This window comes from Gopherus evgoodei, chromosome 1, assembly GCF_007399415.2.
Source record: "Gopherus evgoodei ecotype Sinaloan lineage chromosome 1, rGopEvg1_v1.p, whole genome shotgun sequence".
NCBI lineage: Eukaryota > Metazoa > Chordata > Testudines > Testudinidae > Gopherus > Gopherus evgoodei.
This window is the reverse complement of record NC_044322.1, coordinates 222,485,047-222,557,135: the sequence shown is the minus strand read 5'-3', so window position 1 is coordinate 222,557,135 and position 72,089 is coordinate 222,485,047. Positions and strand designations below refer to the sequence as shown.

Here is a 72,089-nt window from a genome sequence, read left to right as displayed (position 1 = left end):
ATATGAATTTAGTATGACAAGCAAAGGAGAATATGACTTGTTTTATGGCATAACAGGTTGAATTAAAGTCATCAGTATGAGAGCTAGCTAATTTGGTATTAAGATTATATTTATATGTCAAACTAAGCAAAAAGAAGAACAAATAACCTTAAAGGAATAAATTGTATGAAAGCCAACCTTAGAAAGATTTTCTAACTTTAAGGAAAGCTTCAAACAAAAAACAAAACAAAACACAATTTCTACTACAGAGAGAAGATTCTCCAGACATGTAAAGTATAATTGAACCACGGAAAATGACACAGGAAATATGGCTGATTCCTGTGTAGCATACATGATTGCACTCTATATTCATAGTCTTAATATTTAATCTTATTGGCTAAAATAAATTCTTATTGTGCTTTAGTTCTGTTTGCACTATAGTGCTGATACAACTAAGAATGGTTGATCTGAATTTTTTTCCTTCATCATCATCAATTATTAGGGTTGGAGGGGGCCTTAGGAGATCATCTAGTCCAACCTGCTGCTGAAAACAGAACCAATCCCCAAATTGCTTCCTCAAGGATTGAGCTCATAACATTGGGTTTAACAGACCAATGCTCAAACCACTGAGCTATTGCTCCCCCCATCACCATCAATCATCATTATCATCAGAATTGTTTATTGAATTCTAAGTGATTACACTACAAACCCAATAAAGACAAAAAACATAAAAATATCCTTGCAGCTGGCATTACCAATAGACAATTCCTTTCTTAACTAATATCTAGAGGCAGTCAAATATTCAAATGTTTGATTTTTCTATGAAAAACAGATAATTTTTTTTCAGTAAAATGTACTTGTTAAAGCAGTGGGGTTAAAAAAATACAGATGTGACTGTAAATTTTCACCTTTTTCACCCCAAAAATAACAAATGTATTATGAAAGTTTAAGCAAAATTTTCCCCATTTTGAGACAGCTTTATTCTGCACAGTGGTGCAATAGAGAGAAATACTGTCTCAAGCCCTTTCTTGTAGAAGACTCCTCTCAAGCTAAAACATGAGTAACAAAATTAGCTCTGCACCATGCCCCAATGGTCAATAAACTCAGGCTCTAGCAGAACAGCAAGGTAAGCAACTTAGAGTTGAGGACCCTCTACTGAAATTGGCCTGCCTAGCGTCCCCAGGAGATTATATCTAAGTACCATTAACAGATTGAATGCAGCTGATCTGAGCTATGGGCATGTTGCATAAGGATGATGCATTTGTCTATATTTCATCTGGTTATTGTCCATGCATATTGTTAACATCTCTCTGTCCTTTTGAATTATTTCCCTCACTTTGCTAGGATTCAGAACTATTAAGAATCATCTCAAATTTTATTAACATGTTGCTTACACTCACTTCCAGATCGTAAGTGCAAAAGAAATACCATGAGGTTCCACAAGTACAAGTGAAGAGTCCTGCACTTAGGAAGGAAGAATCCCATGCAACGCTAGAGGCTGGGGATTGACTGGCTAAGCAGCAGTTCTGCAGAAAAGGACCTGGGGATTACAATGGACGAGAAGCTGGATATAAGTCAGCAGTGTGCCTTTGTTGCCAAGAAGGCCAATGGCACTGGAGGTTTTTAAGAGCATATTAGACAAACACTGGTCAGGGATGGTCTATATAATATTTAGCCCTGCTAGTCTTCTGAGAGGGAGGGATAGCTCAGTGGTTTGAGTATTGGCCTGTTAAACCCACAATTATGAGTTCAATCCTTGAGGGGACCATTTAGGGAACTGGGACAAAAAACTGTCTGGGGATTGGCCTTGCTTTGAGCAGGGGGTTGGATTAGAAGGTCCCTTCCAGTCCTATAATTCAATAAGAAGGTGCCTGAATCCTACAGCACCTGACCAAATCTTTGATATTTATGATTACCTTTTGCTTATGGTGCATCAGATAATTTTCAGTCAAAAAGATTATGCTCACTTCTAAGCCAATTAGGAACATTATTTCCAATAATACCTCCTGAGACTTTGTACCAGATACTTTACTAATATCAAGTATCAGAGGGGTAGCCATATTAGACTATAGCCACAAAAACAACAAGGAGTCCGGTGGCAAGTTAAAGACTAACAGATTTATTTGGGCATAAGCTTTCATGAGTAAAAAACCACTTCTATGTGAAGAAGTGTTTTTTAATGCACAAAAGCTTATGCTCAAATAAATCTGTTAGGCCTGATCTACACTGGGGAGGGGGGGAGGAAATCGATCTAAGTTACGCAACTTCAGCTATGTGACTAACTTAGATCTAATTACCGTGGTGCTTTCACTATGGTGAGTTGACTGCTGCCACTCTCCCGTTGACTCTGCCTACACCTCTCCCCGGTCTGGGGTACAGGAGTCAACAGGAGAGCACTCAGGGATCGATTTGTCACGTCTAGACTAGACACGATAAATCGATCCCCACTGGATCGATCACTGCCCGCTGATCCAGCCGGTAGTGAAGACATATCCCCAGTCTTTAAGGAGCCACCGGACTCCTCATTGTTTTTACTAATATCAAATTTAATCCAATCTTCTGCCTTCCCTCATTAGTGATTAACTTGTTAGACATAATGATGAATGTTATAAATGTAGAACCTTATGCTACAGTGTAAAACACTAACTAATGGATTGCAAATATCTGGTTTGACACTTGTACTAAATGCTACAAAACAAATAAAAATACAAAAGCTATAATTGAATATGAGATCTTTTAAATATATACATTTGTCACTCCTTTCTTGAATTAGACAAGTCAGGTAATCCTTTAATGTACAGTAATGATAAAAGTCCCAGCAAGTGATGATACTTGTGCAGGTGTCTTGAGGTCCATGAGCTGGAGTGGTGGAGTAGAATGTTAAGAGTTGTATCAATAACTTGAAAATTTCCCTGTTCATTCCCTTGTAAGCATTTGGCAATGGCCACTGTCAGAAGACAGGATATTAGGCTAGATGAACCACTGGTCTGAATATGTTCATTCTTATGTTTTTATTAACCTTGTCTGCACAAAAAATCTTAGCATGATGGATATGGAAAGAAAAATAAATAGCCTGACTCATCTGTTAGAGGGTGAGTGCAAGCTGAGAGACAATGATTCACTGCAATATACTGGCTGAAACTGCGAAGAAAGTTCTCATGTTAAAGGTGCATTGCTCCAGCACAAATAATTTTTCATTTTGATGGATTAAGGTGACAGTAATGAAGCTTATCATGGCATCACCAAAGTCTGATGTTTAGAACATTTAAATGCTTTATTCACTATTTTAAGTATGTTTGTCTCAGAAGCAAACCAGACAAAAAGTGAAAAATTCTTGGTTTTTAGCTAAATATATTTGAATTTGGGTGTTAGGTTTGTTGATAAAAATCAATTTTTTTAAAGAAAATCTGGAACTTTCAATAAAATACATTTCACCAACTACCAATTTTCCTATTGTAAAAAAAGATCTGATGAAAAATTTTTAACAACCCACAATTGTCACCTTAGGATTCAGAGTCAACAGCCTGTTGAGATGAATGGGCAGTTAACACATCTTAGAGCTATTGCTGAAGGTGGTCTGCTACCTCAGGAATATCACATTGAACTGGATACATTCATTTCACAGTCTGAAGATCATCTGCACAACCCACAGAGCTAAAATCATTCTTTTAAACGAAAGCTTTCATTCTGGAGCACAGTTCAGCAGTAAGGGGAAGGCAAGGTGTGGATTCCAGAGTATATGAAACAGCCACAGAACAAGGACTACAAAAAGTCTTGTATACATATTAGTATAAAATGAATCATGCTAAAAAAATTAAGATTACAAAGTCAAGCACCCAAACATTAGGAAAGGCCCCAATTATGATTGCCTGTACAAACTTGGCCTCATTGTGCATATGCATTTTGACAGTTTTACCCAACATCATGTAGGCAATCTGGGGTAGATTTAGGACTACCATTAAGCTCTTCCGAGTCCCAATGCAGAGTCCCTAACTCAAAAGAGAAAATCCTTTCTATTCTCAGAACCGTCTGCCACAAATGATGTCCATCCTGCACATTCAGTGAGCTTGTAGACATGCATAATAAATAATAGATGATCATGTATTTAAACACTGAAGGTAAATTTTTCAAAAGCACCTAAGTGATTTAGGAACTTAAGCCCCAAGCATCAAAGGAATTGAGATGTTTAACTCCCTTTGAGGATCTTGGTGAGGCTTTTTAATGTGTTTGATTTACTATTCCATAACATCGGGATAAAAAAAACTAGCACAATATAGTGTCAATGAAGCATACACTACATGGATTAATCCCAGACTAACTGACATTTCTAAAACAGTAGCTGTCATTGGGGACCACCCCTGAACAAGGATGTTTCTGTGAGGTTCCACAGGATTTGGTTCTCTTTGGTTTGAGTTTCTACTCTTTTTGCACCCTGCATACTTTCCGCTTGAATTATCAATGTAATGCACTTCTGGCAGTTCCCTCTAGTCTCAGCCAAAACTAGTCTCCCTACATCTGTGATGCAGCCATCCACTGATACAATCCCATCCCCCTCTGGAATGTGACCCAAAGTTCCACAAAACTAAAATCTTCAGCTTCACACCAGTTGTGCAGCCAACTGTTCACCTCCAGTATTTTCTGCCTACTGCCTTCTCTCTTCATTTGACTGGTAGGATCTCTGAAAAGATCACTTCAACTTTCCTCTTCTTCAGTTCCCTTCTAAGATCCTTTGAAATTTTTCTATAATCTGTGTAGTTCCATGTGATGCCATTGAGACAGTTCAAGGCAACAGGATCTGTATTTCTCCCTCAGTGGTCCAAAAAGGGCACCTGCTGCCAGGCTTCCAGTTCCTCATCTGTTGCCTTTTTTTTTTTTTTTTTTTTTTGGTGGAGACCTATGTCTCATTCCCTTCTCACCAGGGTATTTCCAGGCTGCACAGTTTTCTGGCTTCAATGTGTTATTCTCAAGAAGAGACAAGCAGCCCAAGAACATCTGCTTGTTTTCTTTCCAGAGACTGATAACAGTGATTGTCAATGGTATGAGCACCACACAGTACTTTCTATGCAAGCCTATTTTACTAAGGTAAAAGCATTACAAAGAAAACATATGAAAAAGAATAAAATAACCTACACACGTTAATTATGTACCAGAATTGACTCCAACCCTAACATGGATTCCAGCAGGAGCAGTCTTTCAAATTAAAAGTGATTCTTTGTGGCTGCAGGTTCATCACAGCTTCAGCTCAGAACAAGCTCACAATAACATGTTTAGTCCACTCCTTATGAATTTCACTAGTTTTTTAATCTGGAGTTTCCAGGAGCAGGCAAATAGTGGACAATAGGTTTTCCTCCCAGAGGTATAGCATCAAAGGGGTGGATTTGAAACAGGTCCTGTGCATTCCACATACCCCTGGTACTTACTAGGAATTTGACTTCACAGGTGTTGTTCCCAAATGCCTTTTGAAGTTCCTAATATGTTCCTGAGGTTGTATTAGTTAGTCTACAAGAAAAGGTACATACAGACAATTCCACAATAACACATAGCACAATTACATTTTTAATACTATGGATCCCAAAGGTAATTCAATAAGGTTTAGTTTATTTTAGTAAAGTTCATTCAGGTTATTGCAGGATATTGTTAGTCTGTCACACTTACATCATTGCTTCCAATGTGTACTATCACAAATAGAAATTTGCCAGATGAATTCAGAATCCTGTCCAATCTTGCAGTTAGAACTCATGTCACTGTTACAGGGCAACACTATGTCATCTTGCTGTCAGTGTGTCCCTTTGCTAAATTCTCTGTCTACTCTTCTTAATCTGGAGTTGCTAGTGATGATTGACTGTCATTTTAGATCAGTTGCAGAGTCTCTCTTGGGCCCCTGTGTAGTATGATGCAAGCCCTACCCCTCAGGTATATTCTCTGTAGCTTTATATTCCAATCCTCCAGGTATTTTAATCCCAAATCTGCCATCCTCTTGAGGGAATGATATTTTTCTACTAATCTTGAGGGGGAGTTCTTGCAGAATAATAAAAGCTCCGGAGTGCACAGCTTTATTAATAGCTCCAGTCAGCAAATGAGATAAGACAAGAATTCATGTTCAGCTCCTCGAGTCCTACACAGCACACCTTCCCTGGGCCAAGGCTAAATCACAGAATAATAGAATCACAGAAATATAGTGCTCAAGAAGTTATCCCCTGATACTGAGTCTGGACAAAGTACACCCACACCATCCTTGGCAGGTGTTTGTCTAATCAGTTCTTAAAACTGCCTATTTGGAAGCCTATCCCAATACTTACCTTTGCTTGTAGTTAGAATGTTTTCCCTAACAACTAACTTAAATCTCCTTTACTGCAAATTAAGCTGATTACTTCTTGTCCTACTTTCAGTGGACATAGAGAACTATTGGTCACAGTTTTCTTTAAATAACCCTTAACCTAGCTGATGACTGTTGTAGGGTTCCCGCTCAGTCTTCTTTTTCCAAGACTAAACATGAGCAGCATTTTTAATCTTTTCTCATAGTTCGGTTTTCTGAACCTTTTATCAACACTTCAGATGCAGCCTCACTAAACCTTTAAAGAACACTTTTAAACTATTTTCCCCAAAAAGGTATTTTTAGTCTGACCAATGTTATTCTCATATCTGAATATTTTCTGTGATTGAATGAAATGTAATAAAGTAAAAAAAATCATAAAATCAGCTTTTACTTTTTTCCATTTCCAGTAGTCTTACAGTACAATCGTGTCAAAGAATAGGAATACAAACATCAGCAATATTTTCATTTATGAGTAATTTGCCTTCATGCACACCAGAACAATGCTGCTCTTTCTAGGGCCTCAGACGCTATTCCATTCAAATACCTATATGATTTCTGGAATCATGGCAGTCCCAGCTGCTAACTCCTTTGAAGTACTAACAGATTTCACCCACTGTGAAGAAGCTTTAGGGATGTCCATGCTGGGTGATCAGGATCCGGATCCTGCAAGCATGAACAATGGACATTTTCTAGGAAAGCTCAGCAGGAGATTATTTGAGGTCTTTCTCACATATCCATGGTGAGGGAATTTCACAGCTGGAAGCCCTGAGAGAACCATTCAACAGGACAACATAGCACTGCACAGGGCTGTTAAAGATTACCCTGAAAAATAAATGCATAGAATACACACACACAGGTGAATTAGCAAGAGATTCTCTGCCAAAATAGGAGGAAGAAAAACTCAAAACTTGGTGGTAAGAGAGAAGCAGATCCATAGCATGCGACAGGGGTGATTGAATCTGAAGTGGACAGTCAGACAATGGATAAATAGTGCAATCTTCCATGGACTACATTAACACTGTAACATCTTGCCTTAGACACAGATTATCATGTCAAATTTGATAGTATATATTTAGTTGCTTTTCACAGACAGCCATTTGGGAGGCTGGTATTAAAGTGGCAATGCTGGAGGCCTCCTCCTCAGGGGAAGATGATCTCTTTATTCAGAGAAAATAAAGTGGGTAAAGTCAGCATAAACAGAGACAGAATTAGAGGGTGCATGGTGTAGTGATCAATCATAGAATCATAGAATATCAGGATTGGAAGGGACCTCAGGAGGTCATCTAGTCCAACCCCCTGCTCAAAGCAGGACCAATTCCCAACTAAATCATACCAGACAGGGCTTTGTCAAGCCTGACCTTAAAAACCTCTAAGGAAGGAGATTCCACCACCTCCCTAGGTAACCCATTCTAGTCCTTCAATGCAGTGTACTGGGATCCTGAGACCTGAACTGTGACTCAACCGACTGTGTTAATTTAGGCAAGTCATTTACTTTGAATGTCCATCAATTCCCCAACAATAAAATTCATAATAATACTAACATTCCACCAAGGTAATTTGTAGCTTCATTAACTAATGTTTGTAAAGTGTTTGGATATCTTCAGAAGGAACATGCTAGAGAAGTGTTATATTATTATCATCACCATCATTACCATTAAAACTATTGGTCAAAATGCCGGAGTCCTTAATCAGTTTTTAACCCTGTGTTTATTCTGGCTAACTTTTCCGTTATTTCAATGGGACCATTGTGTGTATGAGGACTGATTATTGTTTTGAAAATTGGCTCTATAAATTTACCCTAACTGGGAGCCTTCCTGTAAAAATACGTGAAATGTATTTCTGGAAATGTATTTATGAGCTGTGACAATAATGTTTTGTAACAAATGTTGAAGAGGAAAGGTATGATAGAAAGGGAGATAGAAAGACTGAATTAGTGTCAACAAAAAAGGCCTACTAATATGGTTCAAAGACTATACTGAAATCATGCTTGATGAAAACAGAATATGTGCAACCAGAAATTAATAAACCAAAATTGGTGTATAAGAAACTAGGTCTAATCGGTGAACTAAATAATGTGGGGATGGGATAATTGCCAGCATTTCCCTTTGTGGTTCCTTGAAGAAAAAAAGACTTAGGGGAGAAAAGATGAAGGCTACTAGAGCAAACTTCACCATCCTGGCTGCCACTCCCACAGTTTCCTAGGACCCTAGGCCTTGACGATATTGATCCTGAGAAATGTCCTGACCAAACAGGGCCAGAGAGAGGGCTCCAGATGACATTGCCACCCCTACAAGCTCCAGCTGAATCCCCAAAACCACCTGCAATGAAACAGGATTGAACTTTAACAGCAGCAGCAATCTCAACAAACTTCTTTTCTTTTCCCCAAAATGCCAGTTACTATCATCTGTGATACTCTCTAAGACTGTCGGACAAGGGGAGGTTTCCTTCTAAAACTCTCTCCAGCTAAAGGGAAAGGGAAGAAGGCATGTTGTAAAATAAAATCATTGTTAATACTTTACATTTTGAATGCTTTATCTGTTTTTCTTTCTTTTTTGGATCTTTAATAAAAGGTTTAAAGGATTTTTAATGGTGTGTTTGCCATGACAGTAAGCAGGATCAGGTTTCTGTATACCAAAAACCTTATCTTGTTTAACGCTGTTTAAAGTTGGTCAGTGATTTGGTTTTGGTAACAAGTTTGGCATATATATTCTATCTAAATTAATACAATACTTAACACTAAGGATCTCAAGACTCGAGCCATTTTTTAAAATACAAAATCCCCACCACCATCACCAACGTTAATAACTAATATCAAACTGACTTCATATCATTGACTCCTGAGTCATCTTCCCACGACCACCCAGAGCCAGTGCTGTTCCTCAATCCAATCCAGCGGGCTTCTGTTTGGATCACCGTGAACAGCTCCTAGAATAGTTTTCAGAGGGACAGAAGAGACAAGAAATCTAAACAGGAGCAGCCTGAAGATTCAAATCCTGATGACAAAACAGCACAATCTAATGCCAGAGAATGAACTAGTACATTTTCAAACATCCACTAGGATATCCCTTCTATTTGGACCATCCCTCTGAGACAGATAATTTCAGCCTCTTTAATAGTCCAGTTAATTCTGAGGCTTGTGGGATAGACCAGTGAAGAATTGGGAATTTGGAGACAGGTTGTAACCCCTCTTGTGGTGGAATTAAGAAAAGTCCTCACATCTGCAGGATGCATGAGGCTCATGGATGTGTCCCAATACCCTGTTGTTGTTCTTTACACATCTGTTAATGTTACAAGTGAAAAGGGCTAATCACTACTGTGACAGATATTGATTTTCCCATAATCCTACAGAGCTCCAGGACAGATGTACATTTTTCCATAACCATAAAAGGCTCAGAATCTTCACAACTGCCAATGCTATTGCTTCAATGTCAGGTCACAAATCAAAGTGCACAGCTATTTATCATTTCCTGGGCATCACTGATCACCAATAGATGTGGTTGCTTTGCAGAACAGGATTCCTGGCTCAAAAGCCAATCCTTTTTTGTCCTGGAGAAAAAGTAACAGCTGTGTCTGTAAGCCACCCACTGATCAGGGCAGCCTGGAGAGGAGTGACCTGTAAAGGGATCATAAATATAGCTTATGCATTACTCTTTTCATCCTAGAGGATTGCAAAGTGTGTTGGTGATTAAATAAGGAGAATGCTCCCTCACTCAGTGTAACATGACTAGTCCTAGGAACACCAAGGAATCATGATTCATATGACCTCTGTAAGACCACCTATCTCTCTGCAGTCACATTCCCTAAAGAACTATTTAAAATGTTCCCATCCTCAGCACTGGAACAAATGACAAGAGGGGCTGGTGGGCCCTTCAGGATTCTGGGAGAAGATGCTTGTTCATTTCCTTAGAATCCAATGTATGTTCTTTCTTCTCATCAGTGGTCCATCTTGACCCATCCAATTAGGGTCGACTCTAACATTTTTTCCACCCCAAGCAAAAAAAATAAGCATCTCGGACTGCCAATGCCCGAACTGCTGAAGCAGAAAAAACAAAAGCTTCCCAGACTCTGCTGCCCCAAGAATGGACGGAATGCCGCCCCTTAGCATGTGCCGCCTCAACCACATGCCTGCTTCGCTGGTGCCTGGAGCTGGCCCTGTATCCAATTGCCTTTCAGTGCTAGGATTCAGCTAAAATCAAGATGGCTTATAGGTCAGCTCTACCACCAGGAAGTCTCTCATTTGCAGTACAGTCTTAGGCAATGTGGACAGCTGGTGTCAGTGAACCCACATCTGCACCTTCACTGGAAACTTTTGAAATCTGCTCCAGTACCAATACACTAATTGATTCCACAGCCATCTGAGTCTCAGCCTTGTACCAATCTAATACTTGCTGGACAAAGGCATGTGGCTGCGCTCCCAAGGAGTGCAGCTCATTCCACAATCTCTGCCAATACTTTTCTTCAGAGACCCCCATCTCTCCACAATAGCAGCCTGTTCAGCCTTGCCATTTGCAGTAACATCCTAGGCCCACTGCATAGTTTGCTCTTCTCCTATAAAAAAGGAACAAGTCAGATAGCTCAGGATTACTTCTCACTGGGCTACAGTAACCACCAGCTCAAAAGTAACCAGATGGATAATCTTCCAATCCCATTTGAGGCAAGGAAGTGCAAGGATCTATTGGCAGACTGGTCAATGCAGCCTAGTTAACCTCTCATGTGACTTTGAATTAGATGCTCCAGGAACTGTTGCTGCTGTTCCTGTTTGTCCTTCATAAATCACAGCAAAGTTCCACCTAGGCTTGCTTCTGTCTCACAGGGCACTTCTGGGCCTTTTCTCTATTTCACCTTATTCCAGACAGCATTCAAACTCCACTCTTGATATCACGTGCAAATGGATGGGCAGTCAACACAACAAAGGCACTTTGTGTTAATGTCCAGACTTGCAGCCACCCTGACTGGGAGCTTTCACAGGCAATGGGAGCAGCTATTTGTACATTCCCCATTAGATGTGCTCTGTCCATCTCTTGTGCACTCCTTCCCAGGCCAGGGAAAACCAGGATAAAATGTGTGTTTAGACATCTCAGGAAAAGAGAATTAAGTGCATTGATAAGGAGAATGGTTACCTGCAATTATTTCTCATGGTTCAGAGCAGATCCCGAGGGTCAGATACTGTTCTCAGTCACAACTGTAAATCTAGAATAACACTCCTATTTTCAGGGGAGTCATTCTGTATTTAGACCAGTGACATTAATATCAGATTTTGGCCCTTGACGTTTTTCCTGAAAATACTTACCCTTGGCAGCCAAGGCCACCACTGCTCCCAGTGACACCAGGCAGAGGATCCCCAGAATCACTGCAATGATCCGCCAGGGAGGAGCTGGAACTGGTGGGTCTGACAGGAAGAGAATGAACATAAAGATGGTCAGAGTGAGCCCCTGTTCTGAGAATCTGGCGTCTGACTGTAGTTTAGGCAGCACCTGGACCCCAAAGCTACCCAACAGATCAGGTCTCAAAGCCAGGTCCAATCTAACTGCCATTGCATGTTGCTTGAGCAGTTAGGTACATTTCATCAGTGCCAGAGCTGTGAGTCCTATTTTCAAACCTCAGTGATTGTCACACTTACTTGCTCCTAGATGTTATCTTCTAAGTAGCATGGCATTGGGTAACATAACAGAGGAACATTTTTACTTTACAATTCCAAAAGTCTAGTGTCAATTTCCAGGGGTAGAGAAGTAGAGGTTTGACTATAGACATTAAAGAGAAAATATATTAGCAGCATGTTAACATACAATACCTTTGCTCTCAGAATTCCTAGGTCTTTGACTCCGCAGCTGCTCAGAAGGAGTGTGATGTTTCAGTTCTGTGTAAGTCACTTCCTGCTCACTCATTCCTGGAGGATTGTAAGTGTGGAAACTGCAAACTCTGCTTTAGTGGGTGATGATGGATAATATGCAATATAATTGCAGATGTTTCTGTCCCAGGATATTAGAGAAACAAGATGGGTGAAGTTATATCTTTGACTGGGCCAACTTTTGTTGGTGAGAGACACAAGCTTTCAAGCTATACAGAGCTCTTCTTCAGGATGATGACATTTAATGAACAACTAATGGATCTGTGAGACATTCATCACACCGGGTAAGAAATACCAGGACATTGCAATGATTGGTTTTAATAACTACATTACAATAATCTGTAACAAGAGGAATAGAAATGCGAGAGGAAATGGCATAATGTAGTGCATAAGTGCAGCACATGCATCTTATCTTTTTTTTCTGTTATCTGCCCTCTATTTAAACATATGAACAATTGAAATGGAACAATCTAAACCTCCTTTAGTATTTTACACAGTGGTTTAGATTGAAAACTTTTCAGGGCTGGGACTGTCTCTCACTATGCTTCCCTGAACTTGGTTGGAGCCTCTAGGCTGTACTTTCATACAAATAATAAATAATCATAGTAATTCTATATACTCATTTTGATCTTCAAAGTGCCACCCATCAGAGAAATGAGGGGTTATTGTTACTAGATAGATTCAGATTATAAGGGACTTGGTGGAGACAGTCAAAAGGATATAGGATAAAAACATTGATGCTGAAAAAAACATTCTCATCCATCCTTTTAAAAATGGACTTGAAAAATCCTACTCTTGGGAACAATTCAATAGTCTGGGGGATATGTATAAGTGTGAAAGAGATAATAGACAAGATGGCCTTGTCATTCAAGGTCTTTTCTGCCTTTGATTTCTAGTTTTCATTAACATTATTTGATAATAAGAAATCATGGAAAGGAATCACCTGTATTCACTACCCTCTAAGATATTGACTAATACATAGAAAAGTAATCTTCAACTCCAACTGCCTATAGCACTTAGAACAAGAGTTTATGGTTATGGTAGCAATATTATTTTTAGCTCTGTATTCTTTTATCCTTGGTGTAATGTGTTCATTTTCATTAATACAAACACAGTCATTATTCCAAGATCCATTTAATATCAGTACAGGCCTGTTCTGCACACTATTGGTTTCCTCCTGCAATTTGCTGAGAAACTTCTCTATATTGCTGAGTATCTATGACATTAATAGGATCTGAGGGCACTCAGCTGTATCAGACCCTAAATCCACTTGCCCTTTCCATTTTTAAACAACTTAAGTGATTGTATTCTCACCAGTTCCTTTGGGAAGCTATTGCACAGTCACTCACTGTTGTAAAATGTTTGTAGTGTCTAGTGTAAATTTTTTAAATTCTATGCCAGTATTTCAAATTATATTCTGGATTATCCAGAACAATCTCTTTCTCTGTCCTTTGTATTTACATCTTCCAATATTTGTAGACTATTTTGTGCTCTCCAAAATCTCTTATTTTGTCATTAGTTAGCAACCATAGCCTATACCTACTCCCTTCGTTTTAGCTTCCCTCATACCTCATTAATGAATCGATCTTGCCCTTAATCACTATTTTTTATTCCTCCTCTGAATAGCCTCAGAACTGAGTATATCTCACATGTTTTTCATATGGAGATGCCCAGAACAGAATGCAGAATTTTAGGTATCGCATCCTGCTCTGTGACAAGCTATTTCTGCTTAAATAAATCTAAATTAGCTATTGGATGCAATATTATTCTGTCCATTTTCACCCTATAAGTCTATTAGAATTGCTGATTTCCAAAATGTCTTTTGTACTATTAAATCTCATTGTTTTAGAATACTTTCCCGCAGATTCATTTTGTCCGGCTTTGTTCTCACTTTGTTTCCTGTCAATGTTTCTAAATTATCTAGGTTGAACAGTCCTTCATGATGTTCACAGCACAGTCACATGTAATGTTTCATTATTGTGCTATTCACCCATTTTTACAGATCATGAATAAATACATAAGTAAACCAAGACTCTATACAGTCCTCTGTGGTACTCAGCTAGACAATATCTTCATAAACAAGTGCATATGTTGTCATTTACCTTCTCCTTTCATTTACAACTGTGACAAAGCTGGGCAATAGTAGCTGTACCAGCATTCTGATCACTGAAGCACCAATTAAATCACCCAGAGTAACCCCAAAGGGCAAAGCTATGCCTAATGGATAGGTTGTAGATGGAATGGAGAGAGCTACAAAGCTAATTAAGCCATTAGTCCTGAAATTAGAAAGGCACAGGGAGAAAATATTTGAGGAGAAGAGAGACTGATTGGCTTTTCAGAGTCAGAGCCAGGAGCAATGTCTCAGGCGGGAGATAACTTCTGTCTCCTTAAGGTTAGTATGCTATTGTAAATACTGAACTGCCCATCTGTAAAGGTGGTGGGAAAGAACAATGTAAATTAATTACACAAGGTGTTTTGACCAGAAGATAGTCTCCAAGTTAAAAGAGACAGGTGTGGGACCGTGTCCTGTCACAACAGACTTCAACAGTTTTCAGAACAAATGACTTCATTCATAGCCAAGCTAATGTAAACTGTTGTCTCAAATATATTTTCTTGAGAGTCTATAACAAATGTTTCCTGTTATCCCTATATGTTGAATCTGCCAATTTCTTTGCCAGATGCTGAACTAGTAGATTTTGCCTTTTAAGGTAAAATAACTAGAGATGCGACTAGATGATTTCCCTAAAGTTCAAAGTTGTTGAGACCCACGAATTTAGATCAGACATCTCTATATCTAATGCCTGTTACTCCAAGGAGTAGAGCACAGAACAGAAAACTACACATCATCTGGACTGTCTCACAAGTAAATCTTTAAATACACCATCTGTACCACTTGTACTAAACTATAAAAAGAGAAAAAGAAAATCTAAAAGTTATACCTCTATATAATATATTTCATGGTAAACTCTTTTTTCTTGAATTAGAAAACACAAATATATTTTGTATACATTAATGTTCTACTCTAATAATAAAAGCCTCGGAATCATTTGGCCATGATACCTTTGTTTGTGCCTGTAGATATTTGGGAAGAGGCAGGAGAGCCAGAATGCACTTTTCTGTGTTGTGTCTGATCAGGTCCTGTGTATGTCGAACCCCAGGGAGAAAATATCTGTCCCTTCAGCTGTCCTGATCGAAGATGGAGAACCCAAGCCAAAGGAGGAAGGTTTAATTGTTTTATGATGTTCTATGTGAAACTGCATAGGAAGTTCATTGGCTGCTAATTTCAGAAGACCTCCCCCAGTCCAAAGGGCTCAGAATATAGGGGCTTTCATCTTTGAGTTACAGTGATGCTGACTAGACCTTCAAAGTTTAGTCACAGCTATTTAAATGCTGAAGTTAAGAAACAGTACTTGTGACTTGTACAGTAGTCAGGCCAAAGAGTTTGTAACACTTTCTTCTCATAGGGTCTCAGTCTCTTGGAACAGGATCTCACAGGGTCTCAGTCTCTGCACTTGAAGTTGCAGAGTTTTGGACATTTAAAATGGCAGGATGGCACTAGGAAAGTGCTACAGGGAAACATCCTGCATTGGCCCCCAGGAAATGAGCTTTGCCCAGATGGTGCAGTGCCAGAGTCAAGGAGACTGGAAACAGAAAGTCAGCCTCTGAGACAAATCAATGGGTCATGGCACTTAGAATCAGGAACCTTGCCCGCTTACCATAGAGGCTAAAATGACGTAGGATTCTGAGGTAGTGAGGTGGGGTGAATATGCCCTCTGTGTCCTCAGCAATGAGAGGAAGGAGTTACTGTGATTCCTTGTAGGGAAGGAAAGATATCTTCCCTGCCCTAAAGGGAGTGCACAAGCTGTCAGCCCTGGATGGAGGGGTAAGAGTTGGATCTGCTAATGAAGGCAGACTATTAAAGGAAACGTTTGGAGTGTGGATTTCCTGACAATCTGTTGTTTCTGTTATTTCTGCTAATTTTATAAGTGAAAGGGGCTAATCACTGTTGTACCATCTGTAGATTTTACAATAATCCTGTTTCCCTGTTACCCTACAGGGTTCAGAATCTTGACATCTGCTAATGGTTTTGCTGTAATTTCAGGTCACAGATCAAAATGAACAGGCATTTACCATTTCCTGGGCAGCACTGATCACCAGTAGATATGATCCATTTGCAGAGTCCAAGGAGAAGCACACTCTGCCTGGACATCTATCTAAGAAAACTTTATCTAGAGGGCCTCATGCTAAAAGACAGACAGTATAAGGGCTGCACTTACTCTATCTTGGTCTCAGTGGGTGTTTGTTGTAAATTAATCCTTCCAGTGGGTCTGAAATAAAATTCTATTTAATATCTACAACTGTATCTTGCTTCACCCCATAATGTACCTTATTATGCACTACTATTCCATGGAGAAGTGTTTCACTGACGCTGCCTTCCCCCACCTTAGCTTTAGGAGTGCCTTTACTAAGCAGTCAGGATCCCACAAGCACGAACAATGAACATTTTCTGGGAAAGTGCAGCAGGAGATTCAGATCTCTCTCACAGATCCATGGGACAAGAACTTCACAGCTGGAGGCCTGGAGAGCACCACTGAACAGGACTTCACAGTGCTGGCAGAGATCACACTGCAAAAGACATGAACAGGGCATGCACAGTGAGGGGAATTAGTGAGATTCTCTGCCAAAATAGGATGAAGAAAAGCTCAAAATTTAGCACTGACCCCCACTTGGTAAGGCAACTCCCATCTTTTCATGTGCTGTATATTTATACCTGCCTACTGTATTTTCCACCCCATGCATCTGATGAAGTGTGTTATAGTCCACGAAATCTTATGCCAAAATAAATTTGTTAGTCTCCAAGGTGCCACAAGGACTCCTCATTGTTTTTACTGATCAGACTAACACGGCTACCCCTCTGAAAGAATCATAATAATATTGATCTTCCAATAAAGTGATTTGCAACTTCATTAACTAGCATTTGAAATGTGTTTTGATATCTTCAGATGGAAGGTGCTAAAGGAGTGGTATATCATTATTGTCACAAAGCCACTGGGCAAAATCCTTGAGCCCCTCATCAGTCTTTAACCCTGAGTTTATTCTGGCTAAGCTTTCCCTGACTTCAGTAGGAATGGTGTGTGTATAAGAACTGACTAATACACTAAGGATCACAAGACCTGACCTATTTTGTTTTTTAAACCACAAAAAGAAAAAACCAGCTAATGTCAAACTCACTTTATGGCATTGACTCCTGAGCCCTCTTCCCAGGCCCAAGAAGAGCTGGTTCTATTCCTCAATCCAATCCAATGGGCTTCTGTGCAGATCACCAGGAACAGGTCCCAGATGAAGGATAGAGAAGTCATCACATCTGCAGGATGCATGAGGATCATAGATGTGTCCTAACAAACTGTTGTTTCTCTTTATATGTCTGCAAATTTTACAAGTGAAAGCGGCTAACCACTGCTGTTAGATTTTCCCATATTCCTACAGAATTCCAGGATAGATGCCTATTTTCTGTACAGGGCTAGGAAGCGTCACCTTTTCCAATGGTATTGCAACAGTGTCAGGTCACAAATCACAGTGCACGGGCATTTATAATTTCCTTGGCATCACTGATTACTAGATGTGATCCTTCTGCAGAACAAGATTCCTGGCTGGAATTCCAGTTCTTTTCTGTTCTGGAGAAAAAAGCCACCTCTTAAAGCCACCCACTCCATACAGGAGTGACCTGTAAAGGGATCATAAATGTATCTTATACTTTTCTTCTTTAATCCCAGAGGATTGCAAGGAGTGCTGTAGATTCAATACAGAGAATCCTCCCTCCCTGACTGTAACAAGGCTACTCCTGAGAATCCTGAGAGACCTGTCTCTTGTGGCCTTTGTAGGACCATATATCTCTCTGCAGTCACATTCTCTAAATAACTTTTTAAAAATGCTCCCATCATCCACACTGGAACAGATGACAGGAGGGGCTGGCGGGCCCCTCAGGATTCTGGGTGAGGCTTATTTTCCCTTTTGTTCCTTCCCTTAGAATCCAGTATATTTTGTTTCTTCTCTTCAGTGGCTCATCTCTGACCCATTCCGACTGCCTTCCAGTGCTAGAGTGTGGCCAAAATCATGATGTCTTATGGATCAGTTCTGCCTTCAGAATGGTCTTTTACTGTACAGCCACCGGCAATGTGGACGGCTGGTACTAATGCATCCACGTGAGCACCATCACTGAGAAACTTTTGAAATCTGCTCCAATATCAGTACATTAATTAATTGCAACAGCGTCTGGATCTCAACCTTGTATCACTCTCATATCTGCTGGAAAGTGGCATGTGGCTGCATTCCCAAGGAGTAAGGCTCATTCCACAATGACTGTCAACTTTTTTCAGCAGAGACTCTACATTAGCAGCCTGTACAACCTTATTATCTGTTGTAGTATCCTAGGCCCAATGCATAGTTTCACCTCTCCTATTAGAAGAGGAGCCAATCAGATGGCTCAGGATTCCTTCTCACTGCACTAGAGTAGTCACCTCCTCAAATGTACCAGGTGGGTAATCTTCCAATCCCTGTCTGGATAACAAAGGGAGAGGATTTACTGGCAGACTGGTCAGTGCAGCCTAGTTAACCTCTCATGTGACTTTGAAGTAGATGCTCCTGAAACTGTTGCTGCTGTTCCTGTTTGTCCTTCATAAATCACTGCAAAGCTCCACCCTGGGCTTGCTTCTGTCCTACCGGCCACTTCTGGGCCTTTTCCCTATTTCATCTTATTCCAGACAGCATTCAAATCCCACTCTGGACATGACATGTAAATGGGTGGGTACCCAGCAGAACAAAGACATGGTGTGTCAATGTCAAGACTCACAGCAACCTTTACAGAGGGCTTTCACAGGAGCTATTTGTATATTCCTCATCTGATGTGCTCTGCCCCTCCTTTCTGCATCCATCCCCACACTAGAGAAAAAACTGGACAAGAACTGCATTTACATGTCTCAGTAAAAGAGAATTAAGTGCATTGATAAGGAGAATGGTTACTTCAAATTATTTCTAATAGTTTAGAGCAGATCCCTAGGGCCAGATGCTGGTCTCAGTCACTACCGTAAATCTGCCGTAACACCCTTATTTTCAGTAGCATCAGTCTGTACTGAGACCAGTGACAATTACTATCTGAATTTGGGCCTTAGTGTCTTTCTTGCAAATACTTACACTTGACAGCAAAGACACTGCTGCTCCCAGTGACACCAGGCAGACAATCTCTGCAATGATCTGTCAGGGAAGAGTCAAAGAGTCAAATGACAAGAAAATCAATATAAAATTGGGCAGAGTGAACTCATCCTGAGAATCTGGGGTCAGACTGTAGTTTATCTGGGCAGCACTTGGATCCCAAAGCCAGGATTCACCTGACCTTATCTAATAACCATCCCCAATATAACTGTCATCAATATAACACTCAGTCCCCCATCTTCAAAGATATTTAGGCTCCTAACTCACATTGATTTCAGTGGGAGCTTGGCATCTAAATACCCCCTGAGGATCTGGGCCTAAGGAACTCTGGCAGCTAGTGAGAATTCTTGGAGTAAATAGGAACTTGTCATTCTTGCCCAAGCTGTGAGTCCCTACCTTCAAATCTCCATACATGTCAACCCTATTTGGTTCTAGGTTACCTACCTATCTCCCCCCATAACAGGGTGCTGTGTGACACAGAGAGGAACATTTTTACTTTACCATTTCAAATATCTAATGCTAGGCAGTGAAAGAAGTAAGAGTTTTGATGATGGTCAGCAAAAGAAAGTACAGAGTCAGCCGCTTATGAAGATGATACCTTCGCTCATTGTGTCCTTACAACTTTGTTTTTCTGTTTCTTGGAAGGAGCGTGAGATGCCAGATTTGCATAAGGTCAGCTCTTGATTGCTCAGTTCTGGCATTCTGGGGCAGCTTCATAGAAATGTATAATACAGAGGTGTGTAATGAAGAGAAATATAAAAACTGTTAAGTGCAATGTCTCCATGTTGTATGTTGATATTCAGTTCAGCTTATTTACCCTGTGGCCCACATGGTCAATAAAATGACTACATGTGGTTAAGGCCACAAAAAAAGGACATTAAATCTGCACAGCTCCTCTCACTGCAAAGTTGGGCAATGAGGGTCAGAACTGTTCCAGAGTAAAAATATCCACTGCTGAATGACCAACAACAATTCCCATAGCACCAGGTTTTACTTAGAAATTGCCAATCCAAGTTCACGCAAGGCATGACCTTATCAAGTAAAGAAATAATCATGGGTTTGACAGAGATTATGATTGTTAACTCTGTTGAAATCATACTATATTCAGAGATAGGTTTGCAGTCATGGAGTGTTATTGGATCCATCAATGAGCCTTTTATTCCTATCTATTTAGTGACATCTCCAAAGTGTCCATCATCACAGTACAGGGAATTCAGAAAAAGCAGTCAAATCTATCCAAGGATCAGTTCTGCATTTAGTTGCTGGTTTCATTTATCTTTGAATTCTCTGGCAGATTTTTCTTCTGCCTTGGATTTTTGGGGAATACTCATAGAGAAGAGCTTTATCTTACAGCCTGATCTGAAGATGTCATGAATTTGAACTTTTCCTGGTTTTCTTTGTGATTATATTAATGAGAAAAGACAGTGTGATGTGGGCAATCCAGATGCCAGCTCTTGCCAAGGCTGAAGGCATTAGCTAAGAACTGACAAACTCATAGCTGGAGACCAGACCAGTTCACTTTTGTTCAAAATAGGTATTAGACTTATAAGAATGTGTTTAGTGTTTAGATGCTATAGAATGTTCGTAAGTTACTGCATGCATTAATCTTATTTGTAATGTCTGCATTCCACACTATAAGGAAATATTTAAGTTTTGCTTCATAACTTTGAAAACATTTGCCCTAAACTTGTGAACCAGATGGAGAGTGTCTTCCCATCCTCTTGCCCATCTGGAAGAACTACCAACATCAGGTGGGTCATCAAGGAACATCACAATACAAAGGACTGGATAATGGCCCTATTGCATCCCGAAAAGTCTGCATTGCAAGGAAGACACAAAAAATGTTCCCATCTCTTTGCTTTTTAAACTTTTACAGAGACACCAAGGTGGAGCCAGATGTCTTCCAGGGTTATCCGCTGAGGCCACCCTGAAAGACACTTTGAAGTGACAGATCACTATAGCTCATTTGTGTATATGTCTGCTTGCTTTAACCTGTAAACAACACTCTCATTCCTCTTTCCTAGTTAATAAACCTTTAGATAGCTTATCACAGAATTGGCTACAGGCATTGTCTTTGGTGTAAGATCTAATGTACCAATTGATCTGCAGTAAGTAACTGGTCTCTCAGAATTGGAAGCAACCTGAATCTTTTGTTATTTGTGGCGTAAGTGACCATTTATTGCTAAATCCAGTTTGCCTGGGTGACTGGAGAATCTAAGAAGACTGTCTATGAGTCCATGCTGAGACCGTTATAGTGATCCAGGAGTTCACATTTAGTACTGGGCTAGTGAAATCTAATTATAGACTATATCACTAGTTTAGGGTGTCTGCCCTGTGTTTGACAGTCTGCCTGGAGGTAGGCACTCACTGTCACGAGCCACTCCAGACAGCATGACAGACAATTCATTCATATTAGAGCTGGGCAAAAGTGTTCTCGCAAACTATTTTAGATATTTATTTTACAGAAAAATGCAGATGTGGATTAACTGAAAAAATTAGTGAATTTCAGTCAGGTTTAGGGAATGGTTTTGTTGAATAGAAATACATTTCAGAAATTCTGAAATGCTTCATTTTGACATTTTTAAATGAAATGTTTTGAATTTTTGTTTCAGAATTTCCCTCAATTTCATTAAACAAAACCAATCAAATGAAACAATTTAGAAGGTAAAACCCCCTCAAAAACAAAAGGTTTAGTTTCTGACTTTATTGTTTTGCTGTAAAAAAAAAAAAGTAAAAATCATTTGGGAACAGCCTGAACTAACTTTTTGTTTCCATGTTTTCATTCTCGCCACTGAACCAAAAAAGCAATTATTTGCACAGTTTTCATTATTATGCATCCCCAGCACAGATTGTCAGCCACATTAACCAATGCAAGAGAGAATATAAAGGTGCTAAGAAGCCCATCAAGTCCTGATGTGTCTGAAGCCACCCATTGACTACTTACTAATTCCTGTCCCTCACAAAATGAAGCTTAAAGGCTGATTGGTCATTAATCAAGTTGTTCATATCATGAGATAGGATGTCCCCACTGCTTTGAACCCTCCACGAGGGATATGGATCCATTCCACAGGTACTGCTGTGGGATCTGATAGCAACAAATACTTCCCAGGCTTGCTTGAGAAACAGTGTTAAATTCAGCCACAAGAGGTTGGGTGTCCTACCACATGGCAACACTGTTAGGAAGGTGAGGACCATGCTCTCCTTACTGATCTTTGATGAGAAGATTGAACAGGGAAAAATGTCACAGGCAGCAAATGCTGACTCCATATTAGCTGGCAAACAATTTGTTTATATGTGGCTTCTCTTTCCTCTCTGGCTACCCTTATATTAAAAGGTCAATTGCAGCCAGCAGAGAAAATATGAATGTCTATTGAAGGTACTGGCCTATACCACACTGAAGCATCAGGCTCACATTGCTAGTGAGAAACTCTGCACCTAACAAAAGAACTCAGAGCATAGAAACTTTGAGTTAAAGTGTATCAGCTAAAAAAAGTAAAATTATAATGTTTTTCTTCTAGATTAATTTATGTTTGCAAAGTTAATTTGTGTGTGTGTGCATGTGTGCAGACACTACAAATCTGAAAGAGTTAAAAAGATTGAAACCCTTAAGTTTCTGGGAGCTTTCTGCAGAGTTTTTTCTGTTTCTTTAGATTCTCAGCCTTCATAGAAAAATGCATGGCAAACTAACACAGGAGAGCCCCACTTGAGTAGTTTATATCTTTTTCCATGGTGCAGCACTTTCACAATGCAAATGATGCTGCTAACCTGTTTACCTCACCTTGCAGGAAACTAGTTGTGATCAAATATCAACAAATGAGTGTAATAACTCAGTTATGCACATGCAACCTCTCACAAATTTCAGGCTTCTCTAACTTATAGCAAGCTTTTTTCCACACTAGAGAACTGAACTGTTACTGAATGAGCAGGTTAGGAATGATTAAAAGTATCCTCTCTAGCCATGCTGATTTTTGTTAAGAACCATTTCAGCACTGTTTTATACTGTTTCAGTTACAGTGATTTCTTGGTATCTCACCCAACCCAACTTGCAAAGGCAGTGGGTTTTTGAAATGCCACTACTGAGGAATGGTTGAACCACTTCCATTCACACTGACACTAAAATAGTTCAGATGAAAATGGATTAAAAGAACCATACTGCATTTAACATAGCTGAAAGCAAGTCTACTCCAAATGGTATTTGTCATGCATTTGGAGAGCTTCTGTGAGTGGACACAAGATAATATGCGAATTAGTGGGACCACAGGGTTCCTACCATGATACATTTCTCCACTGTAGACAAGGGTGAAGTGACTGGGTTGTGAGCAGCAGGACAATCTTGTTGTGCAAGGACATTTTTGTCCCAACCACAGACTGCTAGGGTTAGAGTACTAGACAAATTCCTCACAGTGGATCCTGGAAGCTCAGCTTTAAGCCAGGGGTCTTTCCCAGATGCTTGTGTCAGGGAAATTATTAGAATTATTGGTAGCGGGCAGGTTGCCCTTATGCTTTTGCTTCCCATCTGCCACATATTACAGCAGGGGTCTTCATTCAGAGATGAGGTTAAGAAAGTTGGTATCACTTTTGACTATGCCCAGGGAGAGCTTTACATTAAACATGGTGCATAAGTAGGTTTCCCTTCCCCACTACACACAGTTTTGCAATGAATAGAAGAGATCACAGCAGGGCTTCTCCATAACTGTTATCTTGTATTTACTGTAAAGGGCTGAGTCCTTCTTGCACTGACTCATGAACACCATGTGATCACAACAAAGTATATTGAAATGTTACAATATAAACACAGCCTGTAAAGAGAGAGTCAAGTGCAGTAGCATTTATAAAAGGATATTTGTTGCTGTTTTTGCGATTGCCCAGGATAAAATTCTCATGGTTTCCAAGTTCCATCTTATGCTGATATGTGAGGTTTCATCAAAATGCTGGCTACTCACAAATATAGCACTTTACATCTTTGCAGTAATTTGAGAAGAACTCCCCACTGCTGATAACTGCACAGTGCCCATCAGGGTATACTTTCTTCACTGGCAACTTATCGGGGTGGGGGGAAGGTTACTTCCTACCATCGTAGATATATCAACATCACTATTTCAGTTTTTTCTAAGGAACCTAATCACTCTGGAATCTAAATGCCATGGAGTATGGGAATGCCAAACCATTTTATTAATAAGAGAACAATTATAGAGAAGCAGAGGGAATATTATTCAAAGATTTATTAGTAAGTTTGCAGGCTATGAATATAAGGGAATAACTGCATTGGCTAGGCAGGAGTAGTTCATCAGATACTGTATAAACTTTTTATATAACTCTAGAATTGCACCTCTGTCATCACACAAAAACCTCATGTCTCCATTTTTCAGTCCCACTCCACTCTCAGCTCTGTCAAAGTGCCTTATTCCTGATCTTAGGCATTCCTCGGCTACTCCATTTCTGGTGTTGCATTTCCTATGGATTTCAATGAGTGCATCTCAGTTTTGACTTGCACCATCATCTGTTATCTTGGGCATGTCTTGGCGTTCAAAAATATAATTCAGTTATGACTAGCTGCACTCCTAGATTTCTCTTCTACCCTGTACTGTCAATGAACTTTCGTCATGACCTCCATGTACACCCAAACCATGATGATGGGAGTGGTATAAATGCTTAAACAGCCAGTGAGGTATATACACAAGACCACCATTACCCCTTACTATTCCAATCAGCCATTCATACCGAATTTTACATTGATTTTGAGATGCTGACTAATGTGGAATAAGACAAGACATTAACAAACTCACATCAACTTCTTGAAAATCAAAATTGAGTTTCAGTAGCAAATGAATCCTGAAAAATCAAAGATCCAGTCTGCATGTAAATGGCCAATTGTAACAATGTATGAAAGGAAGGAAAATCTAGATTACATCCTTGAGACAGCAGTACAATTTTATCTGTATAGTATTTTTCATTCATTGATGCCATTGGATACTGGTTTGAATCAGGGTAATTTGATTCATACTTGATCTTAGACTCACATTATTGCAATCATATCTGAGCTCAGGATCATGGGATCTGCTTTCCTTAGGCTTTATGTTTGGCACCAAAGAAACGTAAAATAATCCTCATAGAAATGAGAACTTCCTAGCCATGTATAGAAATTACCAGTAAGTGGAGAAAGCTGTGCCTTTCCCCCATATCCAGGACCTGTAGATTTTGTCACATGATGATTCTATCCAGTGAAAAGCTGAATTGTGGATGATAGAATTCGATAAATTTATAACAAGCAAATGTACATCATGACATGTTTTATGGCATAAAGATGCCAGTCTGAAGCCTAGCTAAATCAGAATTAAGGTTATAATTATGCATCAGTACATTAAGGCGGGGGGGAGAGAACAAATAAACTTAAAGGAATAAAATTGTATGAAAGTAAACTCTAGAAAGGCAGGATTTTATAATTTTAGGGAAAAATTAAAAAACCCAACAATTTCACCTGCAGAGAGATTTGCCAATCAACTTTAAATATATGAAAAAATGACTGTAGAAAGATGCCGCATACATGACCCCTGTAGATATGTTAACCTTATTGTATAAAATAAGTTACTATTGTTCTTTACTACCATTTCCCCTGCAGCCTCACCAAAACAACTAAGAGAAAGTCTATGAGTCTATGAGAAAGTGTGATAAGGGACTGGGGCCACTCACCTCTTATGAGTGCCTCCTGTCTGTTGTGTGTGATGCTGCAATCTCTTTTCCCCATTTCTGGAGACCCTGGTAAATTGTTGACCTCACTAAGTGGAACTTCAGTGGATCAGCCCTCTGGCTACATCACACAGTTAATAGTTGAATGTATGAACCTCTTATGGGGTAACAGCTTTCTAAAAATGGCCAGCCCTCACCAGGGTCCTCAGCCCTCTGGGCCTGTTTAAATTCCAGTCCCTTTCTCAGGCTTTTAGTAAATAATCCTGTACCCTTTTCAGGACTTCGGCCACTTCACCACTGGCCAGTGTGGGACAAAAGTCCACTCACTATTCCAGATGCCAACCCAGGGACCCTGTTAGCAGTAGCCACTCTGCTTCCCTTAATAGTTGCTGCTGCAATCCTTGGGCTGCTTCCCACTCAGTCCCATCATCTTCTCCCATTACTTCAGGATTACAGATCTCACCATTTGTTCCAGACCTCTTTGCCTTGAGAGTTTCTCTCTCCTCCACCCCTTCCTCACCCTTTTGATCCCAAGTAGGAACTGACCTGCTTAGGCCCTGCAGTTCCTTTTATCTGAGCCTGCCAGGCTCTGATTGTCTGCTTCTATGCAGTCTCTGCAGGCAAGCCTGGTGGTCCACCTTCTCTGCTCCGTACTTGGGGTGGGTGCCACAGGAAATGATCTATATTTTTCTTTCTTTTTAAGTATCATGAACAGAATTGTTTATTGGTAACACTGCAAACCCAATGAAGATAAAAATAATAAGAATAGCTCGCTTGCAGCTCACATTACCAATTTCTTCCTACAGTAAATATAATTTCTAGAGTCAGTCAAAAAAATTCAAATTTTGCAATTTTTCAATGAAAAACAGGGACAATTTTTTTCAAGAAAATATTATCATAAAATTAATTAAATATACTTCTATATTTACTTATTGCCATTTATAGATGTAGTTGAAAAAATCTAATTTTCATATTTGTTACAAGAATTTTAGCCACGTTTCTCCCATTTTGAAACAGCTTTATTCCTTGCAATGTTTTCATAGAAATAATTCAGAAACATTGTCAGAGGCCCATTCTTGCAGAAGACTCCCTTCAAGCTAAACTTAGAGTGATACAATTAGCTCTGCATCATGCTCTGATGGTCTATGAGCTCAGGCTCTAGCAGAATAGCAGGGGACACAACTACGAGCTGCGGACCCTCTACTGAAATTGGCCTGCCCAGAGTGCCCAAGAGATTATATCTGGATGCCATCAACAGACTGAATGCAGCTGATCTCAGCTGTGGCTGTGTTGCAGAAAGGTTATACATTTGTCTAGATTTCATTTGGTTATTGCCCATTCCTATTGCTAACATTTCTCTGTCCTTTTCAATTGTTTCCCTCACTTTTCCAAGATTCAGAATAATTTAGAATAATTTCAAAATTTTATTAACATGTTGCTTACACTCTCTTCCAGATCATAAGTGCAAATGTTAAGTACACTTAAAAAGAGTCTTCCATGGGGAAATATGGTCTCTCAAACCAGTAGAATATTTAAAAATGGAAAAAAAAATCATGTGGATCCATTATAAGAAGGCATCTGAATCCCCACAGCACCAGACCAAATAAAAATCTTTGATTCAATATTTTGATGTTTATGATTACCCTTTGTTTATAGTCCCTCAGAAATTTTTCAGTCAAAAAGACTATGCTCACTTCTGAGCCAGTCAGGAACAGCATTTCCAACAATAGCTCTGGAGACTTTGTACCAAATACTTTACTAAAACCAAGACGTAACCTATCTACTGCATTCCCTCATTAGTGATAATCTTTATATACTGACATAAAGCACACACTGCTACAAATGCCAAAATCATATGCTACAGCATCAAGACTAAATAATGGACTGCATATATACGTTTTGATTAAGTTTGCGAGTTTGTCTTCTGCAGCAACTGGTTCGGATGGCCTGGGGGACACCTGAGCAACTCAGAAAGCCCTCAGGTTAGCCACACCAGCCACTGCTGTGGCAGTCTGGGGACAATGTGCCCCCTGACCCCCAGCAGCAGCAGGAGTTTGGGAGTGGGACTGCGCTGGGAGCTGGAACATGGGAGGGATGAGGGCTCTGGGTGGCCCTTACCTCAGGGGGCTCCCCAGAAGTGGCAACATGTCCCTCCCTCTGCTCCTAGGTGGAAGCGTGGTCAGGCAGCTCTGAGCACTGTCTCCATCTACAGGCATTGCCCCTGCAGCTTCCATTGGCCACAGTTCCCAGGCAATAGGAGCTGCAGAGCTGGCACTTGAGGCAGAGGCATCATGCAGAGCCCCTGATCCTAGGACCTGAGGGAGGGGCAACATGTCACCACTTCCAGGGAGCTGTGAGAAGCCATGTAGGGGATCCTGGGCCACAAGCCACCCCCCTCTCTCCCTAAAGCACATGTGGTTCCCCCAGGCCACCCTCCTAGAGCACCTGTGGTGCCCCTGGGCTGCCTCTCCCCAAGTACCCACAGTGCCCTCGGGCCACCGCCTCACCCCAGAGTACTCAAGTTTTAGTCAGGGGTATATAGTAAGGGTTGCCAAATATCCAGGTTTGTCCTGGAATATCCAGGAATTAAAGATTAATCTTTAATTTAAAATAATGTCGTGTGATGAAACCTTCAGGAATTCGTCCAACCAAAGTTGTTAGCCCTATATATAATACAAGTTATGGACAAGTCACGGCGCATGAATTTTTCTTTACTGTCGGTGACCTGCTTGTGACATTGCACACCATAAGACTTTATGGAATATGCTTCTGAATGTAAATATGACGTAACTGGAATATGTTTTATGCTGCATATTCTATGTAACATACCTCTGCAAAGGTTATGATCTACTGAATATATTCATCTTATTCGTATGTATGTATCATTTTTGTATTCGAAATTATGAATATTGGCTGTGTACTTGTTTGATTTTAAGTAGCTTTAGTAAGGCATTCGGGGGAGCTTCTTTAGAAAGAATCTTGCAAATTAAATGTCCAATCAAGAAACACTTAATGGACAATGGATCTTGGAAAACTCCAATCCATATGAGAAGTCTACCTGAAGATATTAAGGTGGCATGTAAACAATAGCTGCCACTTGTAAGGAACTGAGTCATGCATGGATATGTGACTTGCCCATGTGACCCCAAAACTCCATCTTGTAGCTGGAATTCTACACAGGGGGAGGGAGGGGTGTCCACCCACATGAGGAAGTCTATTTAAGCCCCTGGAAACCCCTTCATTTTGTCTTCAGCTGGCTCAAGGGATAACCTCTCAACCCCCAAAGGTTACCTGAAAGAAACTGGAACAAAGGACAGTAACCATGGGATTGTGAGTGATTGCTGGACCCAGACTAGAAGAAGGCTAGTCTGTAAAAGAAGCTTACTGGAACATCTCTGAGGGTGAGATTTCATCTTTCATCACTTTCTTGCTGTATTGGGTTTAGACTTGGATGTTTTATTTTATTTTACTTGGAAATTCACTTTGTTCTGTCTGTTATTACTTGGAACCACTTAAATCCTACTTTTTGTATTTCATAAAATCACTTTTTACTTATTAATGAACCCAGAGTATGTATTAATACCTGGGGAGGGCAGCTGTGCATATCTATCAATGTTATAGAGGACGAACAATTTATGAATTTATCCTGTATAAACTTTATATAGAGTAAAATGGATTTATTTGGGGTTTAGACCCCATTGGTAGCTGGGCATCTGAGTGTTGGAGACAAGAACACTTCTTAAACTGTTTTCAGTTAAGCCTGCAGCGTTTAGTGGACATGGTTCAGACCTGAGTCTGGGTTTGTAACAGGCTCGCATGTCTGGCTCAAACAGGCAGGGTTCTGAAGTCTCAAGCTGGCAGGGAAAATGGGTTAGAAGTAGTCTCAGCACATCGTTCAGCAGTTCCCAAGGGGTTTTCTGTGATCCAACTTGTAACACTGTTCATGACTTTTACTAAAAATACTGACTAAAATGTAGCCTTAGTTTTGATACTTGAACTAAATTGTACAAGACAAATAAAAAAATGTAATAGTTATAGTTGTATATAAGATTTTTCAAAATAGATACTTTTCTCACTCCCTTGCTGAATTAGATAGAGTATAACAATGTATGTAATCATCAAAGTCCCCAATAATGATATCTGTGCTGGTGTGTTGAGGTCTATCAGCTAGAGTGGCGGAACAGAATGTGAAAAGGTGTATTAGACCTCATTCTGCCTAAATATCTGAGCAGTAAGGAGATGGAAAAAAAATACTATGATTCCCCTGTTAAAGAGGATCAGTGTGAGTTGAGAGACAATGATTCACTCTACCATATTCTGGTTGAAATCACACAAGAAGTTCTCACATTAATGGTGCATTGCCCTTACACTTTGAGCAAATGATCTTTCATCTTGATGGGCTAGGTGGCAATAATGAGGCCTAACATGTTCATTAAAAAGTCTGATATTTAGGACTTTCAAATGCTTGAATCACTATTTTAAGCAGCTGTGTCTAAGATGCAAAAATATACAAAAATGGGGAAAAAATCTTGATTTTCAGCTGAAAATATTCAGTTTTGGAGACTTGGGTTTTCTGATGAAAAATCAAAACTTCTCAAGAAAAGCAAGAACTGTCACCAAAAATATTAATCTCAGTGATTACTGAATTTCCTGTCTGAAAAAAAATTCAGTGGAAATTTTCAACCACCCCAATTCTCATTTTAGAATTCAGAGTCAACAGACTACTGAGATGAATGGGGCAGTTCACATCTCTTAGAGCTATTGTTGAAGGTAGTCAGCTAGCTCAGGAAGATAACAATAAAGTGGATACAATCAGGTCACAGTTACAAGGTTATCTGCATAACCCAGAGTTCAGCAGCAAAGGGTAGGGAAGGTTTATATTCCAGACCATATGAAACAGCTAAAGAAACGTGAACCGCACTGTCATAACATTTTTCTCAGATCTGGACCTTAGCGTCCAAAATATGGGTGTTAGCATGAAAACCTCCAAGCTTAGTTACCAGCTTGGACCTGGTAAAGCTGCCACCAGCCAGGAATCTATACAATGCCTGGCGCACTGTGGTCTCCCCAAAACCTTCCCTGGGGGACCGCCAGACTCAGATTCCTTGAGTCTCACAACAAAGGGGAATAAACCATTCCCTTCCCCCCTCCGGGTGTTCCCTCCCTGGGTTCTTGTAGAGATATACAGAAGCAAGCTCCGTGAATCTAAACAGAGGAACTCCACCCTCCCTGTTTCCAGTCCTGGAAAACACAAGTACTTTCCCCGCTCACTCAGAGGGTATGCAAAGTCAGGCTTAGTAAATCTAACACAAAGAGATTTTCCCCCTGACTTCTTCCTCCCACCAATTCCCTGGTGAGCTACAGACTCAATTCCCTAGAGTTCTCACTAAAGATAAACTCCAACAGGTCTTAAAAAGAAAGCTTTATATAAAAAGAAAGAAAAGGACATAAAAATGCTCTCTCTGTATTAAGGTGATAAATACAGGGTCAATTGCTTAAAAGAAAAATGAATAAACAGCCTTATCCAAAAAGAATACAATTTAACACATTCCAACAACTATACACATGTAAATACAGAAGAAAACAATATAAACCTATGGTCTTCCTATCTTTGTACTTACAACTTGGAAACAGAAGATTAGAAAGCTGGAGATAGAAAAATCACTCTCATAGCCGAGAGGGTCAGACACAAGACAAAGGACAAAGAACTGACACCCAAAACTTCCCTCCACCCAGATTTGAAAAAGTCTTGTTTCCTGATTGGTCCTCTGATCAGGTGTGTTTTGTTACCCCTTTCCAGGTGAAAGAGACATTAACCCTTAGCTATCTGTTTATGACACACACAGAGTCTTTTATATACATATTAAAATAAAATGAACCATGCTAAAAATATTATGGTTGCAATGTCAAGCACTCAAGTATTAGGAAAGGCTCCAATTAAGGTTGCCTGTGGAAACCCGGCCTCATTGCACATGTGTATTATGACACATTTTTACCCAACTCCATATAGGAAATCTGTGGTGGGCCCAGAACTAGCACTCAGATATCCTGAGTCCCAATACAGAGTCCCTCAGTCACAAGAGCAAATCTTCTTTCTTCTTACAACCTGCTACCTCAAAGTATGTACCACTTGCCCACTGAATGAAGCCAGAGACATGTACAATAAATTGTGATTATGTATTTAAACATTGTAGGGAAAATTTTCGAAAGCACTCAAGGAACGTAGGCACTTAGGCCAAAATTGCAAAAGTATTTAGGTGCCAAACTCCATTTGAGGATCTGGGCCAGACTTTTTTAAGGTGTTTGACTTACTGCCCTATAACATTCTAATAAAAACCTAGCACTATAGAATATCAATAAAGCATATGTTAAATGAATTAAGATTTAGCTAACTGACATTTCTCAAAAAAGTAGTTGTCAGGGGAATTCATCCCTCAACATGGATGGTTCTAATGGGTTTCTGCAGGATTTGGTTCTAGTTAGTTTTGACTTTCTACAACATATGTACCCTGCTCATCTTCTGCTTGCTTTATTAATTTAATTCTCTCCTGGCAGCTTGACCTAGTCTCCAACCAAGATCAGCCCACTACTTCTGAGATGCAGCTATCTCATTCGTGCAGTCTTCTCTTGCACTGGAATGTGACTCAGTGTTCCACAAAACTAAAATTCAGCTTCACACCAGTTGAGCAGCCAACAGTTCACCTCTAGTATATTTTGTCTGCTGCTTTCTCTCATTCATTGGACCAGTAGCACCTCTGAAATCACTTGGACTTTCCTCTCCTTTAATTCCCTTCCAAAATCCCTGAAATATTTTATAATCTGGATAGTTTCACAGGATGTCATATTGTTGGTTCTAATGTCCATCAGCAGTGGAGATTTGCCAGGTGAATTCAGAATCCTGTCCAATCTTGTAGATAAATCTTGTGTCTTTGCTCCAGGGAGACGGCACACCATCCTGCTGAGTTCTCTGTCAACTCTTCTTAATAAGGAGTCGCTAGCAATTGTTGCCTTTCATCTTAATACAGTTGAAGAATCTGAGGCAGGACCAAGTACACTTGGACCATCCCTGACAGGTATTTGTCTAAGCTGGTCTTAAAAAATCTCCAGTGACAGGGATTCCACAATCTCCCTTAGAAGCCTGTTCTAGCACTTAACTGTCCTTGTACTCAGAAAGTTTTTTCTCAATATCTAACCTAAACCTCCCTTACAGCAGATTAGGCCCATTGATTTTTGTCCTTGCTTCAAAGGACATGGAGAAAAACTGGTCAAAGTCCAACAGCCCTTAACATGTTTGAAGAATCTTATGAAGTCCCCCCTTAGTCTTCTTTTCTCAAGAGTTAAGATATCCAGTTATTTTAACCTTTCCTCATAGATCAGGTTTTCTAAACTTTTTTATAATTTTTGTCACTTTCCTCTGAACTTTCTCCAATTTGTCCACATGTTCTTACAGGGTGGCACTCAAAACTCAACACATTATTCCAGCTGTGGCCTTCTGAATGCCAAGTGTAGTGGGATGATTACTTCCCATGCCTTACATATAGTACCCTTCTTAATACACCCAGAATGATAGTAGGCTTTTTCTCAGCTGCATCACATTGCTGACTCTTATTCAATTTGTGACTGATTACAACCCCAAGATCCTTTTCTGCAGTACTAACACCTAGCCAGTTATTTGCCATTCAATAATTATACATCTGATTTTTTTTCTTCCTAAGTGCAGTATTTTGTACCTGTCTTCACTGAATTTCATCTTGATTCATACTAATTCTCCAATTTCTGAAGTTAATTTGAATTCTAAGTCTATCCTCTAAGATGCTTGTAACCCCTTGGCCTCATCCACAAATTAATAAGCACACTCTCCACTCCATCAACCAATTCATTAATTAAAATGCTGTTTCTGTGTCCTGTCTGGTGTTCAAGATGTATGAAGCTAGGAATTGTGCTCAGTACAAATGAAAGATCAGTGGAATCCCAGGAGCATGTTGAGAGTAGATGAAGGTGTTATTGCCTATCCCACAAAGGGGAGGTTTAAGGCAAACTGGTATTCAGTCAAGTTGTTCATATGAAGAGAAGGTTATATTAAGAGAAACCTTCCCACACATGATGATGGGGCCTTCCCTCTCAGATTGAGGCACTGAGAACTTTCCTCAGTATTAGAACTGTGAGCTCAAACTAACTTTCACTATGCAGGAGGGATGTGGATCCAATCCAAGATAATCTTAACAAAAGAAAAAGGCTGAAGTTTTAAACAAAGAATGAATGTTTGCCTCATCATGCTGCAACATTGTTACATTTTAGCTAATTGTTGGTGAGAAAATTGAAAAAGGAAAAATATCAAAGTGAACAAATGTTGTCTTTCTCTCAAGCTGCAAACAATTCTGGTCCTGCTCCACTACTCCTTTCTGGTATTTAAATACCCAGGGGAGAGGAGCCATCAGACTGTCCTTTTTTTCTAGTCAACGGCAACAGTAGAAACAAGAATGCCGTAAGAAGGCATTTGGTTATGTCACATAGGAAGTGTCCATCAGAAGCCCTGCACGCTGACCAGCACACTCAGAACAAGTTACAAATAAGAAGGTGAAGAGAAGTAAAATTCTAAACTTTTACTTCCACATTAACTCATATTTGTTCTCAAAACCAATTCAACATTTTAATGTGTATGTGTTTGTGTAAGTGCAACAATAAACATTAGAAAGAGGAAGGTGCAAAAAAATCAGTTTGAAGGGCCCTCTTGCAGTGTTTTCTGCATTTCTCAGATTCCAATTCTTCATATACTCTAACTCAAATCAGACAAAAAACAACCAACCAAGACTTCCAACATAGTTGTTTATAGCTCTTTCTACTGTGCAGAGCTTCACAGTGTAACTGATGCTGCTAATCTAGTCACTGCATCTCACAGGAAACCAGCGGCACCTCAACAGCAATAACATATACAATATTAGCATAGACAATATTTCACAAAAACACAGGCTGTTTACACTTTGGAACTGAGCGATTAGTTATCAAAGGGGTAGAGAAGAAATGGTTTAAACACAAATGGTTCAGCATCTCCACTACATCCATGCTGCTGCAATCTGTGTGCAGGTTTCTCCTGCATCTCCAGGACCACTGTTCTAATCTCTGTAAGTTGCAGTGCCTTATGGGTACCTATCTCATCTTTCTCAGCACAATATTAATAAGCAGAGGATTCTGGGAAATTTTGAAAGGCCACTCCTCTGTAATGGAAATTACTGAGAGGGCTTTTTGACCCATGGCTTGTCCGCAGTGATTCTAAAATCATTCAAATTGGAATGGTTTCGGACCACATGGCATTTAGGAGTGTTGAAAGAAAGTCTATTCCCAACAGCATTAGGCATAAATGTAAAACATTGGGATCACTTTGGTAAGCGGACATAAGGTTTGTAACAAGTGGGCTAGGGGGACCATAATGTTCTTGGCGTGGAACATTTCCCTGCTGGGGACAAAGAGGAACTGACTGGGTCATGAGGTGTAAGGGTACCTTGGCACCAAACAGAGCTTACTGGGCTTGAGGTGGTGAAGTTAAGGAATGTCCCTTTTGACTATGCCCAGTCCATGGACTATGGTACAGAAGTGGGATCCTCTCCCAAATTGTGTGCTTTGGGTAATATCAATGATGTGAATGAGAACCTCTTCCCTGGTGACTACAACATCTCACAGCTGGGTTTCTCCATTGCTCTCATCTTCTTTATGATGGACCTGTAGGTTTGCTCAGTGATTTGAGAAGCTGGTGGGTAAGGGGAGGTGGGGAGTGAATGAAGCAGGTGAATTTTCCTTTGCTGTGTTGACCCCATGGACATGGATATAGATTGCCCCTCATATTCATCTCAGTTCACCCCACCACACTCTTAAGGAACACCTTCAAACTGTTTTCCACAAAAGGTACTTGCAGTTTGATCAACGTTGTCCTTGTGTTTGTATTGCTTCATTACAGCAATTCTTCTGTGACTGAATGAAATGCAACAAAGTAAAAAAATATAAAAGGTGGTGTCTAAATCCAATTACTTTTTACCAATTTATTAAAAGAAAAGTATTTTAACCAGATAGTGAACTAATTATCATTTTAAAATAAACTATCAACAAGCTGCGAAATGAAAAAGAGACCAGGTTCAGCGGCTTGGAGGGCTCTGATTGGCTCCAATTATCCAAAAGACATATGGTTTATCAGATTTAACTATCTGCTTTTTACTCTGAGTGGCCATTCCCAGCTCCTTTTGACACAGACTTATGAACGGTATGTGGTCACAGCAAAGTGTATTACAATTTTACAGTATGACCACAGCCTCTGAAGAGGGAAAGATGACAGTGGTAGTATTTATTGGGGATATTTGTCATTGTATTTGGGATGCCTCAGATTTTATGATTTTAATAATCCATCTCATGCCAATATGTCAGGCTTTGGCCAAAGAACCAGCTGCTCACAAATATAGTGCTTTGAATCTTTGCATGGACCAGAGGAGTTCTCTCCACCTGTGACAAGTGCACAGTTCCCATCAATGTATCCTTTATTTATTGCAAACCTATGATAGAATAAAATGTTACTTCAAGTCATTCTAGTTATATCTCTATTACTACCTTATTTTTTCAAAGGTTAAAATGTCTATAATTTAAACATATGGCAAAAACAAATAAGAAGAAGACAATTGTGGAGAAGCAGAGGGGCCATTATTAAAAAAAATCAGTAAATCTGGTATTTATGAATGTGAGGGAATAATTGCATTGGCTAGAGTCAAGAGTGCAGATGCTCCCTGGGTTATGCAAACCCAACTTACGGAAATCTGGACTTATGGAAAATTCCGTAAGTTTTTTTTTCCCATAATTGTTGGAGATAAGTTCCAGACTTATGCAAAATTTGACTTATGCAAGGCGTTCCATTCCAGAACGCCTTGCGTAAGTCAGGGAGCTTCTGTAGTGTATCACATGCTGTGCGAATTTTTCACTTAACTGCCAGTGTACTTCAGCCATGACACAACCTCCTCTCTATTCTTTTTTTCCCTTGAATTCCTACTGCCCTCAGTTCAATGCGCATGGACTTCATTCTTGACCAGCAGCACCGGCTTCCCCTCCACTTTTGATGTTTCTTCACCTGGAGCTTTTGATCAATACATCTCAACCCTGACTTGCACCATCCTTTGCTGACTTGGGCCCCCATAGAATTTAAAAATACATTTCAGTGATGACATATTGCACTCCTTTTTACTGAAGCCTGGGTTTCTCTTTGTCATAGCACTGTCAATTCACATAATTGAAATGGGAAATTCTAGTCATGTCTGGAACTTACCAGTCAGTGGAGAAAGCTGTACCATTCACCCACGTCCACAACCTGTCAGTCGTCTCACGTATCAATCCTATCCAGTGAGAAGTTGCCAGGGGATTTATGAAATCCTGTAGAAGGACAAAGCCAATTCATACAATTACATTCCTTTCCCTGCTCATTTCATGGATGTATGTACCTCAGGTATTTGCTCGTTTCACAACTGTATGCATATTAGGTACAGTGGTGTGGTTAACAGGTCCCTATGTCCTGAGGTAGCCTCATGGTTAGGACCCTACCAAATTCCTGGCCACGAAAAATGTGTCATGGACTGTGAAATCTGGACTCCCAATCTTGAAATATGTTTGTGTGTGTGTGTGTGTGTGTGTGTGCTTTTACCTTATACTATACAGATATCACAGGGTATAGCAATGTTTCTCATACTGGGGGTCCTGACCCAAAGGGGAGCCGCGGGGGGGGGGTGGGTCACAAGGTTATGTTAGTTGTGTCACAGTATTTCTGCTCTTCTGTTCTGCTTTCAGATCTGGGTGACCAGAGAGTGGCAGTTGTTGGCCAGGCAGCACCCCACCAGCAGCAGTGCAGAAGTAATTGTGGCAATACTATACCACGCCACCCTTACTTCTGCGCTGCTGCGTTCAGAGTTTGGTGACAGAGAATGATGGCTGCTGACTGAGGGCCCAGCTCTGCAGGCAGTGGTGCAGAAGTAAGGGTGGCAATTCCATACCATGACATCCTTATTTCTGTGCTGCTGCTCGCGATGACTCTGACATCAGAGCTCTTAAGGCAGCGCCGCTAACAGCAGCAGGCCAGAAGTAAGGGTAGCAGTACCACAATCCCCCCTATAATAACCTTGTGACTCCCGCCCCCCCACACGCAATTCCTTTTTGGGTCAGAGCCCCTACAATTAAACCACCATGTAATTTCAGACTTAAATAGCAGTAATCATTACCTTTATGATCTTTAAAACACGATGACCATGTAATTGGCTGAAATGGATCGTGAATTTGGTAGGGCCTACTCATCGTTGATCAACCCCATTAACCACCTGATCACATTCTTCATTTCCTTCATGAGTGTTTGTTGTAGAAATTGTGACAGCATTCTTTGTTGGTTAATCTCATAGGCTCATAGACTTTAAGGTCAGAAGGGACCATTATGATCATCTAGTCTGACCTCCTGCACTCTATTCACTCTCTTGTCTGTAGTAATGCTTCTCAAGCTATCTGATGTGCGGGACCGGCAATTTTTTTCCCCAATGTGTCAGGGACTGGTGCCATATTATTATCCTATTAGACACTCTTATGAGGAAACTTGCTGTGGACCGGCAGCCGATGGCTCCAATCCGCAGACCACCACTTTGAGAAGCACTGGTCTAGAGAACAATACCTCCCCTAGACAGAGAAAAATGCCCGGAGTGATGTACAGGTTTTTCTTGTACTACAGTAATAAATGTAGCTTGAATATGAAAATTACTGGTGACATTGGGGTTTTGCCTTGCATCAGGTGCCTTTTAATTTAATTTATGCTTCCGTTATGGCTCTAATGCTGGGGAGAGAAGAGGAGATATAAAGTAATTAGCCTTCAAGAAAAATGAAGCCAAATGAAGCCAAATCTCATTTTCTGCAATCCTCTTTTCACTGACAAATCTTTTATTGGCTGTTTTGAATATGTAGCTTTCCAAAGACAAAGATACTTTACCAGCTCTTCTTTGTTTTCTACAAGGAGGAGTCTGGAGTCATGAGAAGAGCAGGCCTTTTGACTCTCCATCCAAGGTTTGGATTCAGTAGAAAAGTGGTAACATTTATCTCCATGGGGAAACCAATTTTCTGGGCAAAGAAACTTCCACCCTTAAAAAGAAATACAGTTTATGTTTCTTCTGTTTCTTCTGTTGCTGTTACACTTGTCCTCCCTCCCCTATTTTCTCCACTTGACTGTTTCATCCACCTAATGTGCTTTGTTTGCATTAAATTTGTCATCTCTCTCACATAAGGGTTATCTCTTATGGTGTGTTTTTACAACATCTAATATAATGGAGGCCCATACCTGACTGAGGCCTCTAGATATTCCTTTATTAGAAGTATTAAGCTCAATTTGTAATAATAGATTTTCTCTTGTAGTTTGATTTTGAGTCAAGTGCATCACAAACCATCTTGAAATTCACAAGCATTGACACGGTTGCTTGTATTTTGATGCTGGCATGAGGACTATTGTTCTATAGCAAATAAAATAATTATTGCTATGCCAACATCACTTTCCTTTTATACGCAAATCATGTTTGTTTGTTTTTCCCCTAGGGGAGTTTTGTGTATTTTTTTGCTTCTATACATCAAGTGCGAGTTCTATTGTAAGTAATTGGCTGTTTCTTTGTCAGTAATTACTGAGCAGGTTTCTTGCACAATGGGTTAAATTCAGTGAGGATCTGTAAGTGATGCTTCTTCATGCAGAGTTAGACTCCATTTTGCACTCACTTACTCATTTGAAAATGTCAGGGAATCTAAGCTGGTGAAACCTACATGCTGAGAAGCACCAGAGATGGAATACCTTAAAGTGGGAGGTTGACTATTTTATCTTACAGCTTCTTAAAAGAGAACTGATAGGTAAGACACCATGGGAAGAAAATCTAAAGGAACAGGGAGTTTAGGAAAACTGGCAGTTTGTCAAAGAGACAATATTAAAGGTACAAGAGCAAACTATTATGATGTGAAGGTGTCACCAGTTCTTTCTATGGTCTTCTAGGAGGTCTGTGTTGCCTCCTGACTGGTTTTCTTTGGTTAGCCTCTGGTCACGACAATTCTTGGTCTCTGGCTCTAGTTAGGCTTGGTGGTCTGCTTCAGTCCCTTTGGGCTGTGTTTCTCGAGGCAGCCAGCTGCAGGGATTTTACCCCTTTGCTGACTCAGGCCTTTCTCCCTCCCTTTCTTATTTGAACTTTCTCTTTTTATAGCAGGCCCTGTTTCCTCCATTGGTTGCAGCTGTGGGTCCCTAACTCGATGACTGGCAGTTGTGGCAGCTGCATGAGGGTGCAGTCAGGCCTCTTGGCAGGAGAGACTACCCTCCCCCTTCTGCCTGTGCTCAATGTGAGGTTTGATAGGAAAGATAGGAAGAATAGTAAGAGGCCAGTATGGCCCCATCAAGAGCTCTTTAACAAATTGAATATCAAGAAGGAATCCAACAAAAACTAGAACGTGGACAATCTGTGAAGGATGAGTACAAAAGAATGGCACAAGCATGTAGGAAAAAAATCAGAAATGGCAAGGCACCAAATGAATTACACCTAACAAAGGACATAAAAGGTAAAAAAAAGTGTTTCTGTAAATGCATTAGGTGCTAGAGAAAGGTGAAGGAGGTGTAGGTCCTTGACTTAGGACAAAGGACAGATAATGATTAATTATATTAAGAAGGGTAAAGTGTTTAATGCCTTTAATAAATATTTAAATACAATTAATACTAAAAGCAAGGGGGAAGAAACACAAACCAAAACAGGGAAAGAACCGGATAAATAATAGTTAGATAAGTGACATGTGTTCAAGTGAGCAAGGTCTGAGGAAATTCACCCTAGAGCACTTAAGGAACTAACTAAAGCAATCTCAGAACCATTAGGAAATATCTTTGAGAACTCCTGGGGAAGTCCAGAGGGCTGGAGAAGGGCAAACATAGTACTGATCTTAAAAAGGGAAAAAAGAGGACCTGGGGAATTATAGAAGAGTCTGCCTAACTTTGATACCTGGAAAGATACTGGAACAAATTATGAAATAATCAATTTATAAGCATATAAAAGTTAATCATAGAATATTGGAGTTGGAAGGGACCCCAGGAGATCTAGCCTAACCCCCTGCTCAAAGCAGGACTAATCCCCAAATATTTTTTTTTCGGTCCCACCTCCCTAAAGGGCCCCCTCAAGAGCGGAGCTCACAACCCTAAATTTAGTAGGCCTATGCTCAAACCACTGAGCTATCTCTTCCCATCAATAGAATGATATTTAATAGACAACATAGATTGATCAAGAAAAAATCATGCCAAACCAACTTAATTTCCTTCTTTGACATGCCTACAGATCTAGTGGAGAGAAGGGAAGCTGTAGACATTATATATCTTGATTTCAGTAAGTCTTCTGACACAGTCCTACATGACATTATCATAAACAAGCTAAGGTAATATGGTATAAATGAAATTAATATAAGGTGGGTACAAAACTGGTTGAAAGACCTCACTTAAAGAGTAGTTATCAGGGTCCTGGGGCCAGTATATTCAATGTTTTTATTTGTGATGTAGATAATGGAGTAAAAAGCATGCTTATAAAATTTGTGGATAACTCCAAGCTGGCAGGGGTTACTAGCACACTGGAGGACAAATTAGAGAATTGATCTGAAATCAACAAGATGAAAATCACTAAAGAAAAGTGCAAAGTACTACACTGAGGAAAGAAAAATTCAACGCACAACTACAGAATGGAGAATAGCTGGCTAAGCAGTGATACTGCTGAGAAGGATCTGGAGTTTATAGTGGATCACAAATTGAATATGAGTCCCCAGTGTGATGGAGTTACAAAATAATTTTAATCTAATTTTTGATGTATTAATATGTGTCATATGTAAGACATCAGAAGTAACTGTCCCTCTGTATTCAGCACTAGTGAAGCTGATCTTGAGTCTTGTGTTCATTTCTTGGTGCCACATTTAGGAAAGATGTGGACATATTGGATGGAGTCCAGAGGAGAGCATCAAAAATGATATTCTGATATGTGAGGAAAGTTGACAACACTGTGCATGCTTATAGAGAAGAGAAGCCTGAGAAGTGACAAAAAGTAATCAAGTTAATCTACAACAAGGGAGAATTCGGTTAGGGTTAAAATGAAACTTTCCAAGTATAAGGATTTTTAAGCACTGCAATAGCCTTACAAGGGAGGTTATGGAATCCTCATCTTTGGAGGTTTTTAAGAACAGTTTAGACAAACGCTGGTCAGGGATGATCTAGGTATATTTGGACCTGCCTCAGTGCAGGTGACTTGACTAAATGACCTTTTGAGGTCCTTCCCAATCAACATTTCTGTGATTGTATTATTTCCTCCTGTAAACTGTTTTTTCTTCCTACCATCCTCTCTGGTGGTCTTTCAACATGTGACTTAAACCAGCTTAGCCTCCCTTATATTCCCTTAAGGCTCACTTCTGAGTTTTCCAGCGAATGTAAAATTTTGGTAAATAAAGATAAAAATAATTAGAATCTAATTAACCAAAATGTCATACTCTGATATCCATCAGTGTAGCAACAGTGTTGGGAATTCAATATGAAATTATTTCAGTCTAAAGTTACAGCACATAGAAAAAAAATGCCCTCCTGAAGCCAACTGATCTTCATCTTTCCTGTTCAAAACCTTTGGCAGGTTTCCATTCTTAGCTTGGGTAATTTCCTGGCGCTGGCTGAGGTTATCCTGCTGTCTACATGATACATGGGAGATCTGAAAAACTTAAAGCCAAAATAATATAACAATATGATGTATCACTTAAAAGTAAATTGCAACTGTGCCACAAATCAATATATTATGACTTACAGGGACACAAAGGACCAACTTCTACCTGCAGTTATGCCATTGGGCATAATGTCTGTTGTATTATTAGAACATGTTATGTTATATGTAATATGTCAGATACTTTTTCTTGTTAAAAGTCATCTTAAAATTAACATTTTGAACTTAATTCCCCCCCAAAAAACCAACCAACCAAACAAAAAAACCACTGTGTGGCTGAAAATCTTAACTCTGTAAAGAGTCACAGAATATAGCAATTGAAAACATCCTGATTTCCAGCATCTTGGTTGAACACTGGTGATGTTTGCAGTGACCTCAATGCAGAAAAATCCTATTTGGAAGTTAGACTACAACACAGGAAAATCAGCTACTAAGGAAGAAAGTGGTAAGTGAAAAGCCCTGGAATTTTTGCAAGGAAGACAAGGACACTTACACTATGGACAGGAAATTCAATGAGCATATCAGCCCAGAGGAATGCTCACATCAGGGGTGTGTTTTGGCCCATGAGGCTGAAGCCAGGTGTTTAGACTCCAAATTCATGATTCTGCAGGGGTTCACCAGAAAATCTGTCCTGCTTATTTGTTCTGGAGGACCCTCTGCCCCTTCTAGCTCTTGGGTGATGTGGCAAGTTGGAGTTGTTATGCCAGAGGCTTGACAGCTGTCATTGTCCTTGGATACTCTGCAAAGGGGGTCCCTGATTTGGGTGTGTATGTGTGGGAGAATGTGTGCAGAGAATGTGCCAGAATCCAGCCGGTGTCCGTGTTAAAACCATAATAAGGCATCTAAATAAGTGGCCTGATTTTCAGAGAAGCTAAGCATTGCAGCTGTTTACTCACTTACAACTCATGAAATTTACTCTTCAGCAGTTACACAAGGAATACGCCAGCACAGAGCTTGTTTATCAGTATCTACTTTGCTCATGCTTACCATTTGCAGCCAAGACCCCCACTGCTATGAGCAAAGCCAAACAGAAGGTCCCCAAAATCCCTGCTATGAGCCTCCATGCATGAGCTGGAGCAGAAGAATCTGAAAGAGAAAAAGAGAGGGGAGAAGTACAGAATTGCAGAGGGAAAGGCTTTTAAACCCCAAACGAGGCATAAGCCATTCATATTCTCTGTGTTAGTGAAATGCAGCTCAACCGCACACAAATATTCATTCTTCCCCCTCTACCATCACACATATTCAGCCACGTCAGAACAAGTTGTCAGGGCTCTTGAACTATGGAATGAAAACTCTTGCCCTGTTCAAAGTTATACAGGTCAAGATACCTGGAGAGCAGGATCTAGCCTTAACAAAGCCTTAGTAAGGAAGCAGACTCTCTTACGTGGGACTTGACGGCAGCAGAACTGTGCTCTGGGGTCCTAGGAGAAAACCATTAAGGGCTATTCCTCTCACTTTAGCACTTACATGGAGCTTTTCAATTGTAGCACTTAAGAAGGTAGGAAAATTGAAACAGAGAGAGGTGAAATGCTTTGCTCAGGCTTAGCAAGGGAGTCAATAAAACCCTCCTCTCCTGGCTGAGCAAGTTAGAAGCCCTGTGCAGTGGCCCAAACTGCTTCTGTGTAGCAATTTGTGAAAGAGGGGAAGCATTATATTCATTCACTGCTAGTATTGAGTACACTTATAAAGGTGGGGTAAGTATAAGAAGGCTCAGAACAAGGAGTTCTAGGAAGAATAAAAAGCCACCCCCCCTTCCCTCTTGGGAGTTCCACCTTCAAGGGCACCTTTAAAAAAAGCATTAAGGGCTCAGCTGTGCCTTTTAGGAACGGCTCTGTGTGGGGCTAGTGTGGCGCGTCCCCAGCAGGAGGTCTGGGTGAGGATTGCGTCTCCTGGGGAACAGTCCCTCCCTGAGCTCTCAAGTATGCAAGAAGAGAGCACTCATTGTGCCATCTTATAGGATGGTGGAGCTTCTTCACTGTGTTACCCAGTGGGGGAGGCAGTGATGGTGCTAGTCCATTGTGGCCCTAAGCAGGAATATTTTGTGCCCTTTAATTCTAAATCAGGAAAGTTTTTAAAATAAAACGTGAATGAGGGGCCAATGTAGCTGGTCAGGGCCCTAAACAATTGTTTAGTCTGCTTATGTCTAGCTCTGGATCTGGGGCAGGAGGCTAGATGAGGCCATAGTTGTATTTTCCCCTCTGTCCACTTTGGGATGGCCAATGCCTCTCTGTGTTCTAGGAGGGAACAATCCCTGCAGCTGGGAAGAGAATATCTGGCCACCGCATTTGTGGGCAGAAGGCAGGGCATGCCTAGAACCCTTTGATCCTCTACCTGCAAACATTCATACAGTGGCTGAGACAATCTGACCCTGTATTATATGAATATATAGCACTGCTCTGAATTTATTTTAAAGGCTTAATTTTATATTGTAATATAAAGAATGTGCAATGAGGCCAGGTGGATAATACTTGTGGCATCTTAGCCATTGAATGTCTTGATTTTGGGTATTTAAATCCCAATCCTTTATGTTCAGTTTTGCTTTTCATGTTCTCATACAATTCAAGGAAGGTTTTAGACTATGGGCAGTTAAATAGTAGTATGAGTGGAGCCAGCAGCTTACAGCATGCAGTACCTTTGCCCTGGGGGTTCGTAGTCTGTTGTCTCCTCTGCTGCTCAGAAGCATTATGGCATTTCAGTTCTGTGTAGGTCACCACCTCCTCATTTATCTCTAGTGAGTTACAGCATAGAAACAGTGATTTTCATTCATTGGGCTGATAAAGGTGGACAGCTCTGATTACAATCTATAGAACTATAAAACTTTCATTGCAGGATGTAGGGCATAGCAGAACTTTGATATTAAAAGGTTTTGTCCCAAGACACAATGGTCTGCAGTAGCCTGTCAGTGTACTGGGGTCAACCAACTAACATCTGTGAATTCAGCATATGCATCTTATCACCTTGTTTCCAATATCTGACTCCTATTTAGAGTCTTACCCAAAAGTGTTGTTACATTTAAAGTTATTCATGTGACTTATATAACCCTTTGCACATACACTATAATCAGAAAATTACAGTTTCAAAGGTAAGCATTAAAAATTATGGAAATATCCAGTTAAGACAATGAATCTATTTGACTACCCTTGACTCATGCATTCTGCTAATGACAATCTTGAAAGGTAAAATTTCACTTTACATACTTCAAAACAAATTGCATTGTGGTCTACTAAGCATACTTATAAACTCATTAAACATTTGTAGTACTATTTCCCTGATTTAAAGTCAAAGGCTGTTTTACTATTAATTTCAGAGGAAACATGGCACTTGGCATTACGCTTTTCTAGATGGAGCCCATTGTTTTAATTTTTTTAAAGAGCATTTTTAAATATCATTTTCTCAAAAACTAACTGCTCAACTTCCTGAATGCTCAGTGGAAATCCTCTGTAGCTCAGGAAATTCTCTGTTGGACAGGAATGATCTTAAGGCTCTGGGATGGTAAATAAATATGAACAATTAAGGATCAGCCATGATTTCATGATATTGAAGGCAAAGCATAGAGAAAATGGTACTTTATTCACATATGGAAAGGAGAGAATTCACACGTCACCTCCTTTAATACTCCAACCACAAGGCATGATTTAAAGAGACTGTGTCTTGAACACAGGGCAAATCAACAACATCCATTGACATAGAAAGGTTTGCGATAACACAATCGCAGAACTGTGTTCCATGGCTCTGAAGGTACAATAACTTTTGCTCCCCATGCCCAGAATACAGTGTACCATTCCAGGAGCATTAAAGTGCCTGACAGATGTTAACAAATTACTAAAATAACTGTGCCTGGCAATGAAGAAAAAGCTAATAATATAAGTAGATAAAGTCAGGTACTATGTGTACAGCTCAAGGAAGAGATTTAACACAGACAATAAAATATCAGTAATAGAAGATATGTTCTCAGGTGCTTACAAATATACCACAGCTTTCTCCCTGGTGTTCTTAGGCATCTTTTTCTTCTGGTGCTTGGAAGGAGTCACTGCCTGCTCACTCATTTCTGTTGCATTCTGGGATAGAAAAGTTGGATTCAGTACACTGAGATGAAAAATGGGATTTGATGGAAACTGATACTTGTACTATGGAACCACAACAACAAACATCAGGATCTAATAGCAGAATAACTGAGGGTTTGGAAGAACCAAGCCTCCTTCTTACCGCACTGGGAATGTGACACCTAGTTCTGAATGTGGGATACATTAATACTCACTGACAAACTAGAGGGATTCAGAAAAGAAAAACAAACAAATAAATAAAACCCTGCAAGGACAGATTTAGGAGTCTAAAAGATAGAGCTATGATTTCATTTGCTCTGGCAATGGAGAGATGCTGGACACAATCTGGCTCCTAATGCTGGAGAATTCAATAGTTAGTGGTAGCAGTTAGATCTGCCAGTAGCAAAAGAGCCCCAGTCAGACAATTTCTGGGTAATGCGGGAACTGGATTATTGCCCCCTCCCCTGGCTGACAGAGATGGCTGTGCTGGGGGAAATGCCTACAGCACATGTCATAAATGTGCAGTGTTATAAGGGGTGCCCCTCTCTGCTCTCTCCTTAGCTTTCTAAAGATTCTGGATATGATTCTTTACCTGTTTTATACAATTGAGTTTAATAGGGATTGTGCACCTAAATCATTTATAGAACAGGAGTATTTGTGGCATCTTAGAGACTAACAAATTTATTTGAGCATAAGCTTTCGTGGGCTACAGTCCACTTCATCGGATGCATGCAGTGGAAAATACAATAGGAAGATACATAGATATAGATATATACACAGAGAACATGAAACAATGGGTGTTACCATACACACTCTAAGGAGAGTGATCAGTTAAGGTGAGCTATTACCAGCAGGCTTGACAAAGCCCTGGCTGGGATGATTTAGTTGGGAATTGGTCCTGCTTAGAGCAGGGGGTTGGACTAGATGACCTCCTGAGGTCCCTTCCAACCCTAATATTCTATGATTCTATGATACTATGAGACAAAAAAAACTTTTTGTAGTGGTAATCAAAATGGTCCATTCGCAACAGTTGACAAGAAGGTGTGAGGAAGAGTGTGTGTGAGGGGGAAATAAACATGGGGAAATAGTTTTACTTTGTGTAATGACCCATCCACTCCCAGTCTTTAATCTAGCCTAATTTAAAGGTGTCCATTTTGCAAATTAATTCCAATTCAGCAGTCTCTCGTTGGAGTCTGTTTTTGAAGTTTTTTTGTTGTAATATTGCAACTTTTAATCTGTAATCAAGTGACCAGGGAGATTGAAGTGTTCTCCAACTGGTTTTTGAATGTTATAATTCTTGACGTCTGATTTGTGTCCATTTATTCTTTTACATAGATACTGTCCAGTTTGGCCAATGTACATGGCACGGGTACATTGCTGGCATATGATGGCACATATCACATTGGTAGATATTGGTAGATATACCAATGTGATATGGATGGGAGTGGATGGGTCATTACAGAAAGTAAAACTATTTCCCCATGTTTATTCCACACCCCCCCAACACATACTGTTTCTCACAACTTCTTGTTAACTGCTGCAAATGGACCATTTTGATTACCACTACAAAAAGTTTTTTTCTCTCCTGCTGGTAATTGCTCACCTTAACTGATCTCTCTCGTTAGAGTGTGTATGGTTACACTCATTGTTTCATGTTCTCTGTGTATATAGCTATAGCTATAGCTATATTTATATATCTTCCTACTGTATTTTCCACTGCACGCATCCGATGAAGTAGGCTATAGCCCATGAAAGCTTATGCTCAGATAAATTTCTTAGTCTCTAAGGTGCCACAAGTACTCCTCTTCTTTTTGCAGATACAGACTAACACAGCTGCTACTATGAAACTAAATCATTTAGGCACTTTTGTTAAAAAGCCTACCTTTAGATACCTAAATATGGATTTAGGAACAGAACTTTAGACCTCAGTACCTCCAAGAATTGACACTTGATTGATACACCTCCTCCATCTGCTCCTCCCCTTGTGTGATATCCTTTAGTACTATGCACTTCAAGTTCCAGTACAGCATCATAGGACCACGTTATGCTCTGAGACAGCCCTGTGTACATCTAGCATAATTCCACGGAAATCACTGGAGTTATTCCAGATTTACACAGTCCAAAAGGAGTCATAGAATATCAGGGTTGGAAAGGACCTCAGGAGATCATCTAGTCCAACCCCCTGCTCAAAGCAGGACAAACCCCCTGTTTTGTTTTATTGGTTTATTTTAACCCCAATTCCCTAAATTATCCTCTCGGGGATTGAGCTCACAACCCTAGGTTTAGTAGGCCATTGCTCAAACCACTGAGCTATCCTCCCCATAATAAGTAAGCCTGGAAAGGGGCTGGAAACATGGAGGGAGGGCTTGTCAGAATGTGGTCTCATGCTTTGGGAGTCTGTAACAAGGATAATGCAGCAGACTGGAACAGTTAAGGGATCCTTGACTCTCACATGCCAGGGAAGAACAGGAATCAAGGTTCAGAATGGTCACAGGGGAAAGAAGTCCTCTTTCCCATTGGCTGGTTGAGGCAGGGAAGCCTCTGGAGATTATGAGCAGTGTTTTCAGTTGTGTTATTTTTCTCATTTTTGTTTGTTCTCATTGTTGTAAACAATAAAGAAGGGGATGAAAAGGGACTTGGGTCTGGAGATTGCCTCCCTTCCCTAGCTGATGAACTAGAGACCCTCTTCCCCTCCCTACATGTGGTCTATACAGCAATCCTGCACTGAACACAGACTGGGGCTTATACTTTCATATGTTTATCATAGGATTCTGTCTAGAGCTTTATCCAACCTAAGCTTATTGTTTCCTGCAGAGGGATTTACACACCCCTTACCTTGGGAAACATTTTTTTCTTACCTCGCTCCCTTTACATCTAGCTCTACAGCCTCACACCACCCTGAACAGCCCATTTCCCTCTTCAATGTTGATACACTTTCAATATTTCTAAATAGTTATTGTGCATCCCCTTTTAATCAGGGTTTGCACAAAGTTCATTATACACACGTAGTTCTTCCCTTTCTTGTTTATAAGTCAATCCCTCCAGCCCCTTTAATAAAGTTCATATCTTTTCTCTGAATTCCTTCAAAACTTCCAACCACTTTCTGCCTTTTTTTTTAAAAGCCATGTTTATCTAAATCTTTTGATTAGGGACCATGGCTAAAACATTTAAAAATGGGTGTTAAACATTAGGCTTCCAAGTCTATGTGTGGGTGCCTATTTAAGCAGCCTGATTTTCAGAAGTACTGAGCATCCAGTAGTAACCATAGACTTCAGAGAGGCTGATGGGTGCTCAATATTGTTGAACATAAATCTACTTTCAGATGCCTAGATATTAATTTAGGAAGCTAACTTTAGGCCCATTTTTAAGAATATAAGACTATAAGAATGGCCATACTGGGTCAGACTAAAGGTCTATCTAACCCAATATCCTGTCTTCCGATAGTGGCTAATGCCAGGTACTTCAGAGGGAATGAACAGAACAGATAATCATCAAGTGATCCATCCCCTGTCACCCATTCCCGGCTTCTGGCAAATGGAGGCAAGGTACACTATTTCTGCCCATCCTGGCTAATAGCCATTGATGGACCCATCCTCCAAGATTTTTTTGAAAATCTTGGGCCTTCTCCCTTATATTCTGTACAGACAGCTGCGCACTAGGTGTTCAACAAATAAATAATAAAATACAAGTAATAATGACTGAAAATGGAAGTGCACAAAAATGACTGTAGTATTCTAGGTACACTCTCATCAGAGCTATAGAGAGACTGTAACACAGTGCATCTAGCTATGCACAAATTATTATTTATCTTTTTGGAAACATAACACATTGCAAGTACATGTTTAATCTATTTTCCATTCTCACTCCTAAATGTCTTTCATCAGTACTGGCTTCCATTTCTCCCTACCACTGAATAGCCATGTGTTGGATTATTACATTAGATGTTATAGTTTTAATATCATTTTCTGCTTACTTTGCTAAACTTTTCAGATGTGTTTGGGGTATCTATCTGAGCTTGTTTGTGTTTGCAATAGCCCTCCATTTAGCATTATCTGAGAATTGCATGACATTAGTTTACATTAACAGGCTATGTACTCCAGTTTCAAGACTATTTGTGAAGATAATAAATAACAAAAATCCTGACTCTAAACTCAGTCTGTTTCCATTTATCATTACACTTTTTTACAGTATTCAACCATTTTTCAATTTAGTGATAATATTCTTACCCAAGACAATTTGAAGTAATTTGCTAAGTAAGAGTTCTTGAGAAATACTGTCAAATTCCTTATTAAAAATTAAGATATTAGATCTCCGATCTTCTCCAGTTTATGCTGATCTGCTAGATTTGCCATATACAATTAGATAGTCTACATACTGCACCAGAGATACATAAAATACAGAAATGTATAATTCTAATATCTGTGATAATAAATTATTTCACAGTCACTTAATACAAATAATAATAATGTAATGGTACTATATTTCATAATGTCTCTTAAATTGTAATCAGAAGAAAAATATTATACAGGAGGCAGACATATGTCTATTTGAGACAACTAATTCCATTCATTTCTTGAATTATATGGAAGTAATAACTGTGCCTCTTACAACAACTACATGCTCTAACAACGAAGGCTCCTGAAGAATGTGGAACTCATATCTTTGTAGCTCTTTGATAGGAGGCTGGTATGTGGGAACTAGACCTTGAAGTGCCACAAATGGTTTTGTCCTTCATGAAAATTCCTTGGGGACGGAGAGAGAGACAGTTTGATATCACCTTGTTACTGCCTTGTAAGGAGATGGACAACAGGAGCTGAGAGGGGAAGAATTATTCACACTGCACTAGCCATTCTGAAACTTTACAGGAAGTTCTCGCTCTGGTAGTTTAAAATGCACTGCCCCCTCACAAAGCGCTCACAGGAACTTCTATCTTTGTAGATTAACCTGTGAATTTAATCTGCGTAAGGTCAGCTAGTGTCTCTGCACTTCTTAAAACATGGGGTGAGATTCTTCTGTCAGTTATTCTGGTGTAAACTAAGAGTAACTCCATTGAAGTGAATACATTCACTCCCTAGTTATACTGATATGAATGAAATCAGAGTCTAGCCTGTGGTCTCTGTGTTCAAGGTCCCTGCTTGAGTTACCGGAGAAGCAAGTGTAGCCCAGTGGAGAGTTAAGTTCTTCCGGGCTTTATCATGGAATTGTGGACTATGACCAAGACACTTCCATTCTCTGGAAGAGGATGAAGCTATTTAGGTAAAGAAGAACAATCCCCAGTGTTTACCTGAAGCATAACTAGGGGTCTACCAAATTTGCAGCTGTGAAAATTGCATCATGGACACTGAAAACTGGTGTCTCCTGGGAAATATGATCTCCAGGCACTCAATTCTGAAGGCAAAATCATGCCACCCTTACTTCTCTGAAGCAGTTGACAGGCAACGCTGCCTTCAGAGCTGGGTGACTGGGAAGCAGCCTCTGCTCTCTTGCCACCCAGTTTCAATGAGCACTGCTGCCATCAGCACCACAGAAGACTTTAAATGGCATTATGAGTGTCATAGTCATTCATCTGCTGACCAGACTGAGAGACTGGAGAAATGTGCTGCTGGCCTGAAGATAGAATTCAGGATGTGACAGAGTGTCTGCCGAGACTGATCAAGCCCTTGGACTGCTACCCCTTTCTACTTCTCCATGTGGGCCCAATGATACTGCCAAGAACGATCTTGAGAAGGTCGCTGCAGACTATGTAGCTCTGGGAAGAAGGATAAAGGAGTTTGAGGCAAAAGTCATGTTCTTGTCAATCCTCCCTGTTGAAGGAAAAGGCCCAGGTAGGGACCCTTGAATTGTGCAGGTAAATGCATGGTTACACAGGTGGTGTCAGAGAGAGGGCTTTGGATTCTTCGACCATGGGATGTTGTTCCAGGAAGAAGGATTGCTAGGAAGAGATGGGATCCACCTAATGAAGAAAAAGATGAGTATCTTTGTAGGCAGGATTGCTAACCTAGCGAGGAGAGCTTTAAACTAGGTTCATCAGGGTATGATGACCTAAGCCCTGAGGTAAGTGGGGAAGTGGCATACTGTGAGGAAACAGAAGGAGGAGGGTGCAACGGCGGTGTGGGGGCTCCTGATTCATACTGAGAAACAGGTTAATCGGCTAGTTATCTTACGGCATGTACATGAATGCAAGATGCCTGGGAAACAAGCAGGAAGAATTGGAAATCCTGGCACAGTCAAAGAACTATGATGTGATTGAAATAACAGAGAATTGGCGGGGTAGCTCACATGACTGGAGCACTGTCATGGATGGGTATAAACTGTTCAGCAGGGACAGGCAGGGGAGGAAATGTGGAGGAGTTGCACTGTATGTAAGAGAGCAGTATGATTGCTTAGAGCTCCAGTATGAAACTGGAAAAAAGCCTGTTGATAGTCTGGGTTAAGTTTAGAAGCGAGAGCAGCAAGAATGATGTCATGGGGATGTTTGCTATAGACCACAGCATCAGAAGGATGAAGTAGACAAGACTTCCTTCAGACAATTAACTGAAGTTTCTAGAACACAGGCCGTGGTTCTAATGGGGGACTTCAATCACCCTGACATCTGCTGCGAGAGCAATACAACAGTGCACAGACAATCCAGGAAGTTTTTGGAGAGTGTTGGGGACAATTTCCTGGTGCAACTACAGGAAGAAAGAACCAGGGGCCATTCTCCTCTTGACCTGCTTCTTACAAGCAGGGAAGAATTGTTAGGGGAAATAGAATTGGGCGGCAACCTGGGCAGCAGTAACTGTGCAATGGTGTTATAATAAAATGTCCCCTCCTTAGGGGTCCCCTGGGTAAGCACCAGTGTTGTATATTGCTAATGCTTTTATATGCATCGGAAAGTATTTTGGGAAGGGTCGAAGGTGTGAGTGTGGAGTGGAAGATTCCTTTGCAGGTTACCAGAGTCTGAAGGCAGAGGAAGGGAGAAAGGAAAGGGTTAAATCAATGATTTAGCTAGGCCCAAAGATAAGGAACGAAGCTGCTGTCCAAGGACAGTGCACACAAACAAGCTCTCTGCTGCCAAACAGCCAGAAGCCTGTGTCTTAACCCCAGCCAGCCGTGAGAAAGGAGAACTGAGCCAGACAGAACTGAAGGGGTTGCAAAATTTGTAAGATTGCAAAGGTCAGTGAGCTGAAAAACAACAGTCTCGCGATCCTGAGACTGGTGTGTATGGGGGAAACTAAGGGAGCTGCAGAAGGCCAGTTTGGACTGGTACCAAGAGCATGGGGGATGAGGGTGCCTGGATGAAAATGTCCGCGGAAGAACCCAGGGCTTAAAACCCTCCCAAGAGCTGAAGCAAGTCGGAGATTTACAGCAGACCCTAGATGACCTATGCACAGGGCAGAACTCTCATCTATCCTTCCCCCACTTCTTCTTACTTTACACCCAGGCTTTGTTAGCCTTGGATTGTGCATGTGTAAGTATGAAGAGGGTTAAGTCTTGAGCACTAATGCTTTCTTCCGCCCTCTGAGTGACGTGGAGTGTGTCCAGCATTCACCGCTGTTATTTGGTTCATAAAACTTTAAACTTAGTCACTTGGTGTGCTTCTTCATCTCCTCCCCTAATGATCCTGCAGCCTCAGACTGATCACTTGAAGCCCCAGGCAGATTGATAACATAAATATGTCACTTTTTGGTGGAGAAGTGCGGAAGGGGAGGGCTCTGAGAGCACCCCAACTGTTCTAACTGGCTGTATTAGAGAATTGTTCAACATGTTTCGGAAATGAATGGTCACGATTGCAGACTCAGGAGTCTCGCAGTCATGGGCGACAGCATCCATAATGGGTTTAAGGCTGGATTCATGGGCAATAGGTAGCACGGACATGGGAGTCATGCTGCCTGGCCTGCTAGTGTCATAGGAGGCTTGTGGACCCAAACCTCAGAAGGGCGACAAAAAGGGATGGGACCCTTTTGTCTCTTTCAAAGGGGTGTGAGGACCTCTTCTGGCTGCAGAGGGCTCTCACCAAGATGGGACATGATCTCTGGGGTTCCGTGGTGGAGCTTCAGAAAAGTGTGCAAACCTGGCAGGATTTGTTAGACCTGTATGCTGAGTATTAAAGGCAGAAGGGTAAAAACTTGTGGGCAGCTGTGGGATTGGTAAGGACTGCAGCGGCTATGTGATATCAAATGTTGTCTAGGCAGAAAGAGGAGTTGGGGAAAAGGGAGGAGGTGTATACCTTACAGCTAGTGGAAATTAAGGAACTGAAAGCACAAATTCCTAACCAGGCAGCAACCCAAGCCTACGCCCAGGACAAGTTGCAGGCCTTGAGACAGGACTTCCAGGTGGAAAAAGTGGAATGCACCCACCTGGAAGCACTGGCTAAGCAAGTACCAGTCCTTTAGGGACTCATTAAAGTTTTGACCATTCATATCCAGCATACACCTCAATGGCAGCGTGCTCATTAGGAAAAGGAAATTGAACAGTTAAAACACCAATTGGCCATGCATTCTGTCCAGGTGGCGAGCCTCATGGGGGATGACTCGGGTTACCCTTCTAAGGACTTTGATCTCTCCTTTTGTGGGGATCCTCAGTTTTGGACAGAACCTTGTTGCAACCCTACAGCAGCCCTCATTAAAACCTAGGAGAACAACTCCAGGACGGTATTTGGGTAGAGACTCAGTGTATTTCAGCCAAGATTCAGAGTCCATTGGGCTCGGCAGACATCTCTATGCTGACTCACGAGCTCAGCCTCTTTAAAAAGGAAAAGTCACTGCCTGGCTTCTTTACCTCTGGAATATAATACATGTAAACAATTTGTCCCAGAAAAAAATCAAGCGGATGCTCACAGCTGCCAGCCCGGAGCTGGCCTCCAAACTGAAGACCGCAGTGATCCACTTGCAGGGAGAGGGGTTGCTTATCGTTCAAGCTGTAGCGGATGTCTTTCTTTTCACCAAAAAGAAGTATCTGTCCAACCTAGACCAGGCCCCTTGGCAAACAGGGTTGGATTATTTCTACCAACGGAGTTTATTTGTGGTCGTCCTGGAACAAATCCAGTTGGTGAACGCGGAGCAGCGCCTCTTGGCCCAGCTCCCGTGGACCATCAATCAGTTATGGGAGTTTATGGAGGGAATAAATGATTGGTGAAGGGATAAATTAGAATTATGGGCCGAAAACGAACCCAAAAATTGGAAGGCATTAAAAAGAAAAATTATGCAAATTGCTAAGCATTTTGGGGAGCCAATTAAGAGAGTGAAAGTGGCTTCCCTCCAGGCTGCCCCGGGGTGGGAGGCACCCTCATGTATACCAACAGGGTACCAGCAGAAGGAGGGAAGGGGAAAGCAAAGGGTCGGTCGAACCGGTGTCCCCGGGAGGCCTGGTACTCACTGTAAACTAAAGAGGACTTGAATAAGAAAGGGGCTGAGGTTCATAGGCAAGCTTGGTGCTCCCTCTGGGATCTGGGGGAGGATATGATTTGGTGGGATGGGAAACCAACCTTTGTTTTGGTGGAAAGGCTTTTGGCCCTCTCTGCTAGGCGGGAGGAACAGGCTGCATGCATCTATGAAACCCAGGCCCACATGGCGGGAGATCAGCCACCCTCGCCTTGATCCATGGCAGCCGCCACCTCTTCTGCCCCTCCAGGGGAAGACTACTGCCAGCTCCACAATCAGCTCTCATAGGCTGGAGACCCCAGGGAGGGATCTTATTAAGGCGTCCCCATTGTCAGCCTGGGTCCCCCTGGCAGTATCCGAGATAAGGTGACCTGGGACTGTAACCAAAGCGCCAAAATCGCCCTTGTAGTGGCTAAGCACCCATGCACAACCCTGTTAGATACTGGGGCTGGCATAAACATGTTAAATTTTATCCCTGTTGAGGGCTCCCCACTCAACTCTCAGCCTTCAATTAGGGGCCGTGGCAGCAACAAACCTGTGATCAGGACTCAGTTATTATTGCAGAGACTGTCTTATATACCTCATTTATTATTGACCCTTCCTCTATGGAGACAGTAATTTTGGGAATGCCCTGAATGCTGGAACAGGGGCTTTGGTTTAACCCTTACAACCACGGAGGCATGTTTTGGCAGGAGTTGCGTATGCCTATGCCTTAGGACGAGGGGGGGCAATTTGCCACAGCTGCAGTGGCAGTGCTAAGCATGCAGGAGGAAGCATTTTGGAGACAGATGGTGCCAGGGGTGTGGCAAACATTTCTCTCTGAGTGTAATAGGCATAAGATGGAGCTGGCGGAGGTGGTGCATTCCCCTGCAACAACAATATCCTTATTCCAAAGCAGTGGAGGAGGGCATCACGGGAGTGATTGCCGACTTAAAGAAACAAGAAGTGCTGCGGGCTACTCACATCCCCTTTAACAGCCCGGTCTTTCCAGTGCTGAAAACGAGGGGTCAGGCTTGGCGCCTCACCATAGACTACCAAAAAATAAACCAAGGCACTCCCATGATGGCACCGGTGTTCGCCTCAGTGTCTGAGGTCCTGCTCCATGAAACAAATGGTTTTTGGTTATTGATCTGACCAATTGCTTTTTTGCTTTGCCCCTCATCCCTGCCTCCCAGGACCGCTTTACGTTCCAGTTTAGTGGAAAACAGTTCACCTTCACATGAGTCCCCATAAGATTCCACAATGTCCTCTCCATTGCCTACCAACATGTGGTGGCCATGCTGGACGAATTGCCTCCTGAGGTCCATTGCCATGTCATTTTGTATGTGGATGACTTGGTGGTGCATGGGGAAACGGAGTCCCAGGTGCAAGATATCACCCAATCAGTTCTAAAAAAGATTGAAGAAACCAGGTTCAAGGTGTCATGAAAAAAAAGCACAGTTGGTCCAGCATTCAGTCATCTACTTGGGTATCATTCTATAGGAAAAGGGTAGACTAGTGAACGTGGCAAAGGTCCATGCATTGTGCGAAATAAATAATCCCACCAATTTAAAGCAATTGCATACCATTTTAAGGGGCTTTAATTTTATTCGGAACCATATTTCCAACTTTGCCACCCTCACCTGCCCCTTATGGGCATTGCTTAAAAAGAGGGTGTGGTGGTACTTGGGGGAACCGCAAAAAACTACCTTTGAGGCACTGAAGTGAGCTGCCTTTTCAGCCTCAGCCCTCACTTTTCCAGACACCACTAAGCCTTTCTGCCTTCAGCTGTCATACGGTTTGGAGGCCCTGGGTGCTGTCTAACTCCAGAAAAATGTGGTGAGCTGGCTGATTACCCAAGTGCTGCAACAGCTGGAAGTAAAATATAGCCCCTGTGAAAAGGAATGCTTGGAGGTGGTATGGGCTGTGTAGGCTTTTCAGGCGTACACCGAAGGGGCACTAATAATATTGCAAACTCCACACACACCCCTAAAATATATTTTAACAATGTCCAAAATGAATTCAGCCTCAAACACCCATTTGGCACAGTGGACCTTGTTTCTTATCCAAAGGGGAGGGGGTGGTATCGGAGACTCTGCAGTCCCCAGAACTTCTCAGTGCAGCTCTGGTGTAGTGGGGTGCCAAGCATTCCTCCAAGGTAGTAAAGCAGGAGTGAACAGCTGCCCTAGAATGGGAATCCCCTCTCAATCCTCCAAGACCCAGCCCAGGCTAATCATTTATGGTTTACAAATAGCTCCTTCTTTTTCCATCAAGGAAATCAGTACGTTCAGTGGACAGCACTGAATGTGGGGGAAGTGAGCCTCACTGGGAACCTGGCACATGGTTCAGCACAAAATGCCAAGACAGAGGCAGTGCTTCAGGTTCTGAAATATGAAAGTCAGCTGGGGGAAAACTTCATGGTATATGTAGTGGCTAACAATAAGTATGTTCTACAGGTGGTATCAACGTACATGTTCTATTAAAAAAATAATTAAAATACAGCAAACCGTAAGCCCATCAAACTCCAAAAGAGTAGCAAAAATAATAATAATTATTATTATATAGAGCATGAAAGGGGGAAATCTACATTACCTGGGTAAAATTGCATGCCCATAAGGACAACAAACTGCTCCCTAAATGAAATGGACGAGTGAATAAGCTAACTCAAATTTGTTCAAGTGATGTAGCGGCAATGGTCACAGGACTAACCACCTCCGAGTAGGAGAAAATTGTCTGTGAATTTCATGAGTGAGCACACAAGGGAGTGAAGGAAATTCTGTTCAAAGTCAGGCAGGTAGCACAATGGCCAAAACAAAGACAGATGATGCAAAGGATTGTCAAGGAATGTCTTCAGAGCGCACAGGTAAAACGAGGCACTCAGCTCCCCATTTTATAGATGCAAAGAACCCAAGGAGTGTGGCACCATCTGCAAATGAATTTTATTAATTTGCTTCCAGTAACAAAGGAAGGGTATAAATATCTCCTGGGTAGTAATTGATATGTTCTCAGCCTGGACTGAAGCTTTCCCCAGCTGGGTCAACACAGCAGTCATAGCAGCAAAAAGGCTCTATAAGGATCTCTTCTGCCGGTATGGCACACTCCGGATAATTGGATCTGACCTGGGGGGGCCTTCATGGGAAAGGTTCTTAAATCATTGCTTGCTGCCCTAAATATTGAACAACAAATCCACATCAGTTATCGGCCACAGAGGCAGCGGCACTGTGGAAAGGCGGAACCAGGATCTTAAAAACGCCCTCCGTAAAATGTGCTTAGCCTTGGGAATGGATTGGCCTTGAAAACTGCCTACTATCTTGGCTGCTTTATGCAACTCCAACCACTTAGGCACAGCATATATACCCACCACATCCTTTTTGGTTGTCCAATGATATGGGGTAATCTCTGGGAATGGGAGGGGAATTTACTCGCCAATTCACCAAACAGTCGGTATATTGCACAATTTAAAAAAAAGGTATGTAAAACCTGCAAGACTGTTAAGGCAACTTTAACTTAAAAAAAAGTGGCCTTGCATTAAAAAATCTTCAGTTGCAGCACATCATCCCAGGAATGTGGCACTGCATATTACCTGGGCATTTTTCCATATGCAGCCCCCTGCCAAGAGCCTCAGGTTCCCTGGCTCTGCGTATCCCTCCTCAGTTGGTTCCCAAATGGGGTTAACCTCAAAGAACTCCATATCCCGTGAGGCAGCACCACCCGGGACAATGCTGCATCCCATCTCCATCTAAACCCCTCTCCCAAAGAGTTTATTTCCACCTGGGAATAATGAGCCCTACCTTTGCAGGAGGAAGATCTCTATTCGTACTGCCAATGCTTGTGGTTCCACTGCAGGGAAGAAACCTGGGAGCAATGGCTCAAGTGGCCCACAGATGGGAAGGTACTTAGGGAGGTTTTCAACATCACAGAAAAGTCAGTGCTCCACATTGACAGCTGGCATCAGTGTGTGGTTGCAGTATTGGCACCCGGATGCCGTAGGGTTCAACCCAAGCCCCGTAGTTCCAAATGTTGGTATATTATTCATATCACCCACTCATCCACACACACAACCTGCCAATGTGGGGAGGTAAATATCACATGCCCTGAACAATTTCCAACATCCCTTTTAAATTGTAACCTCCTTCGCTTAGCCCCCAGTCTTCAGGGAATGGACCTAGGGAAGTACCTCCATGTCTCCCCCAACCAGCAGCCGTGGCAAATTTTACCAGCCACTAAATGGGAGGCAGCCACTCAATGCTGGATCCTCCTCAATGCCACCTTGGGAGCTTTAGACGTTTACTTGCCTCTGACACTCTTTCAGGTCCCAGCCTTCCTTCCCAATTGTACTACGGGGGCCACCCTTCAACTTGCTCTCCTTACGCAGGTATTGTCCCCCCCAAAAAAGCACACTCTGGTGAGCTCCTTGTGGCATGAGGCCAATTCAGCAGTTAGCATTTGGAATATTCAGCAAGAGGCCATAAAAAACAAGCAGTTGGGACAATTAAAAAAGACCATGGGGCTGGTCACAAGTGCGGATCTCACCCACGTTACGTGGACACCTCCACCCTCAAACATACTATTAAATTGGCCCTCCACATGCGAAACACCTTGCGGGAACTGATTGAGGCCATAATTAAGGCCAGGGACCAACTAGCTTGGGATTTTGTGTGCTCCCAGCTCCAACAATATTTAACCTAACAAGTCCGTAGCATCCAGAAACATGTTCTCCATAAAGCCTGGCCCTGGGAAATCCATTACCACTCAGGGATTCCCTGGAGAAATGGCCTTTTTGCTATTCCTGGAGGCTCACTAATTGGAAGTGCACCAGCATAACCTGCTCCTTCATGACCTTTGGTCCCATAAAAGGAATATGGGCCTCTGCTATAAAAATCCAACCAGACCCTTGGAAAGGCTGCCTCTGGGACTGGGTGGTCCATCACGACGTGTGGAAGGTGACTCCCCCGAATGACAAGGCTAAATGGTATGTGCTGACTGCATCCTCCTAATATCAGCACATATGGATTGCAAAGGGCAACACCTGGAAGCTATGGCCTATGGATCCCCCTCAAATAATGTGTAAAAAAAAGGGCAATCCAGGCCGCTTTTATGACATGGGTCAACACATCTGCTGGGAAAGGGAGGCATCGGGATATGCCCCCACTATGGCACATTTGTTTATCAATACCTCTGCATGTGTTTGAAGGACCGCCTACCTCAGAGTGCCCCTCAACTTGCTGTTACAATCTCAAGCACAAAATAATTTGGTGCATTGGTCTGCTGTTATTTAAAGTATTATTAATGTTTCTAATTATATTGTGTTTAATTTTTCATAAATTATACCCAATGTTTTTCTCCCATTGGCGCACACCCGGAAGCAACTTACCGTGTTCCAGACAGATGCCTCCTCCTTTACAGTGTTGCAGCACACATTCAATGTGAAAAAATCTACCTTTGCCACAGCCATTCAAATGGGGCATCTATGTCAACAAGGGGATGTGTTGTGCTATGTTACTAATAAAGCCAGAAGCCACTACTGGCTGGTGTACACAGTTGTTGCTGCCCTAATACTTTTGTTTTTTCCTATATTGCTGCTTGTGTAAAAGGTCAACGGTGACACTAGCCACAGAGTCAGAGGGAAGGTGGAAACCTAAGTGGTGACCTCTCACAATGAGATATTGATTTGGGGTCAAGGAGGGGGGACTGTCACAATAAAATACCCCCCATGGGATCCCCTAGGTAAGCACCAGCGTTGTATATTGCTAACGCCTTTATATGCATTGGAAAGTATTTTGGGAAGGGTTGAAGGTGTGAGTGTGGAGTGGAAGATTCCTTTGCAGGTTACCAGAGGCCGAAGGGAGAAAGGAAAGGGCTAACTCAGTGATTTAGCTAGGCCCGAAGATAAGGAACGAAACCACTGCCCAAGGGCAGTGCACACAAACAAGCCCTCTGCTGCCAAAGAGCCAGAAGTCTGTGTTTCAATGCCGGCCAGCCATGAGAAAGGAGAACTAAGCTAGACAGAACTGAAGAGGTTGCAAAACTTGTAAGATCGCATAGGTCAGTGAGTTGAAAAACAACAGTCCAGCGACTCTGAGATTAGTGAGTTTTGAGGGCACTAAGGGAGCCGCAGAAGGCCAGTTTGGACTGGTACCAAGAGCACGAGGGACAAGAGTCCCTGGACAAAAACATCCCTGAAAGAACCCAGATCTTAAAACCCTACCAAAAGCTAAAGCAAGTCAGAAAATTACAACAGATCCTAAACAACTGTGCACAGGGCAAAACTCTTGCCTACCCTTCCCTCTCTTCTTCTTACGTTACGCCCAGGCTTGACCAGCCTTGGGTTGTATGTCTGTAAGCATAAAATTGGGTTAGGGCTTGGGCACTAATACTTTCTTCTTCCCTATCAGTGATGTGGGGTGCACGCAGCACTTACCGCTGTTATTTGGTTAATAAAGCTTTAAACTTGGTCACTTGGTGTACTTCTTCATCTCCTCCCCTAAAAATCCTGAGTCCTCAGCCTAATCACTTAAAGCCCTGGGCAAACTGATAACATACATCTATCACAATGCTTGAGTTCAGGATTCTCACAAAAGGAAGAAAGGAGAGTAGCAAAATATGGACCCTGGATTTCAGAAAAGCAGACTTTCACTCCCTTAGGGAACTGATGGGCAGGATCCCCTGGGAAGCTAATGTGAAGAGGAAAAGAATCAAGGAGAGCTGATTGTATTTTAAAGAAACATTATTGAGGGTGCAGGGTCAGACCATCCCGAAGTGCAGAAAGAATAGCAAATATGGCAGGCAACCAGTTTGGCTTAACAGTGAAATCTTCGGTGAGCTTAAAAACAAAAAGAAAGCTTACAAGAAGTGGAAACTTGGGCAGATGATTAGAGAGGAGTATAAAAATATTGCTTGAGCATGCAGATGTGTAATCAGGAAGACCAAAACACAACTGGAGTTTCAGCTAGCAAGGGATGTGAAAGGTAACAAGAAGGGTTTCTACAGGTATGTTAGCAACAAGGAAAAGGTCAGGGAAAGTGTGAGACCCTTCATGAATGGGGGAAGGCAACCGAATGACAGATGATATGGAAAAAGCTGAAGTATTCAATGCTTTCTTTACCTCGGTCTTCACAGGCAAGGTCAGCTCCCACACTGCTGTCTTAGACAACACAGTATGGGGAGGAGGTGAGCAGACCTCAGTGGTGAAAGAACAGGTTAAGGACTATTTATAAAAGCTGAACATGCACATGTCCATGGGTCCAGATCTAATGCGTCTGAGGGTGCTGAGGGAATTGGCTGATGTGATTGCAGATCCATTGGCTATTATCTTTGAAAATTTGTGGTGTTCGGGGGAGGTCCTGGATGATTGGAAAAAGGCAGATATAGTGCCCATCTTTAAAAAAGGGAAGAAGGAGAACCTGGGGAACCACAGTCCGGTAAGACTCACCTCAGTTCCTGGAGAAATCATGGAGCAGGTCCTCAAAGAAACCATTTTGAAACATTTGGAGGAGAGAAAGGTAATCAGAAACAGTCAACATGGATTCATCAAGGGCAAGTCATGCCTGACCAACTTAATTGTCTTCTATGATGAGATAACTGGCTCTATGGATATGGGGAAAACAGTGGACCTGATATGTCATGACTCTAGCAAAGCTTTTGATATGGCCTCTCACAGTATTCTTGCCAGCAAGTTAAAAAAAAAAGTATATATTGGATGAATGGACTATAAGGTGGATAGAAAGCTGGCTAGATTGTTGAGCTCAAAGGGTAATGATCAAAGGGTTGATGTCTAGTTGGCAGCTGGTATCAAGCGGAATGTCCCAGGAGTTGGTCCTGGGGCTGGTTTTGTTCAATATAGAATCATAGAATATCAGGGTTGGAAGGGACCTCAGGAGGTCATCTAGTCCAACCTCCTGCTCAAAGCAGGACCAATCCCCAACTAAATCATCCCAGCCAGGGTTTTGTCAAGCTGGGCCTTAAAAACCTCTGAGGATGGAGATTCCACCACCTCTCTAGGCAACCCATTCCAGTGCTTCACCATCCTCCTAGTGAAATAGTGTTTCCTAATATCCAACCTCATCTGGCAAGAAGAGAAGCGAAGAGGAAAATTTTAGGCTTTCAAAATTCCTCTTGTAGACAGGACAATCTCAGCTCCTGGAGAGCAGCACAAGAGTCTGAGTGATAGAAATATTTCAAAATTGCATTTAGCATGGATTTAGAGACAAATTTATGCTGCAGTGAGTACTGGAAATAACAGTAATACTAAGAGTGTCATCGTAGCCAGTTCTTCTGACTTCATCAATCCTTCTTTCAATCCCTTCACTGTTTCCACCTTTCTCATTCCATAAAATTCAAATTTCAAGGTCATTCACATCTCTTGTCTTCCATACTTACATTCTCTTGCAATCCTGGTCTCTATTCTTCACCAGCAATGGTAGCCACAGCCTCCCATTCATCCACTGTCTTCTTCATACTTTCTACTATGTCGTCCCATTTGCACTATCTGAACTGATCCATAAAGGCACAGAACCCCCTCCTCCTTCAAACCCTTTTCAAGATCTACATCTTCTGTGATCAGCTTGAAGATCCTGCTGCTGAATGCAAGATCAGCTGTCCACAAAACCAGCACCCTCCATGATCTTATTTTGGATGAAGCACTTGGCCTTGCTTTCAGCAGTGACACATGGTTTGTGCTATAGAGTAACTCCTTCCTGAAGTGTAGAGATGTCACACTTCCTGGGCACTCTTCACGTTGCCTTTGGTTTCCTGTGACACACTTGCAGCTGAGAGCAAAAACCAAGGTGACCAGGATAGGTAAGCTGTAGACTGCAGCCAGATTCACAGCAGATTTTATTAATGTTATTGCTGTATATAGTTTCTGTACTTCATAATGAGTTTATCTTAATACCAATCAACTCATTAGTAGGATACTACATGGAACCAGCAGAGGAAGGCAAGGATTGCTGGCAGGATCTCTGAGAGGTAACACTGAAATGACTACTACAGAGCCTATGCAACTGCAAGGAACTTCCCCACCAGTTCTGAGAATCAGGAGAAACAATGAATATGCCTGAAAAAAGTTCAAAGAGCAATTTGAACTGTGTATGAAAGCCACAATGATAAATAAACTGGAGGATGAGCAAAAGATTGCTCTGCCTTTAACAGTGTCAGGCACAGGAGCCCTAGATGTACACAGTGAGTGCAACACAGATGATGGTGAGGAAAGAGAGTTAAGCTTTGTAGAAATAGTGAAAATGTTTGGGGAGCAGTGTGTCCCCAGAAAAATATGTTAGTTGTGAAATATGTTAGTTGTGTTAGTTGTGTCAGGATCAGAACACAAAATGAAGGGGAAGCAATGCAGGAGTTTGTCACAGAGTTAAAATTAAAAGACTTTCTTATTAAAGACCGAATTGTCCTGGGATGCAGTGATGTAACCCTCTTGAGATTCAGAGACCATGGCCCCTTTCAAATCTCATTCTGAGGTCGAGGAAGAGCAGGTTGTTCCAGGGGGAGGGAGTGGAGAGAGGGAGAGTGACGGGGTCGGGGGGAAGGGAAGGTCTGTAGCTCCACACAAGAGGAACTACAGGAAGCAGCCGGTGATGTTTCAGGACAGGAGCACAGAGGAGCACCATGTCAGGAATGTGAGAATGGCCATACTGGGTCACACTGATGGTCCATCTAGCTCAGTATCCTGTCTTCCAACAGTGGCCGATGCCTGTTGCCCCAGAAGAAATGAACAGAACAGTTAATCATCAAGTGATCCATTCCCTATCGCCCATTCCCAGCTTCTGGCAAACAAAGGCTAGGGACCTACAATGGATAAACTGGAACCAGATCCAGTATCACTGTTACCCAAAACTGTATAGTGTCATAAGTACTGGGCCTTGTGACTTTGCACTGGGAATAAAGCGGGAGACTGTAGCAAAAGAGAAGCTTATAAGAAGTGGAAGATTGGACAAGTGACCAGGGAGGAGTATAAAAATATTGCTCAGGCATGCAGGAGTGAAATCAGGAAGGCCAAATCACACTTGGAGTTGAAGCTAGCAAGAGATGTTAAGAGTAGCAAGAAGGATTTCTTCAGGTATGTTAGCAACAAGAAGAAAATCAAGGAAAGTGTGGGCCCCTTACTGAATGGGGGAGGCAACCTAGTGACAGAGGATGTGGAAGAAGCTAATGTACTCAATGCTTTTTTTGCTTCTGTCTTCACAAACAAGGTCAGCTCTCAGGCTGCTGCACTGGGCAGCACAGAATGGGGAGGAGGTGGCCGGCCCTCTGTGGAGAAAGAAGTGGTTCGGGACGATTTAAAAAAACTGGACTAGCACAAGTCAATGGGGCTGGATGTGCTTCATTCGAGGGTGCTAAAGGAGTTGGCGGATGTGATTGCGGAGTCATTGGCCATTATCTTTGAAAAATCATGGCAATCGGGTAGGTCCCGGATGACTGGAAAAAGGCTAATGTAGTGTCCATCTTTAAAAAAGGGAAGGAGGAGGATCCAGGGGACTACAGGCCAGTCAACCTCACCTCAGTCCCTGGAAAAATCATGGAGCTGGACATGCCCCCTTCCTTACACAAGACAACAAAAACTATTAAAGATCTAGAAAACATGCCTTATGAGGAAAGATTAAAAAAAACTTCATTTTGTTAGGTCTGTAGAAGAGAAGGTATCATAAGTCTTCAAGTACATAAAAGGTTTTATAAAGAGAAGAGTGATAAATTATTCTCCTTAACCACTGAGGATAGTGCTAGAAACAATAGATGTAAGTTGTAACAAAGATTTCGGTTAGACATTTGGAAAATCTTCTTAACTGTAAGAGTAGTTAAGCACTGGAACAAGCTACCTAGGGAGGTTGTGGAAGCTTTGTCTTTGGAAATTTTTAAGAACAGGTCAGACAAACACCTGCCAGGAATGGTTTAGATAATACTTAGTCCTGACTTGGTGAGTGGGACTGGACTAGATGACCCATCAAGGTCCCTCTCAGTAATACATTCTCTTCTGGGGTCAAAATGACTTTTTGTTTTGAATTTTAAGTTAATTAGTAAAAATTTTAAAAAAAAATCTTAAAATGTTTTAATGAAAGATTTCCATTGACCTGATCTTTATTTTTTCTTTTAGGTTTTTGGTTTGCATATTAGACTTTTCATCCTGATTGGGGTGGGAAATATTGAAAATTCATACAAGACAGGAAAAGGTTTCCTGCCCAGCTTCACTCTTAATTGGGCTACAGAACATTCCTCTCTACATCTGGGCATTGAGGATTCAGTATGCTGGACCATTACTGTGAATGGAGATATGTGTGCCCCACCCCCCACCATGAGGGCTCCTAAATGGCCTCTTCATTGCAATACAGGTTTTCTCTCTGCCCAGACACAAGTGTTCTGTTTTTATCTGAATGCAGCATTTGTTTCTGGGGGTATGCCTACACTATGAAATTAGGTCAATTTTCTAGAAGTCGATTTTTTAGAAATCGATTTTATACAGTCGATTGTGTATGTCCCCACTAAGCACATTAAGTTGGCAGAGGGTATCCACAATACTGAGGCTAGCATCAACTTTTGGAGCGTTGCACTGTGGGTCGCTCTACCACAGTTCCTGCAGTCTCTGCTGCCCATTGGAATTCTGGGTTGAGCTCCCAATGCCTGATGGGGCAGAAACATTGTTGCAGGTGGTTTGGGGTACATGTCGTCAGGCCCCGCTACCTCCCTCTCTCCCTCCCTCCCTCCATGAAAGCAATGGCAAACGATTCTTTCTTACCTTTTTTCCTGGGTTACCCATGCAGATGACATACAAGCAAGGAGCATGCTCAGCTCACCATCACCGTATGTCTCCTGGGTGCTGCTGGCAGACGAGATACTGCAGTGCTACACAGCAGCAGCTCCTTGCCTTCGAGGCAGCAGACGGTGCAATATGACTGCTAGCCATCGTCATCGTCTCCTGGGTGATCCTGGCCAACCTCGACGAGGTCAGTCAGGGGCGCCTGGGCAGACATAGGTGCTCCTGGCTGATCTCAGTGAGGTCAGTCAGGGGTGCCTGGACATAAATGGTAATGACTTCAGGTCATTCTCTTCTTTAGGTTTTGTCTAATGGAGATTTAGTCCTGCCTGGAATATCATGCGAGCTGGAGGCTTCTGCCTCAGGTTGCTCTCCCAGCCAGTAGAACTGCGCAGTCACATCTACCCCAGCCTACCCCTTGCTCCCATGGCTCATGAACCCTGGATAGTAGTAAGGAGCAGTTCAACTATAGGCTGAGCAAGTGCAGAATGGTAGTAGAATGTGCCTTTGGACATTTAAAAGTTCACTGGTGCTGTTTGCTGACTAGGTTGTTTGTAATTAGAAGAGCACAGCAAGGCACGCTGCACATCACAGAGGCTTTGAAAACCAGTTTCATGACTGGTCAGGCTTCGGTGTGACCGTTGTGTGTATTTCTCTTTGATGAAAACCCGCCCCTTTGGTTCACCCTACTTCCCTGTAAGCCAACCGCCCTCCCATCCCCCCTTTGATCACTGCTTGCAGAGGCAATAAAGTCATTGTTGTTTCAAATTCATATGTTCTTTACTAATTTGTCACACAAATGGGGGGATAACTGCCAAGGTAGCCTGGGAAGGATAGAGGAGGAGGGAAGCACCAGGTGGAGTGGTGGGGGAGGGGAGGAGGGAAGGACAAGGCCACACTGCACTTCAAAACTTATTGAATGCCAGCTTTCTGTTGCTTGGGCAGTCCTCTGGGGTGGAGTGATTGGGTGTCCGGAGGCCCCTACACCGCATTCTTGGGCGTCTAGGTGAGGATAGCATGGATTCCTCTCCCCATACAGTGATCAGATTCAGTACCTCCCATTCGGTCCCTGCTGGAGCTCTTTTGCGATTCTTGGACTCCGTGGTCACTTCTGCTGATGAGATCTGCACAGTCACCTCTGAACTCAACACGCTGGCCAAACAGGAAGTGAAATTCAAAAGTTCTTGGGGCTTTTCTTGTCTACCTGGCCAGTGCATCTGAATTATAGACTCATAGACTTTAAGGTCAGAAGGGACCATTATGATCATCTAGTCTGACTTCCTCCACAATGCAAGCCACACAATCTCACCCATCCACTTCAATAACAAATCCCTAACCTATGTCTGAGTTATAGAAGTCCTCAAATTGTGTTTTGAAGACCTCAAGCTGCAGAGAATCCTCCAGCAAGTGACCCGTGCCCAATGCTGCAGAGGAAGGCGAAAAACCTCCAGGGCTTTCCTGACTCCAAATATGGCGACCAGTTAAACCTTGAGCTTGTAGGCAAGACTCACCAGCCAGCACCCAGGAAAGAATTCTCTGTGGTAACTCAGATCCCATCCCATCTAATATCCCATCACAGACCACTGGGTATACTTAACTGCTGATTATCAAAGCTCAATTTCTGAATTAATTGCCAAAATTAGGCTATCCCATCATACCATCCACTCCATAAATTTATCAAGCTGAGTCTTAAAGCCAGCTATGTCTTTTGCCCCCACTACTCCCCTTGGAAGGCTGTTCCAGAACTTCACTCCTCTAATGGTTAGAAACCTTCATCTAATTTCAAGCCTAAACTTCCTAGTGTCCAGTTTATATCCATTTGTTCTTGTGTCCACATTGGTACTAAGCTTAAATAATTCCTCTTCCTCCCTAATATTTATCCCTCTGATATATTTATAAAGAGCAAGCATATCCCCCCTCAACCTTCTTTTGGTTAGGCTAAATAAGCCAAGCTCTTTGAGTCTCCTCTCGTAAAACAAGTTTTCCATTCCTCGTATCATCCTAGTAGCCAGTCTCTGAACCTGTTCCAGTTTGAATTCATCCTTCTTAAACATGGGAGACCAGAACTGCGCACAGTATTCCAGATGAGGTCTCACCAGTGCCTTATATAACAGTACTAACACCTCCTTATCTTTGCTGGAAATACCTCGCCTGATGCATCCTAAAACCACATAAGCTTTTTTAACGGCCATATCACATTGGCAGCTCATAGTCATCCTGTGATTGACCAATATTCCAAGGTCCTTCTCCTCCTCTGTTACTTCCAGCTGATGTGTCCCCAATTTATAACTAAAATTCTTGTTATTAATCTCTAAATGCATGATCTTGCACTTTTCACTATTAAATTTCATCCTGTTACTATTACTCCAGTTTACAAGGTCATCCAGATCTTCCTGTATGATATCCCAGTCCTTCTCTGTGATGGCAATACCTCCCAGCTTTGTGTCATCTGCAAACTTTATTAGCACATTCCCACTTTTTGTGCCAAGGTCAGTAATAAAAAGGTTAAATAAGATTGGTCCCAAAACTGATCCCTGAGGAACTCCATTGGTAACCTCCTTCCAGCCTGACAGTTCACCTTTCAGTACAACCCGTCATAGTCTCCCCTTTAACCAGTTCCTTTCCACCTTTCAGTTTTCATATTGATCATATTGATCCCCATATTTTCCAATTTTAACTACTAATTCCCCATGTGGAACCATGTCAAATGCCTTACTGAGAGTGCTGTCCAGAGCAGTCACAATGGAGCACTCTGGGATAGCTCCTGGAGGCAGTACCATTGTATTGCATCCACACTACCCCAAATTTGACCCAGCAAGGTCAATTTCAGCACTAATCCCCTCATCGGGGAGGAGTACAGAAATCGATTTTAAGAGCCTTTTAAGTCAACAAAAATGGCTTTGTCGTATGGATGGGTGCAAGGTTAAATTGATATCACCTGCTAAATTCAACCTTAATTCGTGGTGTAGACCACGACTGCAATTAATTCCTGCCTCCTCAAAAGCTGAAGAAGAAAACTGGAGTTGGGCCTTGTGTGAGGCAAGTAGGGTTCTCTTACGCATATGGCTCGGGACTTGGGATCCACTTAGTGAACCTGGGATGCCACCACCACAAGAGTGTGTGTGCATCTTCCATGCCAAGCTGTTTTAAACAATGGAAAAACCTCCACACACTTAAATGTGGACAGCAGTCTGTTCTCTCACACTGAGTACTTGCCTCAGAATTAGAGTTAGGGTCATAGAATCATAGACTATCAGAGTTGGAAGGGACCTTAGGAGGTCATCTAGTCCAACCCCCTGTTCAAAGCAGGACCAATCCCCACTGGGTTCCCCACTGGCTTTTATCATGCAGGAGGGATGTGGCACTGCATAGATAGTGCTGTGGGTTTGAGAGCTAGAAATACTAAGTCTGGCCTTGGCAAAATAGTAGTGCACCAGGTAGTAGCGAACACCAACCAAGCATGATCCTGAATGGAAAGGATGGTACAAGAACTCCCAGAGTTCTCAAGTAATTGCCTAAACACATTCCTAGGAGATAGTCTGACACACAAATTCCTCATAAGATATGGAAGGAATGACAGGATAATGAATAATGATGTTTTCTTCAAATTATCAGGTGTAGCGGGTGATGACTAGCCATGTCTGGAGAGTAATACATAGGAAGGGCATCTTTGTCCGGCCAAGGGGACAGCATCCTGGTGCGCTGCCTTAGCAGGTACCTTGTACTGGGCATACATGTGTTTGTGTACATGTAGCTCCTATGGGTTGCTAGTAGCAGGTTAAGAACATAAGAACAGCCATATTGGGTCAGACTAAGGGTCCATCTAGCCCAGTATTCTGTCGTCTGACAGTGGCCAATGCCAGGTGCCCCACAGGGAATGAACAGAACAGGTAATCATCAAACAGAATCAATCACCATTTTTTTGTCAACAATAAACCTAGCCAAGTGCCTTTGCCAGCAAACTGAGCCTGTGGTCTTTCTTATGAATAACATCAGTCCAATGAATTAACATGCTGCAGTGTCTGCTAGTGCAGATGACATCAGAGCTCCGAAAACAGCAACGCTGTCAGTCGTAACAACATTCCACAGCACTAGCAACAACAGGCAGTAAATTATAGCTCTGTTTCAGGTTGCAAACAACTTGGTTACACCTTGGT

At 41.7% G+C, this 72,089-nt stretch overlaps 1 protein-coding gene and 1 long non-coding RNA gene across 2 annotated transcripts; one reads left to right on the top strand and one right to left on the bottom strand.

Moving 5' to 3' along the window:
- Positions 1-36,435: 36,435 nt before the first annotated feature.
- On the bottom strand, positions 36,436-51,571 carry LOC115646719 (natural killer cells antigen CD94-like). Its single transcript, XM_030552909.1, is given in 7 exon segments — positions 36,436-36,577; positions 37,339-37,442; positions 39,031-39,182; positions 42,682-42,792; positions 43,781-43,881; positions 46,772-46,851; positions 51,491-51,571. Coding segments are annotated over 7 exon segments (771 nt in total).
- Positions 51,572-52,441: 870 nt separating this feature from the next.
- LOC115646724 lies at positions 52,442-53,294 on the top strand. Its single transcript, XR_003999112.1, has 3 exons — positions 52,442-52,526; positions 53,226-53,230; positions 53,284-53,294. It is a non-coding gene; the product is annotated as an uncharacterized LOC115646724 (long non-coding RNA).
- Positions 53,295-72,089: the final 18,795 nt, after the last annotated feature.